This window comes from Fulmarus glacialis, unplaced genomic scaffold (assembly GCF_000690835.1).
Source record: "Fulmarus glacialis isolate BGI_N327 unplaced genomic scaffold, ASM69083v1 scaffold45464, whole genome shotgun sequence".
NCBI lineage: Eukaryota > Metazoa > Chordata > Aves > Procellariiformes > Procellariidae > Fulmarus > Fulmarus glacialis.
The window spans coordinates 1-63,806 of NW_009208333.1; the positions used below are offsets into that span (position 1 = coordinate 1).

Sequence of the window (63,806 nt, forward strand, 5' to 3'; positions counted from 1 at the left end):
CCCTCCGGCAGCTCTGTGGTGGCCGAATGCAGTTCTCGCTGCTGGCCATGTAAATAACCGGGGCTGCTGCCGCCCGAGTTGCTTTAAATGCATCTTGGGGTTTTTCCCTTTTAAAAAAAAACCAACATCAACAAAAAACCCCTCGCTCCCCCCCCGCCCCAGCCCAGCCCTTTAAATGCACAGAGCAAGTGTACATTTCCATCTGAAATCAACCCAAGTGTTATTGGCAATATATTTTCTCGGAGAGAGGGGGAGAGGGGGGATCTGGCGTTTGGACCCAATAAAATGCTCTGCTCCAGTGTAAATATTTACAGGGCATTAGTGACTTTTTAAAAAACATTTTCAGTGAGGTCTGTTATTTACAATGTGTCATAAGTTATTAATGTTCATTGCCTAAGTACCCTGCTAAATCTGTCTCATGCCTTAGAACAAAGTTGACAATTGGCATATTGTTTAAAGTATGAAAAAAATGCGAGTGGGTTTAAAAATTGGAAATATCAGAAGTATTTTCAGAAGTGTAAATACTGCTTTGCAGCTGTCAAACTGCAGCCTTTGGGGACGAGACAAAGAAGTGTATTTTGGTTAATTTCTCAGTGAAACGGAGTTGTCACCGATTCAGGTGTTCTCTGGAACTTGGGGAATGGCAAGAGAGAGTCCTGCCTGTTGTATTAACTCAGCGTCTTTTCTTCTCCTTCCCCAAAAAAGCTCCCCACGATGTCCAGTGATAGGCAGAGGTCAGATGATGAAAGTCCAAGTACCAGCAGCGGTAGTTCAGATGCAGATCAGAGGGATCCACCTGCACCTGAACCCGAAGAGCAAGAAGAACGAAAACCCTCTGCCACCCAGCAGAAGAAAAACACCAAACTATCCAGCAAAACTACTGCTAAGCTATCTACTAGTGCTAAAAGGTAAAGGGGACAGCAAAACATTCTGTAGTGTTTTTGCACAGCATTTTGAGTCACAGTGCTTGCATTGCACTTTTCAAGGTTCTTCTTGTAAAGCTATGTGGAAAAGAGAGAAGGACCAACTTTTGTAGTACAGGAGCCTGCCAGGCAGTATCTTCATTAATCCAAGTCCTGTTGCGGTAATAATTACACAGACTTGTCATACGTCTTTTGAAGAGTTGTTTGAGAACTCAGTAACTTACAGGCTGGCTGGGGGGCACCTAAATACGTTTCGTATTTGCAAAAATGCGCGTGAGAGCGTCAGCTTCGGCTATCTTTTTCAGAGTTAGGTTTCCATGCCTGATTGGTATAGGATGGAGTCCTCCTGGTGTATTTTGTTATGGTCTGTAGACTGATGAAAAGCAATGCTCTTTAATTAAAGAAGTCACAAAACCCCAATGGCTTCTGTGGGCCTTATGACTAGCTTTTCATGTCAACGCACGGGAGAGCCTTATGCACCTTGAAGTAATAGGTTCATTCTGCAGTTCTTTCAGGAGAAACTTAGGCTAGTTTTCTCCCTTAGGATCTGCAGATTCAAACTGTGGAGTTCTACAGGTACCCTCTACCTTTAAATATCAGAATCTTCAGAAACCTTTTTTAGTTATATCTGTTGCGTTTTTATTTGCGTGTAAGGTTACTGGCAGTCCAGTTCTCAAGACACGTACTCTGATCATTTTCTGTGCGTTCAGCTGTGTGAAATAAGCAAACTTCAAATCCTGTGATTCCAGTGGTCTTCGGAGATGAAACATAACTTTCCAGTCCTTTCCCTGGAGTTGCTTTTCTTTACAAACATTTACAAATATCCTGTAGCAAGAAAAAGCTGTAGAGTAGCCATAGTAGCTTCAAATTTTGCTTATTCAGCGTCAATACTGTAGTTCTAACTTTTAGGAACACTTTAGTAATTTTGTATTGGACTTAAATTCAGTAGATACTTTTTGAAATGTGTTAAAATTGCTGCAGAGTATGACTGGGTGGCTTTGATGGCTTTTGAGCTTGTTAAAGAAACCTTTGAAATAGGACTGGCTAAAGAAAGAAAAGTTCTGGAACTACTATATAGGCTTTGTGATTTGTTATTACTTATCTTTTTTGAAAAGCCTAAGATGCAGGCTTTTGAGACTGAGTTTTCCCCTCTTGCCTTTATTTCACTTAATTGTTGCAAGTCTAATTCCGTACATTTTGGATAGTTCAGTAGTCTGACTGAACTTACTGGTACTAATGCAAGGGTGTGCAGAGCAGTTTCTTTAGCTCACATTTTAATACTTGCTATTCACTTGAAATTCAGGGTCTTGCTCATATGGGTCCTCTTCTGAAGAAAAGTCTTATTTGATATTTTTAAGAGGAATTTACCATGCATCTTTTGAAATTATACCTCTTATGTACCTGAATAAACTATTAAATTGGCAAAAAGTTTTCAGTTTTCCTCTTCCGGATCTTAACACCTTGGCAATGGTTGTAATAGAGTAAAGCTAAGCACAGATTATTTCAAGTTATTATATCATTTTTTAACACGTAAATAGAGCTACTGTATAAGGTTGGGGGGGGAAAGGCAGCAGAAGGTGTGGAGAGAAGCAAAGTTGATCCAGAGAGATTATTCCAGTAACAGAGACAGCCTGGCAGATCTGCAAATCCACTTTTTAAACACAATGCAAAGTAGTAGGTAAAATACAGTGAAAAGAGTGTGTCTGCTGCCAGCGCGGTTCACTCCTCCAGCCTCAGTCACAGGTCTGTAGGGCTGGTTTAAAGTCATTGTCAAATCTGCCTGTGCAGGCCCCCCCCTTTGCCTCATTTGCATATTAGCTTGAAAAGAAAATCTCTCTGGTAAAAAGTGCTTGGATGTGAAAAAGAGTTACTTTTCTGAATACTTGTGGGAAATTTCTACCTAACTGGGTTGTAAGTGTTCTGTTTACATACAGCGTGGAGCAGGAAAAAAGCTGCGAAGTTTCTCAGCTGTGGGATTTGGGTTATGCCTCTGAGAACAAAGAGGAAGCAGCCATGTTAGCATTACTGAAGGCAAAGCCAATCTTGCATTTAACTGCATGGTGGTAGAGGGCAGTGTAATTCCCTGATTTATTCTATAGACTATCTCAAATGCTTTGTGTCTGTTCTCATTTCGCCAACAGAATCCAGAAGGAGCTAGCTGAAATAACCCTTGATCCTCCTCCTAACTGCAGGTATGTAACGGCTTCTTAAATTGTGGACGGTGGTAGGAGATTAATGTGCTCAGGCTAACAAATGGGAAACTTAGTGTTTACGACCAGTGACTGCTAGACAAAAATTGTGTACAGCAGATTGAACAAGCACAGGGAACGTTTGATATTGAAGTTTTGCTATTTTGTCTGCATCTTGGAGGCGTAGTCATTAGTGATTGATGTACGTAGTAAAGTGTATTCAGTTTGTTTTTTGTAGCTGGTCACTGCCTTCGTGAAACATTAATTGTATGAACTTCAAAATACACTGAGGCTTTCAACTTAACGTCTGCATGTAGTTTGAACTGGCTTTTTGAGTGCCAGGTTTACAGAGTTATCACTTCATTCTGAAGTAAAGGTAAAGAACCATATGTGATTTTTGTATGCTTTCTCTTAGTATGTTGCTTAACAGTTAGATAAGCTGAAGTATTGCCTTTAAATTTGTGTGTCTGTTGGTCAAAGTTGTAGTCTCTTGATAGAGAATATTTTTAAGGAAGTTCCCAACTTGGGAGAGGCTTCTGTTCGGTTTTAGAAAATGAAATTGTAAGCTTGGAAGATTGAGTGATTTAGTCTTAGATAAAGTGATGGTAACTGGAGCACTTGATCTGTGGGAAAGTTAAATAGTAGCATAGCTAGCTAATTTCTTTAAATCTTTTGCATGTTTTACTTTTGTTTAAAGGATGCATAAAAATTCTCATTAGCTGTGAGCATCCAGTGATCAGATTTGCAGTAAAGCTACATTTAAATAATGTTGCTTTCATTTGATGCATCGCAGTAAGATTTCCGACTGCAAGGTATCTTCGGTTTCATAGCTCATGTGTAATAGTGAGCCTTGTACACGTTTAAAAAAATACTGGAAGTGCTTTCTGATTTTTATGTTGGAATTGTTTGGCTTTTTGAGTAGTTGGAAAGGTTTGGTGCAGGTCTTGCGAATTCAGTAAAGTATGAGTTGTTCTCCTATCTGACTAGTCTGTGAGAGCAGGGACTAACCAGAGCTGTGTTTTATTGAATTTGTAATAAAGGTGTCTTATCCTGAGGACTGTGCTGTAGATTGCCTATGGCAGTCTGATGTATTTGCATGCAGGGTCAGTGGCTCTCCCACTTCAACAGAGGCAAGCTCTGTCGAAAGAGCAAATTGGGTTTGTTGGGTTTTTTTTGGGGGGGGCAGGTGTTTTGTTTTTAAATAACTTCTAACAAATTACTGGGACCTAGTTCTGTGTTAGTCATGCACTTTATACTTGGACCCTCAAAGCGGCATGATAGGAGAGAAAGTATTTAAATGAAATAGGACACCAACACTTTGCCTTATAGTTGGTAAAAAGATAATTGTAGCAGTTTTGGGTACAGCAAGTTACAGCTTGGCTTTTAGAAAGAGAGGCCTCCCCCTTCACACTCTCCAATACCATCTGATATTTAGCTCCTTGGGAAAGCGTGTTCCTCTTGTATTAGCACAAGAGTATTGCAGAGAGTTTTTCTCGTGAGCTGGTACTACCAGATGCCCAGGAATGCTGTTGAGAATGTTGAAAACCCCCCAATGTGTCTAAAATTATTCAATTTTCTCTCCTACAGAGAGTAGGGGAAAAGATTTTTTTTTTTTTTTTTTTTTTTTTTTTGCTGGTGAGGAAGTCAGTGCTTCTGTTCCCATAAGTATTTTTTAAGAGGAATTTAACCCTTTTACTCAATAGCAACTGTAGATGAGTGCATTTTTACCTTTGCAAAGTAAAAAATATTTACAAGAGATACTGGCTTCTGTAACTGATATTCTGGGTTTTCAGGATGAACGGTTTGAACAGAGTTTCAGTGCCCAAAGGATTACCGTTACATTCAAATTGACTTGTTAGAAGGAGCCTTTCTGGTATCAGGAGGTAAATGCAGCTGTGTGTTATGTGCAGAGCAGTTGAAGCTTGTAACACGCTTTCTTATAGGGTGTAGTAGCACAGATTAGGAAACAGACTGACACAGCAGGCATATGACACCTCTTCATTGCTCGCCAGGCAACAAGCAGCAGAACGCTACTTATTACATTTCTTGTAAAAGAAAAAGAATTTGTAAAAAAACATTTAAAAGCCTGTATAACTTGGGCATATTCACATGTGCTTTAAAAATAAAAAACCTTGTGTCATAAGTTCTCCCAGAGAGATTTCTTCATGCAAAGTTGTTTCTCCTCCAGTTCTAGAGCACACCCTTATCATTTGCAGTCCACATGTTCAGGCTTCACAAGAATACAACTGCCAACCGGTGCTCTTGGACGTTGATAGTCCGTCTGGTTACTCAGTTACATAAGTGATAAAGAATTCGCGATTTTTGAAATATGATAATGGCACATATAAAACATTAAATGTTACTTTAACAGGATACAGTACAAACACTGAAGAGTGTGTTGAACTCTCCCGTATCGTGTTAAACACTGATGGCTGCTGCCACTTCTCACCTGCTGGTGTAACTGCACGTGGAGTCACTCCATCGGAGTGATCTGTGGCTGATTTAGCTACTTTAAAGTGACCACCCACTGGTTGCACTGTGATTCTCGTGCAAAAGAGGTGTCGGTTTCCTCAGCAGTTAAATTTCCCACAGTCACATCTATTGCTATAACATCTGTTTTATAAAAATGCCAGAGCCCCAAGAGAGCCCTGTTCCTGGGTGTGCTGAGCAGGCCTGGGCTGCACAGTAACTTCTATTTTAGGCACTGGGATAGCAGAATGACAGGCACAGTAAAAACATCTAAATAGCAGTTTTTTGCTTGCTTGTCTCAACAGTAGAGATTGATTTCTGATTCTGTTAATTGGACAATGAACTGTTAGAAAAATCGTGTTGTCATGCATCACATTGTTGTGTTTGTGAGCAGTGAATATGAACTGCATCTTGGGGGTACCAAGTGTAAAACTTAATATCTTTATGCTGATAGCTTTACTCTTTAACGTACAGTAATACTCTAAATTCCTGTGATTTTGCTGTGATTTCCAAGAAAGATAGAACAGCAAAACCAATAAAATTAGATTTGGTCTTAAGCCACTAAAAATGTTGGAGGGAAATTAAGTACTGCTTTCTCCTCATGTTTTCTCCTGTCCAACAGAAGAGCCTGAAGCGAGTCAGTTACTGTCCAACATGCACCGTAGCACTAGGACAGATAGGTAAACTGAGGACACAGGTGTCTGTTCCCGTTTTTTCTTGCTTTTGCTGGCTTAACTCAAAGCTGTGCTACTTGGTGCAGTGTGCTGTATTTAATTTCTTTTGTGCTTTTAATAGCATAAAGCAAAGCTAAAAAGGTCTTGGCCCTATTGCTCCTAGGCAGCTCAATTTCAAACCATGGCCAAGCGCTTATACATACTTCAAGGTATGGAAGTGTGCCAAACCCCACCGTGCAAAGATCTTGCACGTAATGTGTGGTAAATCTGGGCTGCAGAGATGCTCTTAAATACGTTTGACATATCTGGAATAACTATTTTCAGTTCATGGCATAAAACTGTTTAGATCAGAGGTCACCGCTGTGTAGTTAAGGTTATATCTGAGGCTGCTGTTCTGACCTGCCCAACTTGGAGGCTGCAGCTCAGGTGGAGCGGGGCACAGCCAGCTCCAACGCTCATGGTACTTCCTGGGTTGTAGGGCTGGCACAAGTGAGGCCGTTCCCAGGGGTGCCGTGATTTATAGCAGCTTCCTTTAGCTGTTCCTGGCTGCCCTGCTGATCCGCAATAGCAAAAATATGTACTCCCTGTCGTCTTTCCTCACTCCTCCTCGTGTCCATTCCAAAAGTAATCGTTGATCATCTTCATGGGAAAGTTTTTGAAGTTCAACCCAGTATTAAGTAAATTTAGTAACACCCATGCCAGCTTAGTTTATAGTTTACAACCCATTTTACAACAAATCCAGTTTGGTATAAACTTTGTAGGAAATGAAAGCAAACACCAAAATCCGTGTGTCCACTCAGAGCTTAATTCATGTGGTTTAAAAAGAGGTGAGTTAAGATAGTGCATCTTTCCCATGCAAGTGGGAGAATTTAAGCATTTTATAGTCTGTTCTGTCAGTTGGCTTTAATCTCTTCTCTTTTTAAAATTAAAGATCAGATGTCTGAAAGCAAGTGGTTTAAAAAAAAAAAAAAAAAAAAAAAAAGGCAGAAAGGCCAGACAAAACACATGCCTTAGAGTGCTGGTCTGAGGAGACACAGCGCTTCTTCGTAGCTGCTGGGAAATGGGAATTCTTACCAAGGGAGAGCTGCTTGGATCGTCCCAAAGGCTCCCTGCTCTGTCTCATCCTCTAGCTAGTGAGTGCCTGACCTGGTAGGTCTGTTGAAAAGATTTTCCTTAATAGGGATTACTATCTCGATTACTATTTATTTTCAGGCCTTGTGTGCTAGTATATACTAATGTGATTTGTTGAGCAATACTACAAAAGGTAGCAGTTGGTGATTTTGCTGTTTGTAGCCTCTCAAGCCTTGCAAGTAGGTTGATAATTTATGAGTAGTTCATTTTAAGATTACTTATTTTAAAATAACACTCCAAAGTATGTGTACTGAGCACAACGGGAGCAGGACATGTAGGGGTTTTGTTTTAATACAGGATTCTTCTGCTTCCTAAGGACTGCATTTGTCCCTTTCATTACTGCCACATCTTGGGCTAATTCTACACTACAGAGTGTTGCCAACCCAACCCCACGGTCTGGAGTTTGACACAAAGAAAAATGCCTGCAAAACCCTGGCAGACGAATGCTATTACTGGTTTAGTTATGGACCCATGAATCCAGATGTTTGTAACTGTCTCACTGTGGTTATTACCCCATCAGTGGGGAAGCATTGCAGTATGTATTTAAAGCAATATTGTGAAGGTATTCTTCAGACCAGCAATTTAAGCTCTTTCAATTGAGCTGTCTGAAACAATGAGGAGCAATGAACAATTGTGCTGGTGGTTCAGGCTCTTCCACGTGCAGAGGTAGCGCTGGATTTGAGCTAACGCAGCCTTGTGTTAGCAAGGAAGGTGCCGGAGCTAAGCTGGTAGAAGCCTTCCTTTTGTTAACATACTCTATCTACAGTAAGGTTATAGGCAAATGTTTACTCTGCAAACAGTTGTGCCTGTTGAAGATGTTACTGCACAGCTGTGGTTTGCTCCAGTTCTGCCATGGAGGTGACTACTCCAGTCAGTAAGTGAAGCAGATTCGTGTGATTACTTGATTACTCCACAGTGCTCCCCAGGGAGGGGTGGGGGGGGTGGGGGGAGGAAGAAAAAAAAAAGTAATCCAAGTTTGCTTAAATGGTTTAAATAGGTGATTCAAACTAACTCTGCTGGATTTTTCCTCCCTCCCTTCAGAGCAGGCATTGTTCACACAAAGCATTTTGTCAGACACACCAGGATATGAATAAGTCAATCCATTCCTTTGTCTCTCAAATGTAATAAGTTTCCATCTCTCCTTTGTCAAAGCCCCGCGTTAGTTCTGTTGCTTTTTTGAAATCAGTAGGAGGAAGAATATTCTGAATGCAGCCAAATACCAAATACCCCTATACAGTAGCACAAACGTGTGCCCAAGTCTTCACACGTACTATTTTTTTTTTTTCCAGCCAAGCTGCTGACTTTTCAGATCAATGGCAGTCCCACAGTTTTGTGTTTATCCTGCTCATTTCTTACTGGGCAAACGTCTTCATATTGCTAAATACTAAGTCTCATTGAGGAAAAAAAAGATGGCAGTTTTGCTTGTTTTCACATCTGCAGGGAAAACCCTGACTGTGAACACTAAATAGTTCCCTATAGAAGGTGAAGTTGATTAGGGTATGTAAGAGACAGTATATTAGGAGTACATGCAAAAATGCCTGTGCTGAAGCTGAATGAGCAAAATTTAAAAAACATCACCCAAACTCTACTTGATAATGTATCTTCTGATAGTTACATTATACTTTTTATTGTCTCTCCCTGCCCAGCACTTTCTCACCACCGAGTACAATAAATGCATGCTACAAGAAAAGAAAGCTGAAGTTTGCAGAATGGTTCTGAGAACACAAACCCACACGATTATTTCTAACACTTCGTTCCCTATACAGAAGTTTGCAGTTGCAGTTACAAAAATACAATGAAGAGGGTTCACAACTCCTGTAAGAACATGTCTGAAGTAGCTCTCAAGTGAATATTGAAATACTACTTTTTAGTATTGTCCAGCTCTGAACATAGTCCTGCGGTGCCTTCTAAAGCAATTCCTTCATTGTTAGTTGCTGAACGTAAATCAGTGGCTCACAGTGATTTAAAGGTATGTTTATCTAGTGATAGCCTTGATTTATCTAGAATTATTTCTACTAAGCGTTTTCTTCCATTCTCTTTCTTCCTTCCCTCTTTCTTACCAGAAGAGTATAGTCTAGGTCAGAGTAGGAAGGAGTGGTATAATTTAGCACAGCAATCAGAAGTCTGGTGTTTTTGTATTTCTGTCCATTTGTAGTAACAGCCTGATTCTGCCATCATTATGTGTGCAGAGTGGCTTTTACCTTATTTGCCAGTAGTCCGTGAAACTGCTTAAGGAGTAGGGATGAAACAAATTTATAAAGGCATTTCAGTAAAACATTTAAGTGTTAAGTAGAGCTGGAGTGCACTGTTATTTAACATGCTTTTAGTATAAAAATGCAACAGTGGAAGATTGTGTAACTCCTGAATGTTTTGAATTGTGAGAATATTTAAATTACTTTCTTTTCAGTTGAGAGTAGATGACAGATCCACTAACTCAGAATGCCTCAAGTTTTTTTTTTCCCTGTGCTAGTATCGACCCCTTGCAAGCTATAAACCAAGGTTTTTTACCAACCCCCACACAGTGAATTTCTCCTGCAAGTAATCTCAGTGGCATAATTAAGACAGGGTTATGCAACACAAATCAACACAGCTACTCACGGGAGTAAGTTTTCATGCCTACAGATTTGCAGGTTAGGCACTTGTGTAAGCAGTGTCCACAGTGCTGTCATACATGCTCTTAAATGCCTGTGTGTTAGTCAAAAGGTCATACAAATCTTTCACCGGTTTTCATTAGCATTATTGTCAAAATGGAAAAAAAAAATTCATGGCTGTCTATCTATTCTAGAGTTGTAGAAATAGTTCAAACACTTTTCACTCAGTTACTGGTTTTAGAGAACTGACCCTCATTATGTCTAAGTTTTATCTGAAAACAATAGAAGAGCCTGAGCTGGACCAGTTTTTTAAACAATACTTTAAGCATTGTTGTGCAAAAATTTGTAAAAACCGCAAAGTAATGTGTCCTTAGACTTAAGGACAAATCTGTGTTTCAAATATCCATTTGTATAACTCTACAAAGGCCCTTCAGGCTCTGTGATAAAACTGATTAAAATATACCACGTATATATATATATTTCTTTTTACACTCAAACTGTGCATTGCTCACCACTGCCAGCCTGTCATGTTTAGTTTGTGACAAACAGTATGTATGGCAAGGTCCTAGCACACTGAATGCTTCCCCATCAGACCGATTTGTCCGTGTGTATCAGTTACTCTGATTTGATTTGATCTTTACTTTTACAGACTTGGGACACCTAATTTTGATTCAAATCAACAAAGTGCAAATATAAGAGAATCAGGTAAACTACATTGAACTCTTTATTTAAAATGAGTTGACTACTTCATGTAAAAATGATGTGTGGAGCAGGTGTAACTAGGATTTGCGTAGATTTGGAACATTTCGAAACAGGTAATAGAGACATAATGAAAAATACCTTGAGCATGTTTTCTGAGTTCAGACCTAAGTAGGCAGGAGCAAGGATATCCAACTGCCATCTAGGACAGGAGCATGCACACCATTAAGCTAGCCAGGAACTATGCTGTAACTTTAAATTGATGTCTTGCTTTGAGCCAGTAACTGCTAGTGATAAATGAGTCCTAGCCTGCTTGCGTTAATTTGTATTAATTTTCATTAATTAATTAATTTTCATTTCACTGTGAGAAGTGCACTATACTGTTAGCTAGTTCAGAACTGTGGCTGAAGCAGTTGTTAATTTTATCACACTTACTGTAAAACAGACTGGCCAGGTCTTTTAGGAACTCAGATACAGATTTAGTTGACAGTGTTGAAACTACTGTTGTAAGCATCACTTTCAGAAACAAATGAGGGGAGAGATTGCCTTGATGAAACACCACGGTGGCCTGTAGTTACCAGAGGGTCACTTTCATGTTGGAAGAATTTGTAGAGGGGGTCTGTAGAGGACCATCCGGCAGTCATTAGTAATTGGTGTTTTCATTATTGACGTGGATACTGTATTAAAGCACATAAATATTGCATTTGCAGGTAACAGCGGGGAGAAAGGGGTTGTAGGCCCATTGGAGGACAGGACTAGAATGCAAAGTGACATGGGCAAATATAGGAAGTGACCTTAAAAATAGCATGTAATTGAATAATGAGAACTGCAAGGCACAGCACTTTCACAGGCATAATCAGCTGCACAAATCCATGGGGAAAAAAAGACTGGATGAGGAACAGTTCTTCAGAAAAGCTGTAGCCATTCTGAGGATCATGTGCTTTCCAGGAGTCAACAATATGAGGCCACAGCAAGAAAAATAAATAGAACAGCAGTCACAATAGGGGGATGTATTTAAAAAAAGAAAAAAAAAAGAAATGTTGGAGACATGGTATATAAAGCCATCCCATTCAGTTCAGCACTAGTAAAGGCCAGCTAGCGTACCTTATCCAGTTTTAAGCACAACACTGCAAAGTGACATGGGCTAGCTGCAAAGAATACAGACTAGAGGAAAAAAAGAAAGAATAATCTTTGGATATAGAATAAAGTTGCTGCAAAGGAAATAAGGCAATTGTTGCTAGTCCTGTCTAGTGGTTTTGGAGAGCAACTTAAATTGCCATAACGAAGACCTAACTTAGATGTGAGGAGTACCTAGCTATAAAGACAGTATGTGTAAGGAAGTGGTGGATCTGCATCACGAGAGGTTTTTAAGAACAAAGTTTAGACAAATGACTGGCAGAAGCAGTTTAGATACAGCTGATTCTATGTTTAAGCAGGAAATGGACTAAGTGACCTCTTAGGGACCAGTTTGAGCAAGCTATCTGTGATACCGGATTTAAATGACAATGTTAAAGGAAAGCTCATCAGGAAGTGATTTTCCCCTCATTTAAAAACTGTATTTTAATCAGGATTTTGTAGTATAATCATCCTGGAAAATATAGAGGTTCTATGATTTCAAGCAACAACAGTAACAGCAATTATTAAAGAAGTCACTGGAAGCGCACAGGTTTTGTCCTGTCATCAATAAAAAACCCAAATGTCTAGTGATTTTTCTGCTGATTTATTATTTTTTGCCCCCCATTTTGGCTTTGTTTTCATTTTGGGTCCAATCCTACTTTCCTTGCACAAAGTTGTCATGTTCTGCTAACTAGAAATAAGCTAGGCACATGTCATCAATTCTCCAGAGGTATATCACCTTTATGAGAATCTAATAGCACTGGTTGTGCAGTAGATCTTGATTTTTGATACTTCATGTGCTCTCTGCTTGGATTCTCTGTTTTCGTTCCACAGGCAAGTAAGTACCTCTAACACTGAGATAAACAAAAGCAAGGGACATTTTTTCCCTGCTTCATAGAGGCAGTTTGCAGTAGATATGCAAGCCCTAATGCATCTGTGCACAACACCCCAAATGGATCCAAGCACATCAGAAAACAGTTGTATAGCATACTGCCTCTGACCATGGATCCTATCTCCACCCTCTGGAGTCAGGGCTCAGAAGATTGTAGTGAAAATGTAAGCAGCCTGGCAGGTTTCCAGCTGATGAGTTAATGCTGCTATAAACTTCAGTAGTTCCTCTCTGAGGCATGCAGAAGGGTGCAGGCGCTGGGAAGGTAGCCAACAAAGGCAAAGAGCAGACGGCAAAGCTAAAGGCCAGCCTCAAGGATTCACAACACGATTGTCTTTGAGGTGGGTTCCTCCCTTGCCAGAAACCCTTCATGTAGCTTCAGTGGCAGGGCTGGAAATTAGTAAGCAAATCAAGGTACATATTCAGTGCGAAGCCAGCCTGACTTGTGGATGCTTGATTAGAATAGCTTGAGCAAAGGTAGCTATGCCCAGCACTCAAGCCACCCCATGACTGGATTAGCGGTACAGGGTGCTGCAGAAAGCCGGGGCTTCTCAATCTTGCCAGGCCAGTTCATTGAGCTTGAAGTGAGGTGGTTTAGGTTTGAACTCAGGTTATCGCTTCACTCTGAAGCCCAGACATGGAAGTCACCAAAATATTGAAGACAAAGTAAATCAGTAGAGCATCAGCAGGTCAGATTCCATGGGACAAATGGCAAAGAGAAACATTGGTGTTTTCCTTTCTGTAAGGGAAGGTTATCAGCAGAAAGCTATTTTTGTTTGCAATTTTACTAAAGCATTTAGACTGTAAATGCTTTGAGCAGAGTGAGGTTGCGGGAGGGGGGGAATGTTACAATAGATTAGTAGCTATGCAGTAGGAGATATGTTCAGCTGATGGTGATCCTTGCTGTGAAGCCACAGCTATTACAGCAGACAATGGACAGCCAGATTCCTCCCCGCACACAGGCACCTTTTCTAACAAACAAAAGACTTGTCTGCTGTGCAGTCACCGCCTGGGGTATGCTCGTGCTTTAACTAGCTTCTGTCCTTCCCCCTGGTGTCTCAATATCAGAGACCTCATCCATGGGACAAGTGAAGTGGTGCAGGGATGGTTAGTTGGCGTTGGGCTCTGTGTTATCATTGTCCGTTGGTGCTCGTCCTAACTTGTTCATAGATACCTAGGGCATACTGTATCTACTTCATTAATATCGATGGCAGAAGTTGTGGTGGGACATTACAGACTTAGCGACACCTCCCTCAACAGACACCTTAAGGGCCCAGTGAACCAAACCCATTATGCCGAAGCCCAGTTTTGCATTTAGAGTTTTGGACTTCAGTGTCTTGGGGAAAAAAAAATGAGATTTAGTTTAATTTCTAGCTAATAAAGCAAAAGCAAAGAGAGGTCTTAAGAGACTAAAATCAACTTGTAATGAACACTGTAACAAACACTATATTCCTATGGAAGCAAATTTAAGTGATCTAAGTTACACAGCACAACCTACTGCATATTAAGCATAGTCTGAGTGATTAAACAAACTTCTTATGCAAAAGGTAGAAATACTATACAATCTAAAATTCTACAAGCGTGATTAAACAGTAATCAAACCTGAGAGGGTGATCTTCACTTGATAAACTATTTGAAGCACAGTCTATGGCCGCAAAAGTGTTTGCTTGTCTGGAGTAAATATTTTGTATTTATGTATGTATGATACCCATACGAATTCTATACAGCCAGGTAGAGCCTAGCACCAGGTTTCTTTTCCTTCACAGAGTGCTGGGATTGCTGGGGAAGTGTGAAGAGTTGAAATAGCAATCTGGCTACCTCGGTTTTTGGGTTTGGTTTGCCTTTTTTTTTTTTTTTTTTTTTTTTTTTTTTTTTTAAAAGTAAGAAAGCCAGAATTACCGCTGGTGTACTTAGTTACACCAGAGCAAACACACCATAACTCACTTTTTTAAAAAAAGAAACAAGTTACTAAACTAAAAGGGACATCACCAAAACAGAGCAGTAAGAGAACAGTGATTTGTTTGATAATATACAGTACCAAACCTTAAATAGATAAATACATGGAGAAATCCATTACTTTCTAGATTCTCTGAGAACAAATACACTGAAAGCATTTTTCTTTCAAGTATTTTGGTTGGCTATTTATTTTTCATGGTAATACCGCAGGCTAGCATTACTTTAAGTCTTTGTTTTTTGTTAAGCCTGCTTGGGTTTTTTGTCTTAGGAGTAGAAGAAACAAAATAATTTCTTATCAGTTAGGAGGCAAGCTAACAGTAGCAGTTGTTGATACTAAAACAACTATTGTATCTGTGTGGTTCTCCTACATATAAAGGGCATTCTTGGCGAAGTTCCCATACAATGACAAGTGTGCCTTACTAGAAATTAGTGAAGGTGGGGTCAGGGATGGAGGAAATAGAAAGAGGTGTGAGCTGTACTAATCAGATAAATGTTTTGTTATCACTTTATTTTCTTTCTGTACAGAAAGCAAGCTCTGTAAGAATACGCCTTCGATAATTCTGATGTGGGGAGAAGGAACTGGGAACTGTTACTTCCCGTGAATTGCACTTGTCTTTTGTGTGATTTTTCTATGCTTTACATACAATGTCTAAATAAAACTAGAAATAGTTATTTGCTGAAGGTCTAATAAACTTAATTTGGCCTGGCATTGTGCAATGGTGATCCTTACTGTTCTCTGTAGTGTTTTAATGGAGATGAAAAGGAGGAGCTGGTTCTGCAAGTTGATGCCAAGGTACAGAAGCATGTTTTGAGCTTTTTCTGTGGAAGCATGAGTTTATGGCACTGAAGCTGTAGTTACCAAATATGTAAAGCTGTTTTCAGTAATAGATTATTTAAAAAGGTATTAGAATGTTCAGGGGAAAAAACCCACAGTTTGTTTTTTTCCTTTTTAACAGTTAAAAGGGTGGCTACTTTAGGCACTTTCTGTTAGGCAATTGTTGGCTGGAGAGATGGGAAAGGTTTCTTCTGCTTTAGCTAACCTTCTTCACCTTTAGCCTCCTATCCCTTCAGACACAACCAGTAAGAAATCACACTACTGTTGGCTTGTTAATACAATTATCAGGTGTTTCCAGATTCTCTTTGAAGATTCTTTCTATCCCTTTCCTAAGGGGAATTGGTGATCGCAACAAACTATCTCTTTTTTGGGTTGCGGAGGTTTTCTGACTCAGGGCTTTGTTTCAGGCGGTGGGTGCGGGGAGGCCCTGCGGAGCGCATTGATGCTGTGCCCTGCACCAGCCACGTCCCAGTCCCTGTGGCCAGGAGTGTCACTGCGCTCCAGCCTAATTCAAATGCAGAAGAAGCTGATGCAAAATATTAAATTTGTTGTTAAATCTGCACGGTGGCACCTTCTGCTTTGCATGGAGCAAGGTTAATTTTGTACCTTGTGTGCTCGTATCTGGATTGGTGCTTGAGGAGAAAAGTTGAAGCACGTGAAGGATTGAGTTAGACGGGGGGGTTGTGGAATGGGTCAAACGTGTTTGCTGGCTGCTGCTGTTAGGTGATCACTAGTGAAACAGTTAAGTGCTGACATTTTAACTCTCACACTGAGATTTTATTAGAAAATTTCAAATTCCCTGGGTCCTTATCCCATCTAAGCATGGGGGGGAGTTCTGTAGTCTGAGGCAGACAAAGCTCTGCTAGGCTAGAAATCATAAGCCAAAATTAATCTGTCCTCGCAAATACCTAGGCTGTATGTAATATTGGAAAAACAAGTCTTTGAACTTGGGACCCAGCTTTCTGGCTTTCTTGGGTGCTCGGTTCGCATGGCTGTGGGCACATCGCATTGTTGAGCTCCTTGGTACGGCACTGCCAACTGAAATAGCCTGAGTCCCAGTAGGGTGGTAGGGCTGTGTGCTGGCAGGCCGTTTCCCTCTAATGGGTACCTGTACCTTCTGCAGCCTGCTTAAGTACAGGATTGTGCCATTCAGTGAATGAATGTGACTCCTCATCCTGCTCGATGCTATTTAGGCCGTTTGCATCGCCTCTGAATTGCTCTGTGTGCTGCTCTGTGTTGTTAGCTGAGGAGCAGGCCGTGCTTGGTATTTGTGCTGTAAATGGCTACTGCCTACTTTTCACTCAGGCAGGACTGCAAGAGAGGTTTTGGTAACTCTCTGCTTTGTTTTCTGACAAATGCAAATTTGGTGTGCTTAATTTTTCTTTACTTCTGTATTCAGATTCTGACCTGTGAAGAGTAAATGTAAATAAAATCTCTGATCTGGATTGTCAGACTCAGCTGCACTCTCTTTTTGTTTTTAAACATGAGAATAAAGAGACAGGAGTGACAGTGAGCGTACCTCTTCCTACACCTGAGGTAAGCTGGATACCTCCCCTCTAAAATCGTCCATCCAGGCTGGGCAGCTTTCCAGTAAAGATGTCACATGCCCACCAATGTGATAGCAGCTAGTTTCAGGAGGTTTGAAAAATACTGCTGCACCAATAGAAATGTCACTTTGGTTTTCTGCTTCTTGAAAGTGCATAAAAAGAACAGGTAGTTAGGAGAGACCGTATTGCCCCAGGTCTTAGTCCAAATCCATTTATGCCCAGAAGCATTCCAGGTTTGTTAACTTTGAAAGTGTGATTGACTGTTGAAGCTTGAAGGAAAAAAAAAAGTCAACACTGAATTGTGCAGTGAGCGGTCCATGCAGTGCACTGAATGTTATTTCTGAAAGTAATTCTGTTGATCTTTTTCTGAAGTTGGTCGCTGATCACAAAACTGAGGGGTCAGTTCTGGTTAGTTTTCAGTAGATGTCATTAGCCATGAATGCTTGACGAGCAGCGTCTGTGAGATGCTGTGCTGCAACTGCTTGTGCTTTCCATATGCAACATCTCTGTTCAGTACAAAGTCAGCTGGCAGAGTGCAAAGCACCGTCAGTCATCCTGGCACTGCTGGAGTGTATAACTACAGTCTCTAAGCTAGGTGCAAGCCAGACCCTGGCTTTTATCTGGCCTGTATGCAGAACAGGACAGAGAAACGGTGCAGAACAGGACAGAGAAACACAACCTCGCACTATTCTGTCCGAGGGTGGGTGTATAAACTGTAGTATCTTGGGTGCTGTTTGAATTGAAATTGTGCCAGCTGCATGTGGTTCCAAGAGGCTGAAACCACCGTTAGGAGTGAACGTGTTTCTGGGGCGCCCCAGCTCTGCTCCAGAGCCAGCAGCGCCAGCCAAGGGCACTTCTTTCTCCTGGTGAGGAACAGTGTTGGCCCAGCGTGCTAATGGCGTAGCCATGCTCTGCTTGTAGTGTGACTCAAAGACTGTGCTGATGGGTATTGTGCCTCTCAGTCTGTCAGTTTGTAGTTTCTCTGATTTTTTTCCTAGCCTCTAAAGTTTTAGTGTTGGAGCCTGGATTGCCACTGGAATAGGAATTTGGCGCAAAAGATCTTCCTAAATGAAGTTTGAAAGACAGAAGCTTTACTATAAAACCTTTCTGTTCTCATTTTTGGTATCTGCAATAAGTTGTTCCCAGTATTATTAATTCTTCTGGCAGGTGGAGTTAATTTATTTGTGTATTAGTCTTCATGCTGCTGGATGAATTATAGATTTAATTATGGTCCAGGTGCTCAGAGCTTTGCTGTTCTTCTAAATGTGAAATATAAAGAAAAAATAAGTCTGAGTAATTTTTTGGCTTGTTGAATAAATGTAAACATTGGGAAACTGTGCCAGTGTATAAATAAAGAGAGGATTTACTTTGCAGAGAATGTTATTACCTACTCCAGGGTATTCTACTTTCTGGGGAGGATTAGTGTTCTGCATTATTCTGGGACACACCTTTCTACAGGTACTACTCTATGCAGCAGAAGATTAAAAACTTTTACCTATAATTCCTTGTATTTTCAGACAAAGTTTCTTTTGCAATTACAGTGGTTTCTGGTGGCCAAAGGTTGAATGGAGTTAACATAGTCATAACCAGAAACACTCCCTGATTCCCGGGTAGGTGTAAATAAACTACCTACGTGTAGTATTCCTCTTCATCTGTTACTCAGTCTTTCCTTTTCTGCTTGGCACAGCTTTATTCACAGTCCTTGAATGTTCTTATACTGCAAAGCTACTTATTTATGTTTGTTTGTTCCTTGTCCTAAAACAGTTTTCCATCATACTTTCCCTTAATCTGTATGAAAATTTACTTTTTGGATGATATTTAATTCCATGAGAGCTCTTTTCATAACTGGCTGTTCACAGTCAGACCAGAATAAAGAATTCATGAAAAAAAAAATCTTTTTTTTCTGAGATTTCATAGGATATTTGGGCAAGGGGCAAGTGTATGAGCTATGTTAATTAAGTGGGACTTAGTCCTCTTCATTCCTCTTTTGTTTCCACCTTTTTAATGACTGCCTTTCTGCTTTGTGGCCCTGAGTCAGAAAAAGCATGCCGTACCTTTCTCACCTTTTTCAGGAAAACTTGTGTGTGTGTGTTTAAATGCTTTTCTGAAGGGAGTGTGAATTGGCCGTGTTTCAGCTTCCACTAAACATCACTTGGCAGAGCCTATGGAATAATATGCCTGTGTGTCTGCTGCAGTATTGGGGACAAAAAAAATAAAGACTATGCTTCTTTAATATATTTCACTATTATAATATGGCATTGATACATGCAATCGTATGAAATTTTCAGATGAAGATCAACTAATCTATTCTTGCAATTGTCCCCCTATACTCCTTTTAATTTGGGGGTCAGAAAAATTCATATAATGATTTCATTTTTCTTTTTGGGGCTGCATAACAGCTACCCTCAGGAGTCTGCTGTTCCTCAGACAGAAATAACATATTGATGCATCTCCTGAGAAAGCAGCCAAAAGTGCATGTTCTGACCTCATCTTTAAGCTTTTTCGTTTCCTTTACTGACATTTAATGAAGTTACTATCACAGCCATTAAAGATAATTTTGTAAAAGAAGATTATGTAATTATTACAGTTTCTTGTACTGTTTTTAGTACGAAGCCAAGTGTGGATGCTGATTCTTCATTTTGGCCCAGTATGGCAATGCCAGTTTGCTCTGGTTGTTAGAGATGAAGTGTGTGGTGGACGTTTGAGTTTGAGGTGGGTAAGGAGTTTGTTTTGGGGAAATCTGTATGGTTTAGAGCACCTTGATGTTTTTATTTGAGATAAGAAATTAGGTTAAATTGAAGGGACCCCTTCTTAATGTCTCTGTATTTTCCCCTTTTTCTTTGATGCTCAGTGCAGGGGATCATTTTCAAAAGTTTTGTCGATATCACTGGCCTCAGTTCTGGTTCATTGGTATTGACGTTATGAGGAGCTGTGCAGCTGTCTTCTTGATATCACTGCTGCTAGTGGGCCTAAAAGTGGATTCTTGTAATTTTTTTAAGCTCTCTTGATACGCTGCAACTTTCGGTTAGGGAAGGTACACACACAATTTCTTTGTTTGAATACATCTTTAATGTGGTTAAGTTTAGAATAAGATTAGGAAGTAAACTCTTCATGGGGATTTTCCTATTACAGAGCCTAAATTTAGCTTCTCTTTTGTATAAGCATAATTTTAGATCATGAAGTACCTACACTTTGTGGGAGGTTAGTGAATGAACGGACTGGGGGCTGACAATGTATAGGCTTTCAAGTCCTTTACTCGAGAAGGAAGTGCCATTGATGTCAGCATGTTAATTTGATGGAGTGCATTTATAGGAGGCTTTATATAGCTGTTGGGTGTTAACTTAAAACCGTGTCTTCATTTGGTATATTTGTTTGTTCTGTGCTTAGGTTATTTAATAAAACATGCAGTGAAACACTAGAAAAGCTCCTGGACTTTGTCTTCCAAACAGCTATTGCTGTCAGTGTTAAGGTTCTTTATGTCTTAAACAAAACAGTCATTTTTCTTTACAGCAAAAGTATGATTCTGAAGAGTTATTTACTCTTCATGTATTACTATATATTTTTATTTTAAAACTGAATTATATAGATTGGGGCTTTTCCCGGTGTTGGAAGTCAAATTGAGTGCACTGTAATTTCTGGAGATAAGAATACCACTGTATAAAATCTGTATTAATATAAAAAATAGGTAGAGAAACAGTTCAAGACAGTGCCACACACTCCTCAGATTCCCGTTGTTTCTAATACTGACAGCCTTTGTGGGCTTCATACATGTATTTTTGTGCCTGGTTGTATATAACTGCTTACAGTGGTGCAGAGCATTAAACAAGGTTGGCTTTGCACCACTGAATCGTAATCAATCCGATCTCATTATTACTCCTAAATCTTGGTTTGCTGTAAGCACGCTATAGGTGCTCCCTGTTCAGTGCTCAGGAACTCCTTCCTTGGAAATTGTGTGCCTTTTTAATGTGTCATGGCTCAATTATCACATTTGGGTTTGGCTGCCAAAATAGCCATATATATTGTCTAGCAAGTGACAGCCTGGGCCTTTATCTCTTCCTGGCTGTTCGCCAGCTGTTTAATTGCAGCCCTGTGTTTGCTGTGTGTCACATCTTATGGTGGTCTATTATACCCAGCTAAAACAATATTTTGAAAATGTTTCAAATGTAAACTAATTCTGTGAGACTTTACGTCCTGTTATTTACATGATCTGCTGGGGGTGTAATGTAGGTCATTTTTTCCCCTACAAATACGAACATTTGTACGTCCGATCATCTCTTGAATTTCCAGCACAGAGAGAAGACAAGATGGGGACGCAAAAATGCTATCTTGTCCCCTTGAGAGATGTAATTAAAACTGTACACTTTTCATGTAATTTTTCGTTTGTAGTTTCCAAGGCATTTTTAAAGCCAATTATTCTCTTTGTTCTGCCCTTTAGAAAAGAGCAAGCATACAGAAACCGAGCTGAGATCTCAACGGGAGTAGCGAAGCCTACAGGCCATATTTCTGCTCAGACAGATACTTCGGGTGAAGACGATGTTGGATTTTGTGTGAATGGTGTCCTAGAGAGGCAGAGAATGATGTAGGTGCTGTATGCAGCATGTTCAGTTTGGCGGCTGCCTGCTTTCCGTCAGGAAAGACTTAAGGCTTGTGTGGCATGGCAGAGCTGAACTACTGATTTGTGTCCTACAGCCCCACACCGCCTGGAGGATGGAGCCACGCGGTGTGAAACCAGGATACCAGAGGGCTAAGCGCTCAACAGCGCTTAAGTGTGCGGGGAATCCTTGGACTAAGTATGAATCCAGTTTTCCCTGCTCCTCTTTATATAGCTATCAATCTCTTGCTCGCTCTCTCTCTGAAGAGTATATGTCTCGGAGAGTTTCAGCTCCTGGGTGAGATTCCTATCTTGTGCAAACTGCTTTAGCCTTGAAAGCAGTGGATGTACATTAGCTAACATTCTTGGCTATGTAGATTTTTTGGCAGAAACTTTGCTTTTCCACTGCTTAAAGAAGAAATCAGGATTTGTTCTATTGCTTGTTTAATAAGAAGAATAACTGTTTAGCAAGAAAGACATGATAAAAGTCTTGGGAAACAGTTTTGCAATTTTAGGTCAGAGGAACGCAGAGCAGAAGAGAGCTTAAGAAAGATCCCATTTTTGTGCAAAACACCATATTTATAATTAAGTAGCGTTGGCTTTTTAAAAAGGAAGGAAGAAGATAGCCTGTAGGCAGGATTAGATCTACAGAATGTTTTCTTCTTAATTGGAGGGGAAAAGATCCCGTCTAGCTAAAGCCATCTAGCATGCTGGAAGAGGTTTGATATTAAAATCGGATTTTTAAAAGGAAGTAAAATTGTTAAGAGTGCTGTTAAAGTGTAATATTGTGTGTAAGTAATATACTCAAGTGTGTGCATGCATGTTTTTTCTGGTTAATCTGCTAGAAAAGTTCTGGTAAATACCGCCCCCCCCATCTTTTTCAGAAGCTGACCTGTTTAAGTAGGATTACTAAGTGAGTATTAAAAGATGTTTAGGAGAGAGTTGTGCACATACGGGGCAGCTGGAGTGTGAGTGGTTGTGGCAGTTCTGCTGTGCTGTCACTGCGTGTCTTTTCAGGAAATGCATCAAAACACTCGCTAGCATACTTTGTTGTAGCAGGATCTACGTAATTCCAGTAGTTTACAATGTGACCAGTCTATCTAGTGTCGAAAAAAGGCCATGCTTGAGTTTCTGCTTGACTAAGCTCTTCCCTGTTCCATTAAGCTTTCGTTTAAGTGGTGTATTTAGTATATTTTGCATGTGGGTTTCTTATATATCTCAAATCGTGTTACTTTCTGGTGAGTCTGAAGACATCATCGACTAAGTTTTGTAGTATACAGATAAAGTGGGTGCTGAAAGGTAGCCTGACAGAAGTCCTTACTGTGTACGTGCCGCCGGGTTTGATAAGGCAGGTGTGCATGTGTGTCGTTGACATGGAGACTTCAGGCAGCCTCCTGATGTAGATATTTACATGATTTGCTAAGAAGTTGTTATTTCTGAAGAGTAGTTACAACACCCAGTTATAGATACCATCTTGTTGAAAACGATTGCCTAAGTGTTAGACATGTTCATTGCAAATTAATGGTGGCCTTGGGGAAGTGTTTCTTTACCATTCGAGGTCTTCAGGTAGCCCTGGGAGTTAGATACAAGGAAGTTAAATTCCAGCAAGACTTACGCAAAGCCCAGTGCTGGCAAAGCAATGATACCACTTACTCGTCGCGGCTGAACATTCAGTATCTGCTTGACAAAGTTTATATGAAGGAGGACAAGATCAGGACAGGTCACAAGAATGCACAGCCCATACGCCGCTACAGGCTGATGCAGCCCTGAATGTTGAAATAATAAAGTATTGATCAAACGCAGAAAACAGGGGGAAAGCAGGGTGTGCAGCAGAGCAGGGTGAGAGCAGGTACCTGTGCAGCAGTTGCTGTGCTACTGTTGAAAGGTGCAATATGGCGCAGCTGAAATGCAGAACTGTCATGAGCCCATGGTGTTTGGGGGGTGTGTGAACCAGCTGCAGTACTGGTGCTTGAGGGTTTTGCTTGGCTTTCCACGCACCTTCCTGCTTCCTCTTGCAAGTCCTGTTACATGTGCTACCTTTATTCTCAGTTTCTGACTTTTCGCATCTTGTCCCTCCCTCTCCCATCTTCACAGCTGTGAAGTGAAAATAATTGGGGCTGAACACTGGCTTTTTCAGAGGAATATTTGTTGTATATTTGTAGTTACTTTCTTTGGGGATTCAAAAAAAATGAAAAATGAGACAACCTCGAGGAACATGCAGCATGTTCAGGGTTAAAGCAGGCCATGAAAAGGGACACTTCCCTTTCTTGTCAAATTGGCTTTGGTTTCTTAGATCCATCATGCTGGAATGCAGCCCTGAAACGCCAATTTTCTTGTAAGGAGGAAGCAGAGCCAATTGATTTAAACTCCTAGTTGCGTCTGCTGGCAATTTCCACCAGAAGCTAATTACAGCTAGCAGCTATCGCCAGCAGATGACTGAGTGGTTCCACCTCTTAAAGAAGAGAGTTTAAACCTGAACAGGGTTTCTTTTCCCTTGAGATTATAAGGCTGAGGTAAAATTTTTCAAGCAGGTATTTTAGACACACCAACAGAAGTCTTCAAAAATTAGGTAAATTACTTTATCACGCAAATACTATCTGTAGCTATTCCCAAAACTGGAAGGTAATTTATTGGGGTTTGCACATGTCCCTGTATCATTTCAAGACTAAATGGTGTGCATGTTTAAATTCTGATGTGATTAACCCAGCTCGCTTTCTGTGTTGTCAGACCTGTAAATTACTTCAGGGTAAATAAAATGGTTCAGACCTTTTTGCTAAATTAACGCTGTAGGTTTGAAAATGCTCATAGGTACTGAAAATGTTGCACCTCTTGAAACTGTAGTTCCACTAACAAGGATTTTGCAAGAGTGAACCTTTTTTAATAAAGGATGTAGCATGATTTTTTTCTAGCATCACTAGATGGCGTTGCCTAGTAGTCTAACAGTTGAGTGTTAGTTGAAAATAGCTGAAATTAATGTAAATCAATACAGTAATTAAAAAATATTTAAATCTTTCAGTGTGTATGTCTTCGGGGTTTTTTTCCTTTTGAATCATGCTTGTAATTGTTCAAGAGAGGGCGTCTCATTTAAGTGTTACTTCTGCATGTATAGCTCTTAGGCAAGCAGTCTGCTGCAGTTTCTACTGTGGTTCTGCTCTCTTCCTTGACTTGCCTGAAAACTTCTTGAAGTCACTTGCTGAGGGACTGAGGCTCAGCCAACCCCCATGCCACTGTTTCATGCATGGTTCTCTCCATACACAATTACCTTCTTTTAATTGTATGCTGAAATATTAGTGGAAGGACTGCTTGGAGCATGCTAGATCAGGCACACACAATAAAAAGCCATGCCAGTATTGCTTTGTAGAAAGCTCCTGGGATATTTTTCTGAAGTGTGATGTCCACTGTTGTTACCGGCAATGTGAAATCAACAAGAGTGTTGTTTGGGGTTTTTATTCTGTTTGTTTATTTTGTGTTTTAGACACCATGCATTTTTTTTCTGGCTGGTTTCCTCTGTCTTGTTAGTGGTCAGTCATGCTCCTGGCTGTAGCACTGGCATGACACCACTGTGCCTGCGCACGGGGCATGACCATGCCTGCAACGCTGTTCTCTGGCGTGTTTTTTCCCAGGCAAGGCAAAAGGAAACCTGCCTTTCGTGTCAGCAGCATATTTAGCTGAAAGCAGAAAGACGTCAGATAGGTGGGTTTATTCAGGGAGGATGGTAAGGAGAAATGACCAACCCAAGCAGCTTTTGTCCAGTGCTTTCTGTTCAACTCCATCACCTGCCTCTTCTAAAATACAAGCGCGAATTTGGCAAAACCTACTCCCTTTTCTTGTTTCTTTTAGAGCTTTTAATTTAAAAGATCTCCTGCTTAAAATTATAGTTATTTTTAAATTCTTTCTTAACCCATTGCAGATGTCTTTAACAGTCTACTAAAAAATGAAGAATTGTTGTTGGCAGGAATTGGTATAACTCGCTTGTTTGGTTTCTTAGTTTAAACAATGGTTCTTGTTAATGTCAATCAATTTGCCTGAAATTCTATATTTAGACGTAGAGAGCATGCACACCTCTGGTTGCTCTAACACTTGTATTTACAAAACAGTATTTTTAAAGTTTTTGTAGTAGAGTTTTAGTTGTAGGATAATGTTGCTGATTTACATTAACATCTTGGACACCTATAAAGCAGTATCAGATTTCGCAAAAGAATGAGAAATTAAAAAGCCAAATTAAAGAAACCAACAAACAGTAAGCATGTACCAGAATGTATTTGGATCACAGTAGGTCACCAAAGCTACTGTTTACTTAAGAGATTTGAAACCAGGTGCTAGACTTTATTTGAATAACTTTCCGAACACCACTGCAGTGTATTTCTGTAGTTTTTTTGTGAAGCCTCACTTTAGAGAGATGGCAAATAAGAATCAGGGGGAGAGCAAGGTTGTTTGAGAACTGCAGCACGATGCTTAACAGCCTCCTCTTGTGTGCCAGGGGAGAGATATAAGAATACCATGACAGAAAAACCCTTAATCTTCTTTTACATGTCCCTATGTTTTTAAGTCAGAATGAGTGGGAGTAGCTATGAAGTAGTCAAATCACTTATGGGCTAATTTTTCATCACTTATACAGGGTAATTGATAATAAAGGTACAAAACTTGGTACAAAGGAGCACTGGTGGGAGAGGTCTACATTCATTTAAACACCCCATTCGGTAAAGTACTGAAGCATGTGCTTACCTCCCGTTGAAGTTGGTGGGTTTCAAGCACATGCAGAAACGCTTTCCTGAGCTTGGTCCGAAGGAGGGAAGTCAGGTAAACGGGGCCAAACGCAGAAGGAGGAGGTGAAAGCAGTGTGGCAATCGCGAGTCAGAAATAGCTATTGTGTTCAATATTTTACAGGAGAAAGCTCCACCTGCAGCTGCGCAATGCACTGCTAATATTTTTAATATATCTCAGAGCCTCATCTTCAAAGATATCTGATCCACCAATGGCTCCGCATGGGGTTTAGCTCAGTGTCAGGTCAGTGCATTTGGAAAGCATGGCCTTTGGTGCCCGAGCAGGGTGAGGAGAGGGGAAGTGGGACCTGCCTGCTGTCCCCTTGCCTTTCCCAGCTTTCTTGTGGCAGTTTCAGGAATATGCCATTCAAAGGAATAATATTTTTGCTGCACCTCCATCCCAGTATGCTGTCTGCAGGCAGCGAGAGGCAGAAATGTGAGGCCAGTGGTTGTCAGGAACTGCTTACTACATTGCTGTTAGGAAGAACTCTGTTTCATGAAAGTAAAATCAAAGTACACATTCAGTGCCAGCTTTTTCGCCTAATTTTTACATGAGGGCTGAATGCTCATCTAATCCTGTTTATTTGGGGGCGTTCAGCACATAATACTAAATGTGCTTGATTTTTTTTTTATTTGCAGGTCACCTTTTAATGGAGCTGTAAAAGTAAGTGTAAACTGCACCTTCTTTTGTCATCAGTAAGTGCTGAAGGGTGTAATGCTCAGTGCAAGAGTGTCTCTGGGCTCACATGTGGGAGAAGGGTGGGCAACCCCTAGCACTACCCAGTAAGTAAGAGGGTTGAAAGGTAACATGGGCTCTTGTTCGTTAGCACTGTCTGTTTGTACAGGCCTCCTCAACACTGCAAATACCTCCGTTTTTTTTTTTTCTTGGGATGCTTGTCAGGGGACCCTGTTGTGCTAATCCCAACACAAACACGTTTAGAAGGACAGTTTTTGCTCTGAAGAGTTTCCCCGCTATAGCTAACGGTTCTCCTGCTTGGGTCAAAAAGAGGGCTGGATGGCTTATCTTTATGACCTCCAGGTCAGACATAATTAGGAAATAGAGCTCAGGCTGTTACCCCCCATAGGGACGTAGGACTTACCCCTTTCAGAGTGTCTTACAGAGGATCTCGGTCCTTGGTAGAAGACGATTAAGTACATTTTCCACACAATGCGGGCAATTCTGTGGTCCCTATCTACGATGAAGAAAGTGTGATCCGGATGCGCTTTGCGCATGTGCCAGAAATGCAGGTGTAAGCCAGATGAAGCAGTCATAGATCTCAAAACCCTTTTTCCTCTGCCTGATTTGCAGCTGTTGCATTTGTTAGCAGTGCACATAAATGGGCAATGACCCAAATGGGGGAGAGCAGTACCCTGCGAAGGCTTTGGACTGTAATCTGGGTGGGTGCTGGAATAAAAAGTCAGATCTGGAGTCAGAGTGTCTTTCTGAGCTGTCCTCTTCTGTTGCAAGAGCAGCTTATAACCCCTGGCAACTGCTGCTGCAGATCCTACTCATTCACTCCCTTCCTTGGCAGCTCCTGTTTGGATAGGCGATGTCTGCATATCCATGGTGATGGGAGGAGATGAGCCTTAGGGGGCTTCACCCCCGAAGATCGGTCCCTTTCAGGCACCAGGCAGGAATGGGCAGTGTCTGCCAGTGCTCTGTGTGTCTGTCTGCCCATCTGTGGCTGAGACGCCTGGCCTGGGTCCTGAGCAGCACTATTCCTCTAGCAGTTGCGTGATCGCTGACATTGGGATTAAGTTCTCATTTTCAAAGGAAACTTTGTGTGTTTATTTTAAGTCACAACTTTTTGGAAAAAAAACTGTTTCACTGTGGCGTTTCCGGGAGGGTGGGAAAAATGCCAAATGGAGGCAAATGTAGTTTTCGGTTATTGTGAGAAACAGGTTTGAGGATCCATGTTACAAGTGGCTGCCATCACTGCAGAAGCTGTCTTCCTCTGCGCAGAGCTGAGCTGCCCAGTGTAATGTCAGCATTGCAGGAGATCATCTAGAGCGGATCTGATGTCTTACCTCAGTGCCAGGCATGTGAATTTCTCTGTTTGCTTTGAATCAGTTGCAAGAAAAAAAAAATTTTTGGCTTGCCCTCAGTGCCTGAAACACACCTTTATGAGATTGCAGGTGATTTCATCCCACTTCTGTTGTTTCAGAGGAAAACAGCTTGGACGACATTTGTCGGGTCTGTTCTGTGAACATGGAAGAAAGTCACGTTAAGTGCTGGAAGCTGGGAGCTCAGAAAGGCCTCAGCTCTTGTGCAGGCAGGGCTGTGGTGAGGGGCACTGTGGCGTCAGCAAGCTCTTACATGGAGTCGTGTGCGTGTTTAAAAAGTGTAGGCCAGGCTTGCAGGCAGCGGGCCGCTGCCAGAGGGTCTGTCTCGATTTGCTGTCTCCTCTGGGAGCTGCTCTCTGTGTGAACTGGGGTGCGTGGCTGCCAGCAGTAGGAAATGCAGAGCAGGGCTGAGGCGGCGGCGAGCTCCCCTTCCCGTGCTGCTGGGAGGATGGCGAGGAGCGTGAAGCGCAGATGAGCTGCCAGGCCTGACAACGCACGCTGCAGCGACTGCCGAAAGGCAGAGCTTCACCTGGGGGGTGGATACTGTGAGGGAAAACCACCTGGCCTAACTTCATCTCGAAGGCTGCCTGCTCAGTACGGAAACGTCACGGAGTCCTGCGAGGAGCTGTATTCTGACACCAGAGACCAATGCAACTGAGGCAAGATGGCCGGTGACCCTGAGAGAGACCACCTCCACATCCTGCACTTGTGTGGAGAAAACAACAGGAGCGGCCTGGGGCAGGAAGGAGCATTTCTCAGGAGAAGCTCTTCCCTTGCTTTGTATCTTCTAGTGCTCCAGGAAAACGGCAATACTGAAGGAAAAAGAAAAATGCTTTTTTTTGCATAAAAACAAAGCGTTAGAAAAACCAGAAGGTTCGACTGGAGCTTGCTGGGAGGAAACAGTCATGATTCGTGCGAGGACAGAGTGGTTGGTGTGGGACATTTTGTGTGTAGGGCTGCAAAACGAGGCTTGGACGGGAGGCTCTCCTCTGCCTGTCCCCCAGCTTGGCGGCACAGTGGCGTAGCTTTTTTTTTTTTCAGACACTGCATGAATCAACTCAGGAGCAGGAGGTTGAAGCAGCAAGACAGCTGTTATCCTCTCCTTAGAGACTGGGAAGTATCAGCATGCCACCAGACCTGCTTATATTACATGTACTAAACACATTCGGTTCCTTTCTTCGGTCTGTTTTTCATCAAAAGGTTAGAGCACAGGCTGAAAGAAGAGGGACTTTGAAGGGCAGGGCCCCCTGCCTAATTATGCATTAGGCACCTTATAATAAACAAATGAGCTGGAGGCTGTCTCCTAAGTGGTCTAATTCCTGTTGTACAAACCAACAAAGGAGTAGTGGTGTTCAGTTCCTGCTTTCTTTTGATGTCCACGGGTGCTCCGCTCCTAAGTGCCTTCTCCGCCAGGAAGCCTGCTCTCTGGCCAGGGAGACACTCTCTCACCCTGTTGGATGAGAGACAAGGAGGGGGAGGATTGCTGTTTCCGGGGAAAGTACATCTCCTTGGCAGTTAGCGTTTACCTGGGAGAGCCAGGAACAAGCTTGGGTGCCTGCCAGTCCATTCCAAACCTGTGATTTGGCAAACGTGGGGCAGTAGGAGGGAGGGCACCCAGCAAGAGTGTGGAGAAGCACACCTAAAAGACCAGTTTGTCCAGCTGTGTCCCCTGGGAATACCTTGGGCTAGCTGGGGCCTAAGCGCTTCTTTTCACCTGCTAACCATGCCACAAGAGCAGCAGAAGGGAAGAGCAGGTTTGCAGCCTTCTCCCGGTTTGCAGCCTTCTCCCGGTTTGGTCCCTGGCAAGATGTGTGCTTTCAGGAGCGAGCTTGAAGAAACGCTTCCTTAGCAGTAGGCTTGATGGCTGATCAGACCAAATGAGCATGCTTTCACTTCCAGCTTTGTTTGATGAAAGGCAGCCCACCTCTCCAACGGTCTCATCTTCTACGTATTCTTTCTGGCAGCTTCCACCGTGCTACCTCTTAGCCTTGAAACGCGTCTTGCGATCCTGCTTTTGGCTGGGCAGTGGTAAAAGCAGGCTGGTGCGGGCAGCATGGCTCTGCTCTGCGGTTAGCTGCGATTGCTGCCGTGTTTGAGAATGGCCCATGCTTCAGCTCATTCCCTGACCCATTCTCCAGACAACTTGCTTTTCTGCATGACCCCAGGGTTTCTGGGATCTCTGTTATAACCCCTGGCTTTTAGCTGGAGGCTTCAGGATTATTTTTTCTTCTTTATTTTCAAATCATCTATATTTTCTTTTATTATTTTCAAATTGTCCAGAGGTACTGGTGGCATTCTTGGCTGGCTTCCAGGTCAGGCATGAAAATGAGCTGAAATCTCCACTCTCTTCCTTTTGCTGCTGCACAGCCAGACTATTGCCTGCCTGAAACTCTCACTTCTGCGGAGAGACCCCGGGGATGCAGGGAAAGGGCTGAGCAAGGACCTCTGTGTAAGTAGAACAGGAGACAGAAGTGTCCACCCAGCTAATAATAGTGACAAATGTTGTGGGAGAAGCACCGTCTGTGTTTGTTTGAATTAGGAGGACAATGAGGCCTTTACAGGGAGAGAAAGGAAAGCACAGTTTAAGCACATTTAAAATTTGAGTTTAAAAACACATAAATGTTTATAATCAAATAGATAATTCAAATTTACTAAAGTATAGCTTCAACAAGGAAATGTTGCAAGCTAAGGGGTTTGTGATTGCTTTGTTGAGGGAGGATGGACTTCGGTGAGGCTATTACAGTATTGCCTTGAAGAGGATGGATTTGCTAACAGGGCACGTGATCCTGTCCGGTCTCAGACAAGGCAAAAAAAAAAAAAAAAAAATGTGGGAAGTTAAGAAACTAGTGCCAGCTTGTGGCATTGGATGAATAATCGCAAACAGCCATACTGATCTTGTAGCTTTAAAGTTATATAAATATATGAGGGTGAAAAGGAAGATTTCATTCAGTAGACAGGATAGTGGCAGCCAAGAGAATTAGTTTACATTTTTATTAGGCATTCTCATTAAGGGAATGGGAGAGCAGGATTTATACTTTTCCCATCTTGTAAGGCTTATATGGGATGTTTCGGTACTGGGATGCTTAAGCATCTCAAACTAATGAAAAGATCGTTTCAGGGCTCTTGAACTGCTTTATAGCTTGTGATAATGGAAAAGATGTGTTTATTTCGGGAAAGATTGTTTAACTGGTGGAGAAATGTGTGCTTGAGGACTGCTAGAGCAATATGCCAGCGGTTGTCACATGCATATGTAACACAGTACCTGCATCTGTGGATCTAATCTGTTTACCAAGAAACCCAAATAATAAGATTGTGGGGTTTGCCTTTGCTGAAAAGAACAGTGAATTAACCTGAAGAGATTTTATATCTTATGCTAAGAGATTGTATCTTATTCTAAGATATTTTGTATCTTTCTTGGAGAGATTGTAGAGGTTCTGAAAGAGAGATTTTTCTGTAAAACAAATATTAAATCTGAAGAATTATAAATCAATTTTTATCTAAAGCACGGGAGGTCTGTTTCATTTTCAGTTCTATTGCTTCTTTTTACGCTGTTTATTAATTCATTAGCTATACTAATTAATTAGCTATACATTATTAATGTTAATTATTGTTAATTGTTAAATTTTAATTATTAATGTTAATTCATTAGCTATACATTAAAGTATTCTTTATACTTTTACTACATCCTTATAGGTAAAAGCACAAGTTGCTGTCTTTTTATGAGTTTTGAATTAAGTAAACTAATTCTTACTAGCATTTCTTAGTATCTAAAATATAATACTGTGTTGGTATAAAGCAACTCCATTAACTTGAGTGACATTAGTCAAGCCTCAGACGAGACTAACTGAGAACAGAGTTCGGTCAAAGGGACTGCTCATTTTAATAATGCTCTGCATAGCTAATGCCGGTAAAATATTCCCTATACCAACTAAATATACTAACCAGTATATATCCTGCAAAAAGCTACAGATTAAAATAGCTTTGCTGAAATCTTTTCTTCCTCCTCCATTAAATTTGGGGGGACCATCTGTCCAGAAAGCATTTGAATAGAAACATGTCCTGAGTTTTAGGTCTTCATTGGTCTTCGTTGCCTCCCTCTCTCCTGCCCTGTTGCAGGTTTCTTGGATTTGCAACTAAAAGCCATTAACAGCTCAAACCTGCTCATCAGACTGACAAAAAACCCAACTCTTCCCACACTAGCTGTGAGAAAGCAGCTCTTCCCACTAGATCCCTCCTGGTTCCCTGAGAGCCAGTCGAGGTCTCTGGTAAATCTTCAGGAAAGGGGAGAATAGAAAATCCTCGTGTAATATGTTCTGCATGGGATGTTTCTAAAATTATTCCAGCCAACATATCTATCTCTTTAGAAACACAAGGTAATACTGTGTATTACGCGGATCTCATTTATCATTTTAAGGCTCCTTTTAGTTGAACCCTCGCTGCTGACATTTGTAATATTTAATAAATATTACAGATAATAAAACTGAGCTGCTGTCTGACTTTCTGTAGCCACCGGGAAAGTGGTCCTCTCCTCTCTGCTCCCCTCCACCAGTTCCCGCAGACCCACCGCTGACAGCTCCTCAGCAGTCATGTGAATCCCCCCTCCGAGTTTGGACCTGAGCAGATGGCTTTTCTTTCATTTTTTGGACATGCTTTTGAACGCTGCTCTCCTAAGTAAGAATCAAGATTGCATCCAGCTGCTCCAGACTATTTAAATTTTTCTGAATGTGTGTTTGTTCTGGAACAGCCCCACTGAAACGAACAGAGGAGTGGGACGTGCCAAGTGTATCCTTGGCGGCTCTGAACAAATCCCTGCCTGATAACATGTTTCAGTTTGTTATTCAACAGTGGAGTGAGTTTATTGAAATTTCAATGATCATAATAAGGCTTCAAAAGTTAACGTTGCATCAGCATGCAGAAGGGAAGTTGAATGTTGCCGTGGACTCAAATTTCAGACTCGGTATTGCTTGTTGTTGTATGTGCGCTACTTCTGCCAGAACAGAGACATCCGTAACCTCTCCTCCAACAGGTATTTCCATCTAAGACGAGTAACAGGTCTAGCATAGGGCACCCTGTCTGTCCTTTTGGTGCAGGACATACAGGGGCAGGCCCTCAGGGCTGAGGGAACAGTACCGACCCGTTTCCAGCCAGATTTGTTTTTCTTCAAAATCCCATGCAAGCACCTTTGTTTGGTTACAGTTCCTTGGGATGCGGTGAGTCTGCTGACATAGTCTGGTTTACTTCATCAAATAAACCAGTTACTCCCTACCTTGGCAGAGTTTATTTTTGGTGTTTCTGAGGAAAATGTGATTTAAAAAACCAACCACACAGAGTCTGGGGGTTTAGTTTTCGGGGGTAGGGTCTTTCTGGTTTGTTGTTGGGTTTTTATTGTTACAACACCCATGGGATCCATTGAAGTCTGGAGGTGGTGTTTGATTTGAAAACTCCTCTCAGTTACGGAGTAGGACACAGCCCACGCACTGTCCAGCTGGTAGAGGGCTGAATCAATAAACACCATATAGATAGCTTTAGCTTCTCCTCAGCATTACGTGTCTTATGCCAGGCGGGGAAATGGATTGATGCTGCACTCGGACGCGAGCTGGCTTGTTTTCAGACTTCATTCATGGAGTCACCACAGACAAGGCCAGCTTGTGCCTCCCTCAGCCTCTGGCATGGTGTATATTCCCAGAGCAGAGCAGTGTGGTGCCACTGAGGTGAGTTTTGGGAAAAGCAACTTTAGTATTCAGCTGTATTATATATGTGCACCACACACTGGTGGAGTTTTTCTGCTGCTCTTGCTTCTTACTAGTTGCTTGTTTCAACTGCTGGAGCCTGATCGTTCTTGAAGGATTCAGTCATGATTCAGGAGGTGTGCAGAAATCCCTGAGAATGTTTTTGCAGGTTTTAACTGGGTTTTGGGTGCTTTTGCCAATGTGCCTTCTGTGGGTGTTTCTGTGCTGCGAGACTGGGATATCTAGCCTCAGGCTGAGGAACTTTCTTTGTCCATCAGGGAGAGCTGGTTTAGGGTTAGACGTGCTGCTGCTGGGGTCATTTTTTGTCTTCTTCAGTAATACAGATATATTTTGAATCTGGGTCCTTAGCTAAAGTAAAAATAAAGTGTTTGAGAAAACTAAATCCAGAGAAAGTTTCTGTTGTTTACGTGTTCCAAATGGTGGTGGTGGTGGGGGGGAAGGGACAGTTTTATTTATTGAGATAGAGGGAAGATGAGATGGTTTCTTTACAGATGAAAGTCATTCTCGCTCTTGGGGGTCTGTAGAATAAATTATTCAATCCTATGTCTTTTTTCTGGATATTTGAGTATTGACATGTATTGTCTCAAGCTCTTGATTTCGCTCCAAGTTGCAGAAAAGTAACAGCAGTGTCATGTAGCTGAAAGAAAGGAGGAGGCAGGGAAATAGTCTTGTGCTTGACAAGTACATAAAATGTAATGGTCAGGGGACTGAGAGCAAGTAAGCAAGCAAACTCTCAGAGTGTTTGGCTGAGAATTCATTGTGAAGAAGTCAGAGGGTTTTTTATGCCTTACCATTTTTCGGCTTTCTTAAAAAAATGAGGATTCAGAGTACTAAGCTCAGAAGGAATGCAGCTGCTGATGATGCTTGGATAACTTTACAAATGCCCAAGTCTAAAACAATTGCAAATCTGAGTGTTTATATGTATGCATTTTTTATGTTAAGGAGACTTCTTGTGGTATCTCTAAAACTGTACATACAACTGTGCTATACTGTACAGTCCCTTTAAATTATTGTTTGTTTTTCAAATTGATGGTGCTTTTTTTGCCTATGTTTTCATACACACTTAATAAATCCTGTAATATTTTCTTTCTTGTATATTTGCGTCATTCTTATGTTATAACATGGGCATTAGTTTGATGTCTTTTCTAGAAAAACAACAGCTATTCTCCAAGACTTTTTCTTTTATATCAAGGTTAATAATCATATAGCATGTAATTCACTTTAGCAGTGGAACTGTCTTCCTTGTAGTTGTTTCAGGGCATATGTTAGTGGTGAACTTGGCTCAGCTACAAGCCATAGGTGTTCTCTGGTATTTTGGTATTTTTGACTGGCAGGAAGCTGGGTAAAGACAATTTGCTCGATAGGTTATAGAAACAAAACATTTGTCTTACTAAAAGGTGGTGTCTCTAAAGTTGTGAAAAATTGTTTAAGATAGAGTGTATGGTCAGGTAGTTAAAGGGAACTTTAGGAACTTGTAGGAGAGTTTAGAATTAAGGTTGCCATGTGTAACTTCAAATTTAGCATTTCCTAGTTTATGAATATTTAATCAATCTCCTCCAATATTTCCTTGTCATTTTCCTTTTCTATTTCTATTTTTCACTGTTGAAATATTTCTAGATTAAAAAGAAAGATTTTTAAGGAGAATTAAACATTGACAGTAGAAATATAAGCAGTGTTAACAGATCAACGTATTTCAGGTAACTACAGCAGATTTGCATCAATATAGTTGTTTGAGATTAACATGCAACCAGCTAGAGGCAGTGTATCATCCTCTTTAGACTTAGTTTATAGTAAAATCATGATAGATTATTTCTATATTATTATGCAACAGGCATAAATCGATTAAGAAGTATTTTGCCATGCACAAAGAGGATAATTGCATTCATTTGACTAGAAACCCAGGAAGAAGAAAATACTCTCGTTTTCAGTAGTTTCTGGTTGTTATGTGGTTATCTCAGGTATGCTCAGAAGAAAAGTTTTATAAACAAAACTTTTCCAGTTTGAATATGAGTCTAAGGTGACTAATTCAATCTGTGTTGGAATCAGCGATGGTGAAAGATACTTAGGAATTGCTGTGTGTCTGATGAATATTTTCAATAGATATGAAGCAGCTAACTATGCCATTTGTAAATAATTCTTCCTTGAGTCTGTTAGATTGTCAAGGAAAAGGAATTTTGTCTTCATGAGATGAAGATTGTCTTCATTGTAAGAAGAGTAACAGTCTGAAGGAGTACTAGGGGCATATTCAAGGGAAGAGGAAGAAGATCTCTTTGCGAGTGGATGGGAGGCGTTCGGCTGAGCCAGATGGAGGGAGAGAGGTAGAGCAAATGTAGGCACATTCTGGGAGAACCACGGTTGGTCTCTGCTGGCTGAGATTTTAGTGGAAGACATACTTTCCTTGCATTTCTGAAGGGAGGTTGAGAAGGATGTGAATGGAGTGGGAAGGTGTAGAAAAGCTTGAAAATTTGAACTATGAGGAGGCTGGAAACGTACAGTCTGCAGAAGTAGCACATTAATTTTGTGGACCTAACTTGTCAAAATTAATCGAACAGCAAGTAGGTAAAGGTGGGGGGAAGTTAGTGTTTGAAAGTTGGGATTTATTTTTCTGTTGGATGCTTTCTGATGCCAAATAAACAGCTATGTTTATTTGTGCTTGGCATATTGAGTGTATCATGTTGTTTTGAATGCGGCCTTTATCTGTACCTGCTTCACCTTGTGCCTTGTCTCCATGACACACTGCTTGGAGCTGTGCCTAGAGACTGTTCAGAAGCTAAAATCCAGCCTGTGCCTGTTTGTTAGGCAGCACTTTGTTGGGAGTGCCAAAAAAAATTGCCTCCTGGCTTTTACATGGATTCGAGGTGGAACTTGACCTTCAGAGCGTTAGAGATTTTCAAGGCTCAGGTATTTGAGAGGTGGCTCCTCTCTGCTCCATACCTGCTGTATGGGGAGCATGCTTGGGTTTCCGAGGTGCGTCCCAATGGCACCCGCTCCCCAGAGCCCAGCGAGTTCACCCTTTTCTGTGCTCCACAAAGTTCTCCCCCCATCAGACTGCAGGTCTGGTCAGGATTTGCAACTGCGATATAATTGAGCTGAGTGGATTAGTTTATGTCTGTGTAGGCAGCTGATGTTTAAGTGACTAATGTAATTCTTGTTTGTAGGAAGGCTTGGCATAGCCATTTAGTTGACGCGAGAAGCACAGAAATGTCAATCTGCAGAGTACATATAAAGCTTTAAAAATGGAAAGAAGCAAGCTAAGAAGCATCGTCAAGAATATATCATCATGATATGCTCCACTTCATATTGCTAATCACTGTCTTTATACCTTCAGTGGTTTAGTGCCTTGTATTAAAGGTGGACTGCTGCTTCTTCCATGGTGCTGATGAGTCAGTGGTTAATGAGGTCATGCTGGGTGCTGGAGGTCTCTCCAGGGCAGATCTTTAAAGGGAGGTGCCTGCTCTGAAGTGTTTGAGAGGCGCGTGGAAGTGTTGTAGATTGACTGTTTCAGAGCATGTTAGGAAATTTATCTTTTCACAAAGCCACGCTCGTAAAATTGCTGTAATAATGACTGAAATTTGTTAACATTTAAAGAAAAGAAGCATTCGTAAGTGTTTAAGGCACTCAGGATAGCATGGGGAGCCAAGTGCCCTGGAGGAAAACAGTGTAAATCATCTTTTTATCTTCAATACACAAAAACTTAGGATGGGCTCCTTAGAGCTGACAAGAGTGACTGTTCCCACTGAATGCAAGAAAAGCATATGGAAAAAGTCAGATGGAAATTACTGGCGTCATCACTTCAGCATCGACTCTCAGCAGGAGAATAGTACCAGATTTTGCAGTACTTCCCTTCCTAGAGTATATTTTAACAGTTTATTGCTTTTAGTCTGATCGGAAAAAGACGCTCTTTCTGACTTAGCATTACGCTTTTGGCTCCCGTATGGCATACCCACGTGGGCCCCAAGTTCATCACGGTCATGTAGTTCAGGAGCAGCACTGTCTTTCAGGTACTGCAGCTGCAGTAAATGGGGACAACTCCTCTATCCTGTTGTCCTGAATGCTTTTGAATGAATGAGGCCTCTTGCTTCCTTTCTTCTGAAGGCACAAGGCATGTAACGTGGTAGAAGGGTCCAGTCCCCTCTCACTGAGTTTTGCTGCTTGGGAGCTGTGGCTGTACCGGTGATGGAGGGATCATGTCATTCTGCGCCTGCCAAAATGGGAGCTTCATGTAACCTTAATCCCTGTGGATGGTTGTCTACATGTGAACATAGCCACTAATTCTATGTTTGCCACTTTTCTTTTTAGCCACAGAGGTTTTGTAGTTAATGCTAGTGTTTGCTTGCAACAACAGCTCAAATGAAGATCGTGATTTAAGTGTCACTTGGTTTGGGGCATAACTGCTTCCTTCTATAGTGGCAGTTCCTATAAACTTGATGTTTCCTGAATGCTTTTGTGAAAATAATCTTCTGAGAGCAATATTTTAGGTACTTAAGTTAGTATTTTGGAGGGGGGAAAGATGCTACTTGTAGCAGATGATCTTCAACTACCAAGAAGTACAGTGTATTTTAGGCTTACTATCCAAAATGCATGCATCTAAATACATCTAATACTGAGTGCTGAAAAAGGTTATTTATTTTTACACCACGTAATCTGCAGCATCCACAGGGTAGAATTTATACAGAATAAAAGCGAAGGTACTGCTTCCAGTTTTAGTCATGACAGAGTCTTTCCAGAGCAGGTGGAATCCAGCAGCCTGGGTGTTTTGCTCGAGGTGAAAGTTCTTGCTTCGTTTCTTTTGGCCAAAGAGGTTTAAATAAAGCAATTTTGATGTTAAACAGGACATTCCCGCTATACAACTAGCAAAAAGCTGTACGTCACCCATTCCTCTTGGCCCTAGGCGTAGGACACGTTTCCTAGGTAGTTCAGAGTCATCTTTCCTTCCATAGCACAGTCAGAGCATGGTCAGGCATTCGCTTGGCAATTACGTGCACCTACGGAGATGTTACCAGCCGCCTTCTGTGGTGGTTCAAACCCCTCCCAACTCTGCCAGCTGGAGGATTCATGTGAGTGGGGGTCTATATTCCTGCTTCACACTAAATCCATATGGTTACTTGGTATGGATTCCACCGAAATAGGTTAGGGAGAACTGACAGTATCCAGTGTCAGCATTACTGTAGGAGCAGAAATACTCAACCGACTAACTCTTCACTCTTCATCTTTTCCACTATATCCCCCAAGAGGAGGCAATTGAAAATCATTTCCATTCATGTAAATTGTAGACGTGAATACTCAATGCTCTGCAGAATATCTCTGCATTGCCAATAGCAGTTATTTGGAGTAAAATTTTGTGGACAGAACAGTTGCATTCAAGCAAACGTCTGACTTGGTCCACTTCTCTTTTCAGCCTCCTTTAAGATTTTCATTTAAATTGTCCTCAATAAGCGCAGCATTTGAGTGGCCATATGTTTGGCAAAACACATAAATAATTTACAACTGTTGTTTGTATTCATTTTTGTAGTTCTAAAGTTATTTTAAAGAAACAGCCCAAAGCACTTTTTCCAGAATTAATAAATTTTCACATAAATCTAGAAATGCCTGTACTTCTGCTCGGATCTCCAGAAAAGTGCATTTAGTTCATTAGTTTCATGCTGAACTGTTAACATTTTAGGTTGTTTTATTAGGAGAGAACAAAGAACTCCTGGCTTGTTGAAAATTTGTTACACAAAAATAAGGATGAAAAGGTTCCAAAAGAGCTGATGTTAAGCATTGCAAACTGGATGAAGTTGTGCAGATTGGAAAGATTTACAAGACATCTGGTAATTAGCTTCCAGCTCCTATGGAGTCCTGCCCTGTGAAAGCTGCTGCTGCTTGCACTGGAGGGGGAGCAGGAGGGAGATGCAGTGTAACCCTGAACAGCTAGGTCTTTGTGTTCACAAATTATCAGTGGGCTATTGAAGAGTCTCCGGGTACCTCTTTGGATACAAAAAAAATGCCCGGCATCTCTCCCTTTGCAGGATTGTCTCCTCTGCTGGCATTTGCTTGGTGCAGTGGGGGAGGGGGAACAAGCTATCAAAGAGCTGTTTATGACTTTCCCCGCCTGAGCCAATCTGCCAGTCTACCCCACACCAGCTTGCTGCGCTCCCCGGGGACTGCGCAGCGCTGGGAAATGCTGGACTGCGACCGGCTGAAGTTACCTCCCTCTGCCTGGCCCAAATTGCCCGTGGTGCTTGGGACTGCTGTTAGAGCTGGGTACCTGGTGAGTAACCTTCGCCGGGGAGGTACAGCAGCACGCTCAGGTTCAAGGGACCCAGAGCCAGGCCACAGAGTTTGATCCTTTCATTATTATTATCATTACTGTTGTTATTATTATTATTACTATTACTACTATGTTGCATGGCCCAGCGAAGCGGGGAAATGCACCACCACTTACTACTACTGCTGCTGTTATTTTCCAGCACTATTTTTTTAATTTCATTAAGGAATATTTAAACAAGAAAGAAAACTTTCCATTTGGATTCATTTTGTGAGTTGTCTCCTGGGAGCACCTATCCACACCCTGGTTATAGGATAAGGTGTGTTTCTCTGGTTTCTGAAGTTCAGGCGTGTGAACCTTCAAGCATTGAATGGGAATCGCTGAGACCTGGTGCTTTGGTTACTTGTCAGAGACTTGGGAGACTTTGCTTCTGTACCACGTTCTGTCCCTGTGACTATACAGTCACTTTTATTATTCTGTCTGTAAAACAGAATATTGATCTTAACCATTTTTACTGCAGGTGTCTAAGATCAAAATGATATATTTACCACTACTTTTTTTTTCTTTTTTGTTACAAATATTTAATCATCTAAACATCAGTAATCAATCCCAGCAGGCTAACTACTAGTAAAAATGTTTATCCTGAATCTGTTAAGTACAATGAGCAGCCTGTCTTAAGTTAATTTTTCTAGCAGTTCTGTACTTTAAAATTAGGCATTTGTAGCAAAGAAAGAGTTTTATTGAGATTAGTTATCAGAAAGAACATTATTTTTCCTAGATTGCAAATGTAAGCAAATGTGTGGTTAATGGCATTCACTAAATTATATCTGACTGAGAATATGAAGGAAGTAGAGTTATGTATCAATATATAATATTAGGACATGTTGGAAGAGATTATACTTCATTTGTATATAACCTGAATTTTGCAACAGTAGTCATTAAGCGTATTCTTTCCACTGATAAATCATGCTTATAGTCTCAAATAAAAAGCATACTCAGTCTGAGCGTTTTCTTCTTGAGGTTACAGCCGTTCTGTGTCCATGTTGTAGCGGTATCTAATTCTTGAATGCAGGGCAACTGGTGCTGCAACGTGGTCTATTGGAAAGAAGGGTTTAGCGCCCAGGAGGAGGTTGGTGCTGTCCATGTGCTTTTGCTTTGCCTGAGGTCCGAGTTGCTGTATCCTACTGCAGGCAGTAAACTGCCCCTTTCCTAACAGCTGCCTTGAATTTGGGCTGCGGGGGAAAATTACATTTCTTTTTAATCATCGTTCTGAACAGACAGATGTGTAAAAAGGTGGAATGAAATTGCAGCGTATCTTAGTCCACTGGTACCGGTGGTCCGAGCTCTACAGCAAAGCTCTGTGTGGGTCACAAATTTCTTAGCTCATCCTTTAGCGGTGGCGCCTGTCTTAGAGGAGGGGTACAAAGCCCTGCTCCCAAGGCTAACCCAAACAACTTGTGCTCCAAACGCTACAGCTGTCTCCACAGAGAATGTTCCTTTGGAAGAGTTACTCATTAAATTAACATTGTTAGAGGGAGCAATAGTTGGGCTGGAGCTGACTTTTCAATAAGCAGATTTTACTGAGTGTGACTTGTTTCACTTAGATGTTTATTGACTTTTTTTTCCCTGGAATGATTATTATTTTCACATTTTTCTTTAGTGTAGTACACTTTTGTGGAGTAAAATGAACTCATACCAGACATTGATTTCTGTGTATTTGTATGCATGATGCTTTCTCCATTCCTTTGAATTGCTATGCTTTTGGAACTAAAGCTAGCATTCACAGGGTTTTTTAATGCTTTTAATACAAGCTACATTTATATCTACTCTGTACCAAGTGTTGCTTCAGCTGTCTCCAATTCTGCATTATACAAAACAGATTCCTGTCCTCAGCTGCTTTTGTTTTGAAACTCTCCAAATGTACATACAGAGCTAGTGAAATGTACATTGTTGGGCTAATGTTTTAGCACCTGAATCAAGTCTGTCTTATGCTCGGTACAGGACAGTTACTGCTCATGATGTTGGGTCACTGTACAGAATGGACAGAGTGGAATGGTGAAGAGACAGAGAGAGGATCCTCAGCCTCTACTTTGATAAATAGGACACTGTGGATCCAGAACTGCATTCACAGAGTATAATTCCAGCATGTTTTAAGCCAATTTAGGTTGAGCTTCTGCAGCCCCCCACTTCTGCCGTACTCCCCTCTGCAGCTTCCCGCTCCTGTTCTTGTGTTGATGCTGGCATCAGTGCCAGTCTGCAGCCAGCTGCTGCTTCCAGGAGCCCAGGCAGCCTGACAGCAATCCTTGGTTACTTCCCAACCCGCTCAGCACCACAGAGCAACTCAGTATGTGATTTCACAAGCACCACTGTAGGTGTCACAGGAGGCGAAGGAGTAAGAGGAGGCACGGGACTGGTTTTGCTGGAGTTAATCGGTTATGGGACAGCACCAGTCACCTTGCACTCAGGTCTACTGGAATGTGTTATACCCCAGAGGTTTGATTTATACATTCAGATTGGCAAAAGCTTATTTGCAGAATTGTTTTGTTAAAAGTACAAAGGTAAAAAATCTAATACCAAATAATAGATTAAATATATAAAAATTGTCAACAAAGATAAACTCATGCCCTGCCCTGAATGTGAAGCTTGTCATCATTTTGCTTTAAGCAGAGTTTGAAGCCCGTAGCCAGAGCTCTGATGATCATTTCACACCACGGATCTTGTGAAAAAGTGCAAATCTCATTTAATCAATCTTCAATGTAGGAAATTTTGTTAAACAGTGTGGGAACAGGACCAAAGACAGCTCTTCTGAACATTGGACCATTGCATTGAACAGGGTTCTTGGGTTTTGGCTAACCAGATTCATGCCCCTTCAAAACAGCTAACTTCTTTCAATTCAGATGAAGTAGCTTCTGACAAAAGCCACGTAGTGACGCCGAGCATGTTCGGAAAGGAGCCAGACTTGAGAAGTCATCCTTATTGTGCTGGAGGTGGGGAGGGTCTTTGTGTGTGAACTGGGAAAGGTCAATTTTATTTTTGAGAAATACAGCCTTTTACTAGTTACAGAGATTTCCATCAGACTTTTATGGCTTCAAGTTAGGCATCCGACACAGGGAGCTGTGGCACGGCATTTTCTGTTTTGTTAGGCTGTACAGTGTGATGTAGAAATGGATGGAGGCAAGAGGGAGGAAGTTATTTAAAAGTAATAATAGAATTACGATTGGAAGAAAGCCTGTGCTAGAAGGTTAGAAAGGCTGAACTGAGCACTGACTTAGATGATGACAATACAGACTTCTTTTGAGGGAAAATATTCAGTGCTTGCTACAGGGCAACATTCAGGAAGTTAGTATGAAACAACTAAAAGTATTAAACTAATATGCATGTATTAAACATCATTAAATCCCTAAGTAGGTGCTTCTCATGCAGAGTGTTAATGTGTTTTAACGGAAGCAGGCTATCCGACTGACTGGTTTTGTCTTTTCTCCATCTCTGTGTGGGAAAGCTGTAACTTTGTTGCTGAAGTTGAAAGCTGATTTTTTAGAGAGGGGGCGGGAAAGGCAACTTCTAGCTAACTTCTAGCTGTGCCAGAGAAGCCCAATCCTGGACATCCCAGAGGAGGAGGAGGTTCCACTCTGGTAGCACCAGGGACGTCGGGTGTTCATCTTCTTGACAGGTGGATACACCCGCATTTCGGTGAAGGTGACTTCCCAGCAATCCTCTCTTTCTTGGTCCTTGATGAAGTCCCTGAATAAATTGTGTTCACTAAATTGCACTTTCTCCTTTTACGGTATTAGAAGAAAGTTTTTCCACAACATTAACACCATTCACAAGTTTAATCATGGAGTCTGCCTTTAGGCGTGAATTGTCAGACTGTGGTGATTCTCTAATTCACTAATGTGCTTTCTGTCTTGAAAAGCACTGTTCATAGGTGGAGTTCCCTTCAATTTTTGGCTGAAGATACATTCTTTAAAAAACAAAACATAATCCACAGAGCAGTGGAACATTTTTTAATACATCGGTCAGTATTTGAAATTGCCTAATATTTAGGTATTTGGGGTAGATTGATAGCTGGGGACTTCATTTCAACAGCTCTAGCTGACTTTCAGGCTTAGTCTGTTGAAAATTGCCCAGTTATTGTTCCTAGGCATGAATCTTTGTAAGTTTACTACAGTTTTAAAGCCAGTTGTATTTTTAGATTAACTAGATCCTTTAGTGAAATTAATTGTTTTAACTGTTCTTTCTTCCTCCATCTGAAGTGTGAGCATAAAGGATGTTGGGAATAATAGATTTTCTTTATTGACGTTAAAAGTGTCATTGAAAATACTGGTAGGAAATCGTAAACTGGGTTTCTCAGTGTCGCTTAGCTTTTTGACATGAAGATTTTGCAGTGAGTGATGGATGTGACTGATGTCTAAAACACGTGGATGCCACAGAACTATTGAATGAGCTACTAATAGTGTAATCTCAGTCCAGTGGGTAAGGTGGTGGCCTGGGATTTGGGAGATTTACATTGCAGTCATACTCCACAGCACACGTTTTCTGGATGACATTAGGCAAATGATCCTGTGTCTGAGTGCCTCCATTTTGTGTATTTGTGGGCAGACGCCTTAAACTAAGGCTGCATGATTTCTCAGGTACCGTGTGATTTTTCAGTATGGATTGCTAGCACCAGTATAGAGGCTATAACATACTGAAGAATAAAATACACGTGTATCCCAAATGAGTTTTGTTTGTGTTAGGGAGTTGAGAAGGATCCTCTCTCACAGAAGAAAAGCAAAATTTGCCATGTTTGCTAAATACGGGTTCATCAGTAATTTTGAGTGGAAGGAAAATGTGAACTGTATACCCGGTAGACAAATTTGTTTGACAGAGTGATTTTGCCTTAATACAAATTGGGCTTTATACCAACAGCAAGAAAATAGCACACGTTTTGCCACTAGTACTACTAGTGTTTCAACACTGATGACAGGGAGCTGGTCTTTTATTTTATGCTAAATTACAGCTTTGTTATTATGAACACATGGTGAAGTAGCAGGAAATGTTTCCCTTTATGACTGTCCTGCTCTGTGTTTTAATAGGGAGTATGGATAATTTCTCCAGTGTAGGCATGTGAGAGACACTTCTGTGCAGATTTCAAGATATTTAAAATAAACCACATGTTCAGCACAAACTTTCTTCATGCCTGCAAGTCCTGAGATTTCTCTGTTTTCAAAAACAACTCATGTTTGGTAAACTTTTTATGTATTGCCTGGCTAGTATATATTTACAACTCCTCTGTCAAGAGCATAGACAGAAACAATCTGATATGTTTTGTTACCTGGTTTAAATTCAGTATTTCTGTTGTAATTTAGCGAACTATGTTCTGGGGTTAGTTATTTTTCAAACAAAAAATTACAGGAATTCTGCCTCCATAATTGGCTACGGTTGTTCTGAAAGATGGAGAGAACCTGAGCAGACTTCTAACAGCAGCAAGAAAGGTGCTAGGAACCAGCAGGAAAAAGTTAAGCTATTGTAGCAGTGAACTAATTTAATGGGGCTTTTGGCAGTGGAAAAACTATCACCTTTCCAAAATACGTTACTTGGGTTATCTACATATTACAGCTTTGATGGAATTATCAAATGATTGTTACACAGCTTCCTTTAGTAATAACAGTGTGTATTCTTCTACTGATGGCAAGTTTAGCGCTGGAGGTTTTAATCGTCTAAAACACTACAATCTGGCATCTTTCTCTTTAGGGTGATTAACAGCAGATCTGCACTTGGTTAGATTCCCGTAATGGTACAATTTGATGTGAACCAAATACAGCCACATGATTACATTTCTAAGCTGGACCGTGCAATTTAAAGTTTATGCCCTCTTTATGCTGGCTGCAGGAGGACGAATGATACCTGATTAAGCATAAAGCCTGGTCTTACAAGCTAATCCATTGACGTTTTTGGAACATACACGGTTTGGCCAAGTGAGTTTACATTGGATCAGTACTTTGCTTTGAGTAGCCACGCTGCTTTTGATCTGGTAGGAGGAGCTCTCAAGTTGGATTTACTGTTGCATCGAACCATGGCCTCAGGCACGAGTACTGCACTGCTTTACAACCAGCTGAATTAGCAGGGGATCCATGAGTTAAAAATAGGCTTTTTTTTTTTTTCCAGCAGTAATTTCTAGATTTCAGTCTTAAGGGCATGATAGACTTTAAGGAAGTGAAAGAAGCAAAGGTTTGTACAGTGAACTAGACTCTGTGTATCCTCAGTTACACAGAGTCTCTGTGGATCTGCTAGAAGCAGTAAATAACCTTTTTCAACAAACAGATGTAGCAGTTCAGTGGCAGGTAAAATAAGAACAGTTGTAGCTATATAAAGAACACAATAGACTGAAACTTTTTCTTTGTAAGAAATTGCACATAACCTGGAAACCTTAATAATAGTGAGTACCTTATCAAAAAGCATTTTCAACATGGATTTGATATATTGCTGTAGACAACCCACGTGTGTCCAACGCTAGAAAAATGCTGTAATCCAAAAATTAGGGCTATACTTGAGGGTCTTGCCAGTGAAACCAGGATGCTTTCTGTGTATAGAGGATGTACTACCCAGATTCTGTAAGCAGAGGTGCTTAGGCACTGATAATATTAATGCTGAGAATAAGTACTCCAGTAAGCCCTGTAAACGAGGCATTGAAAAATAAAGAAAATGTAATTGCTGTCCATGCTTGTTAGTTTTTAAAGGTCACAGGACTGAAAGCCACAAACGTATGTCTTTTAATTAACGTTCGTTTTCTTTCTTGTGCTCTGTAACCAAAAATACAAAAGCGCCTCCACAATTGGGAAAAGAGGACTAAGAAAAAAAGTTAATGGATAAATTTTCTTCCCAATGTTGAAAATATCAAAGCAGGAAAATAATCTGAGCATTTTTCCATTCTCATGTTTAACGTTAAAGTACGACTACTGGTAAGTGATTTGTGCTGTCTCCAGGCTTCACAGAGTAACAATGTTACAGTTCACAGTTAACAATGTTCTCAGACCGCTTGCACCATACAGAGATCCTTTGGTTCCTTGTGAGGTTTTTTTTTTCTTTTTTTGTAATTACCAGCAGCATGGCAGTGTGTATCTATATCTAGATAAAAAGCTAGTGTGCTACAAGGTAGTGTGTGAATACTGAGCGAGACAGCCCTTTCTCACTGCATGGAGGGTGAGGAGGATTTTCTAAAGGACGGAGCTTAGAGGCTTGAGTTAGGAGCCAAGCTTCCCATGCAGTCAGGTGTCACCAGAGGGAGTGGGAGAACCTTGGTATTTAGATGCTTCTTGTGCTGCAGAGAGTCTCTGATCTCTCTATCCTGATTGTCTCGGAAGTCTGAGGTGCAAACATCAGCATCCACACTAGATACCCTACATGGTAGATATGAGTCCTCACCTCTGCGATAACGTGAAGTTACCTGAGCCTGGGGCTTTCTCCTTCCCCTGGAGATGAGTTTGTCAAGCTCAGAAGCTTAGCTGGTGAGGCAGGCAGACCTGTTACAGATGGGATCTGTGTATTTGCCTGAATTGTATATGCTGGTAGGATCTGTTACAGCCCCGTTAGCCTCTAGTGGGCACGGTGCTGAACTAGAACATCATCCAACAGCTTTAGCTGAGACATTGCTGTCCAAAACAAAGCCTCTCGTGCTGATAACATGCGGAGTGCCTTTCTTACAGCAGGATTTGTAAAACTCAATTTCTGAAGCTGTGTTGTGGATTTTGCAAAACTCACTATGTAGCTTTATGAAGTGGATTTTCAAGCATGAGGTTGTGGAACACGCTTTCTTTCCTTAGCACCTTCAGGTGAATTAAGAAAAATCAAAAAAGATCTCTTACTCCTTTCTTAAAGCACTGTCTTCACTTACATTGCTGTAAAAATTATAATTGTACCATTGTGACAGAGTCGCTGCGGTTGAGCAGTCTGTGAAGAGCTTCGGGAGTTTTACTTTTGCTGACTCTCATCTTGAGATGAAAGTTTGGGGAGAATGGAGGGGGCTCTTTCCTTACCTAACAGGTACCCCGTTTGGTTTGTTAGCTGCTGCCTTTGTGACATCTGCCTGGATATCAGACCTAAGGGTGGGCCTTTGAAAGGAGAATGTAGGAAAATATTCCACCACTTAAATCTGTGTGACGTAGGCACCCCAATGGACATCTTGGGATACAGACCAGTACCTTTAGTTTTATGGTACCAATGACATTTCTCATAAGACTGTTTTAGTGTCTGACAGACTTCACTGTCGGGAAGCTTCCTAAAAAACAGATTATGTTTTTTTCCCCTCAGTTGTATCCTATTATAGACCCAAATTGTTTCTCATAATAAAGCATAACACAGAGTTAACACCAAATCTAGCTAAATTACATTTTCCTTCACCCTTTTTCTTCTTAATTATCACAGTCTCAGTACTATGAAGTTGCATTCTGTCACCAAATTTAGAGCTCTGTGTTTCAAAGGAGTGCTGTTGACAGGAGAAGCGCATTTAGCAAGTGCAGAAAGCAGCATGCTACTAGCATCATGTAGACTGGAAATTTCTTGTCCTAGTTTCTCATCCTGCAGCTAGTTCCATATGGGCAGCTTTAATGCATTTTGATTTAGTGAATTGTAACAAATGCTGAATTCTGATTTCTGTAACCACTGCGTCAGGACTCCAACAGACTTCTTGCTGGTGTGAACACCGCTGCATCCGTATGAATGCTCATAACACTGTGCTGGAAAAGCTGTTGTTCATCTTTGTGAAACCTGAGAGCCAGGGTTCAGCAAAAGGACCTGCTGTGACCCCACGGGCCCATAGAGTTTAGCCTCACGTCTTCTCAAATTCACCATCTGAAGTCACACTTATAAATTAAATCTGTGCAGCGGACCAGCTTGGATGGAGCATGGTTATAAATCCTTTATCTTATCTGGATCAGGTATATATCCCTCAGTGAAGTGCCATAATGAATATTTACTTAGAAAGCAGATGTAGCCAGTTAACTTTATTCTGTCAATTTATCTAATTTATTGAAAAAAATCAATTCAGCTTTTATGTATGAAGTAAACCCCCTTAATTTTGCAAGGAATATTTTGTCATTTCAATTAATTTGCTTTGTTATTTTGTCTGAGATTTTTTTAGCCCGTATTTTTAAAAATTAATCAAGTGGTTCTTTAATTGAGAATATACTGGTGGTGCCTTTACTGAATTTGTGATGTTCTGTAAGCTAATTTAGGAGGGCAGCAGGCTGGTAGCAATGAACTGCACGTGTATGCTGTGTAGCCAAAACACTGAAGTTGTCATCAGATCGGTTGCTCCATCAGGATTTTGTATTTTAAAGGACAGATTAGAGGAGGATTTTGTGTCCATAGGATTCCATGGGGGAAATCAGAAGGAGCTGGGTCTTTCAGCCCCTTTCAAGGAAAGGGAAGAAAACCATGGGAATTCCCCATTGTAGCACTCTGCCTGGGTATTCTGTCCAGTGCAGCAGACAGCGAGAGAGATTCCTAGGCTGTCACTCACCACAACTCTCAAGGTTTAAGGTGAGATGCTTGAAGCCTATGCTTGCAAGTAGGAGAGTGAGCCTCTTGAATAGCAGGAGAACTGGGAATAAAGAGCTCAAGTACAGCCCCTAGAAGCACCTCCCATGCCAGTCTCTTTAGTGCCCAACAGAAGGAGGAGAGTCTTCCTTCTGGGTGTATCAATGAAACAGAAAATTGCGGACAGAGTGAAGCTTCCTTATTCCCAGTTTTGAGTCCGGGGCTTTTGCTGTCCTCTGTGGGAACGGAGAAGTTAGATTTGCACCAGGGAGTGGCAGTTCCCTCCTTGTGGCTTTCTGCAGCACTGGGACGATGCTCTGCAGAGTCAAAGGCAGTGACTCCAGCGGGGCTCCGGCACTCGCTTGCAGCTTGGTACACAACCGAGGTGTTGCCTGAGGCAGGACTGTGCTTTCTGCTCTTCTCTGCAGTCGTCCAAGTGGGTGTAACCCCACTGTCCTGTCCTTGTGGAAATCACTGCAGAGGCTGAGACTGCCGTGAATGTCTGGTGTGTTTTGCTGAGCCTTAGAGGGTGTAGGTTTGTTTACTTCCAAAAAAGATTACCTTGGTATGTATACAAAAGACAAAGTAGGGTATGGCTGGCTGAGGATGATCCCCAGTGGAAATATACAGGTGTAGAAGCCAAGTGTGGTGTCTTGTCTCTGCTCTTTAATCTCATGTCTCCTCACACGAATAATGTAGTAATTGCGGGGATTTTCAGGTTGCAAATGAAGCAGGGGTATCTTGTACACGACTGGAAGTGAGACACCACTTCAGCTGTTAAATAGAAACTCCACAAATCTCAATCAGATGTAATGAAATTGTTCAATTTAACAATTCTCTCCTTTATCTGAGTGCAGTTACTGTTACAGCTTTGTGTTACTTTTGACATTGCAGAAATCTTTTCTCAGTAGTAGAAGGGGTTTCGAAAACAGCGTTTTCTTCCTCTTACAAGGTTAGGAGTTCCCCTTCTCACGTTATAGCCCAATCCTTTTATATATTGCTAGCGGTAGCATAGAAGAGGATAGCAGATGGTAATAAGCAGAGAGTTACTGCACTTAGCTTCTGGCTACTAGCTGATAGATGCCCTTGTGCTGACTTGGTGAGTGATTACCAGATAGTTTGGCACCGGACTGGTGCCGCACTTAATTGTGACTGATTCATTGGGCTGAAATATGTCACTAGTTTAATTCAGCTATTTCATGAATCTGATTGAATTGCATCCAGCTGTTAGAGGTGTATGAAAGAAAGGTACCTGATACACAAGGCAAGAGCACTAACCTCTGCATTAAACTATAAAACAGTCATTAGGACATCTAATGCTGAAATTGAATTGCTCCATAGAAATTTGGTTTCCAAGCACAATACTAATTAGCTGTAAGCTTGATGAATGTCAAGAATTAATTAAAACATTTCAGTGGCCTGTGTGGGTTTTAAATATTGTCATTATTGCCCCAATATTTTCAGTTCTTACACTAATTGCTTTTTAGAGAGCATGAATGGAATTATCTTCTGGAGTGACTGAGGGTACGAACGGTTCATTACATCATCGAAAATGGACCTCCTTGCCTATGGATTTCCCTTTTTTTCCTAAAATTTATCTACTGTTTTTCTTCCACTTTTGTGCATGCATTACAAATAGAAAGGTAAGGTAATCCGTGATTCTAGACTCAAACTTTGTTTTGACAGCACTTCTAGTTTTTCTTTCTTAGCTGTACTCCGGAGGCCAGCACGCCATTGTTACCTACTTTCATTCTGGCAACAGGAAAATAGCTACAGCTCCATCAAATAACTTTTTGTTTTTAATTAAACAGGATGTCAGCCAAAATCCGTGATTATTTTGTCCTGTTAATGAAAGGCCTGCAACAGTTTAAACATTTGGTACATGAAACGTCCGCAAGATAAAAAACATGTTGGGAAATTATGAATTGAAGGGAAATTCATAATCAAAATCAGCTTTTGGTTGTTTCTCAAATATGACCTTAATGTAAAAATAGCTGAATTTTTGGTGTGGGAATTGCAGATGCATAGTGCAGACTGCTCATATTCCTTGTCTCTGATGAGTGTCTCCACATGTTTGGCTACATAGTAAGGATGGATGTCCAACATGCCATGTTATAGACTACGGACATATGTATGACAAATACATGATGTGACATGACATGGGAAGAGCCTTAACACTTGAAGGGCTTGTAGGGAGGCTCCTCTGAGTGTCGAGCAATGCCAGAAACCACAAACTCCCAGGCTACAGCTTGGTGCCATGCCCTGTCGCTTGCTTCATGTGCAATCACATATGACAGTCCTCAGTGCCTGTTCCTTGGGACCACAGGGGGAGAATAATGGGCATGCTTCACCATGTGTCGGCGAGATGTAGATGTGGGGGGCTGCCGAGGTGGGGAGAATTGGAAGGATCTTTCACAGTGCCGTGTTATTGACTTGTCTGCATAGATGTGATGAATCCACTGTGCCTGCATGAGCTCAGCCATGTTGTTTTCCATAGCAGTCAGTTTGGATCTCAGCGGTACGGAAGGTGAGATTAGTTTTTTACCCTGAGACTTGCTTACAGAAATAAGATTGTGCTTTGGGTTTTTTTGTGAGGAGATTAGAGGGTTACTGTGTGGTAATAGCATTAAGTATGATGTCTCAGAAGTCGAGAAAATGCTTGTTCATTATTCCTTCTTTCAAAGCTTTATTTTAATAATGAATTATGCAATAACCATTCCTCTAGTGAGAAATGTGTTCAGTATTGTACTTCTTAAAATAAACTGTTTCTGGCTAGTAGTCTCAATGCTGATTGCCTAGAGGTATAACACAAATATATCCTGAAGAAAACAGTTATTTGGATTAACAGTGCTGTAAGAAGCTCAATTCCAGGTTACTTGATTCTGTCTTTCCCATCCCCAGTTTTCCTGCCCAAGGGTGTAACATTTCACTCCAGCCTGTGAAACAAGTGGCAATAAATGTGTATCAGTATACATGTAAGTCACATTTGATCCATTTAACGCCTGGAGAAGATGAATGTGGTCAAGACATACAACTCCTTTTGTCTGTGGATATCATGTCATTGGCAGCTCAGAGCAACCACATACTCGAGAAAGCAGATCTGGGGGTATGTTTCAGACAGTGACAGTCCAGTAGTTCATGGTCAATCTGTTTCGTTGCTGTATCTCCAAAGGGACAGCGGCGTGCCCAGCTTTCATGCCTGTTTAAAACACTGAGCCCACTGAAATCAATTGGAAATTAGGCAGATGTTAAAGCTAGGCAAGTGGTTTGTATTAAACAAAATGAATGTAGAAGGAAACCCATAAAATGCCTCTCTCAAAGGTACACCTGACTCTTTCTTTCTCTCTCCTCTTTTTTTACACAGTGCCGGTCCTAAAGGGGATAACATTTATGAATGGAGATCTACTATACTTGGACCTCCAGGTTCTGTATACGAAGGAGGCGTTTTTTTCCTGGATATCACATTTTCATCTGACTATCCATTCAAGCCACCAAAGGTAAGGGTAAGGTTTTTATTGTCCTTATAATTTTTTCACGTGTGAGAAGAACGTAACTTGCAGCGAGTGAGTGCTCATCGCTTCCTGAATATCAAATTTGTTTATGGTCTCTTGAAAACTACAAGGTCCAAAATCTTGGCTTGCAATTTCAGAAGAATCCTGTGCTCTAATTTGTTTCCTGATTACCACAGTCAATACTGATTTCCAAGCTTTACCAAGCGATAAATGAGATGATAATTCTGATCAAGAGTTAAGATTCAAGAAATTTTAATTTTTATAGAAGACAGCACAAGATCTTCTTATGCTTCCTTCTTCTTATTCCAGCTACTAAAATATATGTATAATAAACTTTTTTCTGTTATGAACCAGATTCTGTATTATATATTTTCATATATATTATGTATATTTTCAATATATGTAATTTTTAGCAAAATAACAGAAACCTAAAATAAGTTTAGATAGACAACTAGAGTGTTATATTGTGACTTCAAATTGGGTAAATTACTGTGATGATTTCCATTATTGTAAAATGTCAATCTATTTATTCCTGGCAAGATCAGCAACCTTGTTTGGTAATACTTTTAAGCAAAAGCTCTTTTTATTAAATGGAAATAATCTTAACTTAAACTAAAATTTCATTTCCTTGCTCAGAAATAGTATGAACACTTAAGAAATCATAATTTACTAACAGATATCAAAGAAGTTAAAGGTTGTTCCCTTCTCCCCTCCCTTAATGCCAAATTACAGCTCTTGACCAAGTCACCAGAACGGACACTGCTGACATTCGCAAAGACTAAATACATTCTACCACACAACGTTTCTGCAACTTATGGCTCTTGTGGCTACAACGTTGTTGTTATAAATCAGATATCTCTTTTCATTCCCAGAAGGATTATAGCATGAAGAATAATATACCCTCTATGTATTTCACACATCTCTGAAACCCACAAAATTTAATATTCCCTGAGTTAAGATTGTTACAATGAAGTGATGCAGAGTTTTAGAGAAATGCCTCATGAAAATCTTGTGGATTTTTTTTTAAAGCGTGATCATTTTTGAATTTTCAGTAGTTTCAGAAAACATCATAGATTTTCCCCCCCTGCATCAGCATGAAAAAGAAAATTTTCCTCATCTTCTTGTGCTTTGTGTAATTAAAGCACTTAAATATTTCTAACTTCTTATTTGTGCAGAATAACGCTCACATGTTCTACCGATATTAATCTGAAATAATTTAAAAACAAGGATAGCGTTAGTTAGTGTGATAGCATTGTTTTGGATGTATATTATGTCCTGCCTAATGAAGGGTAAGGCAAAGATTTCATTGCTAATTTGAACAAGAATAATACAGTACTCCAATTTTAAATATAATTTTTCATGGTCTATATTTAGGCTTTTGAAAGAAAGGAAAAGATCAACTAATACTGCACATGCAGCCAAATTCTGAATTCCTCACCTTCAGAAACCACAGTAAAGTTTCGTTTGTGATTAGATTGTTCTTGACATGCAATATGTTCATTAAATAGCATACAGTACTACAAAGTAGGTCCTGATTTTTGTGGGTACCAAACAAAGGGCCTGTGTGAAAGCAGTTTGTGCACCAAAGATCTCCATGGTAGGTTTCTTGTAGCCTTCAGGTAGCCATGACTACAGTAAATACGCACTCTTCTATTAAATAATTGTGTTTTAGAAAACGAGCAGTGAGGAGCTGCCTCCACAGAAGCTCTGCAGAACAGGGAGCGCCCCAGGCGCTGCTGCTGCTCAGAGACAAAGGGCAGCATCCCTGGGCAACACTGAATGACTCTCTTTCTGTCTCTTACGCTGTGATTCTAGGTTACTTTCCGTACCAGAATTTATCACTGCAACATCAACAGTCAGGGAGTCATCTGTCTGGATATCCTGAAAGACAACTGGAGCCCTGCTTTGACTATTTCAAAGGTTCTGCTGTCTATTTGTTCTCTTCTGACAGACTGCAACCCGGGTAAGGAGCTGATAGTTTACTGAGCGTCCACTCTTAGTCGTTTGACTTATTTGCCATGGGATGTAATTTGCATATTTGATTGTATGCAGATTAAATAAAAATTAGTATTTTTAAAATTGAGGATGAAACATTCCTGACACTTTCCACTCCTGTGGCACAACAGAAAGTAAATAGCATTAAGCCCTTTTTTTCCCCAAGGTATGGTGGAGAAAATAAGCTGATGTCATTGAAGGTCTGTGTTGCAGGAGCTGCAGCAAGTGAGTGGTCAGTCCAGGAAAGCAACAAAGTTCTCTTGAGTTATAAATTCATAAACCCTGCAGGTTGGAAGGGGCCATAGGAAGTCCCTTCTCTTAAGACAGCAATTGAAACGTTTAATCTTGCAGATGTGAGGGGGACGATGTTCAGAGAGATTTTTTTCTTTTTCAAAGAGAGTTCCGTGTTCCTGTTGGGAGGGGAGGAACTCCATCGGAAGCAGTACAGTTTCTCAGCAACAACTGTGTGACCAGTGTCATTAGGCAATGAATGCTAATTGCCTGTGGTCAGGGCAGGAACTGAGCAGTAGCGCTAAGATGACAGTTCATTTACAGAAGACTGGTAGTGATCAGGGAGAAATGAATTAGCCTCTGATACAAAAGTTTGATGACTCCTGAAGCAAACTGGATACCCTCGGTGTGTGTCCGTAGTCCTGATACCCTAACATACACTAGTCTTGTCCCAGCACTGTGACAGGAGTGCGCCAGGCTGCGCTCACTGAATGTCCCCTGCACCCCTTGGCGCTTCCAAAGGGGTAAAAGAGGGGCACCTGGCTGGGGCAAGATTCATTAATATGCAGATAACCACAACAGATTTTTCTGTTTTCTTTTTCTGTTCATTGTGCCTTGTGTGTTTTCTCTTGGAAATGTCTTGTATGATAAGAGTCCCACTATATCTCACAGCATTTTCTGGCTAACAAAGACTATATTTTGGAATAGATTCTGCATTTTAAATCATGTGAGGGTTTTTTTTATTGTGGAATGGTTTCTAATGCATCTTCTCCTGCCTTTTGCAGCTGACCCTCTGGTTGGAAGCATAGCCACTCAGTACCTGACCAACAGAGCAGAACATGACAGGATAGCCAGACAGTGGACCAAGAGATATGCAACATAAATGACAAACTACTTGTGCAGTGTGAAGGTGCAGAAGGCAACTTTGCAGTGTGCAACAAATCTTTATAGCCTTTACAATACGGACTTCTGTGTATATGTTATACTGATTCTACTCTGCTTTTATCCTTTTGAAGACTGGGATACTGCCCCCCAAAAAGGTAAATGCTATCAAGAGTAGAAATTTGTAGCTGTAGATTAGTTATGTTTAAAATGCCTACTTGCAAGTCTTGCTTCTTTGGGATATCAAAATGTATTTTGTGATGTACTAAGGATACTGTTCCTGAAGTCAACCAAATATTATAGTGCATTTTAGCCTAATTCATTATCTGTATGAAGTTATTAAAGGTAGCTGTAGATTACTAGGAATTATGTCATTTGTATTAAACCCAGATCTATTTCCAATATGTGGTACATGCTGTTGTGAAAACTGTTTTAACTTTTACCTTTGTCAGTTTGTAATGAAAGGATTTCCTTTTTCCCTTTGTAGCTCAGAGAGCACCCAGTGTATCATCTCAAACACAATAAACATGTTCCCCAAGGAGTAGTTTCTTTGTTTTCCTATTTTAAATTAATATTTGAATAAATTTAATTATAGTAACAAGGCAGGGCCAATGTATCACAGATCCCTGTGGATAATCTTTAAATTAATATACATAAGCAAAGGCTTGCTATTAAATGTTTAATGCACACCTGTGGATTGTTTAAGTTTTCCCTGTTTTGTTTTTCACAGAACAAATGTCATTTCTACAATTTCCTTCAATTTAATACTGTTCGGCTCTTTCTCAAGTTGGAATGAGAGCATTGCATATGCTTACTCTAGAAGTTAAATGTAGCTGGTTGCTTCAGGGCCAGTCCTGCTCTTGTAACGGACTGCCTGAGTCTTGCTACAATTTTTTTTGCAGGACGAGGGCCAAGTTAGAGATAGTCTGGTGCTTTTGTTTCCGAGTAAAGCAAGTCAGACTTGCTGATCTAGAGAACTACAGTTACCCATTGAAAATGGTCTTCCAAAGCATGATTGAACACTATATCATCTGTCCAGAAAAGAAAGTAGTAGAATAAATTTAATCAGATTTTTATGACATGAAAACAGTTGTGGGGGAAATGAACCTTTGTTAGTGAAAATGAAATCTTGTAAAACTTTTAGACTATGTTTCCCCCCGCTTCACTTTCTGGCTTGGAAATTTTGTAACATCTGTAAGTAACAAAGATATACAGCTTTATAGTACATACAGTTTAAAAAGTAGAGTCACTAATAGTTTTATAATTTAAGCTTTTATAGGTTGCCAGTCACAATATTGATTATAAAAAAAGAGACGTGATCCCTTTAAATGATTTTTAAAATTACACTTAATTTTAAACTTTACAGTCTCCCTTACTACCTGGTGTTTTTGGAGATAATGTAGCACTTCCATCAACAAGATGCTCTGCTCGTTTAATATATGAAAACTGAAAGTTAAGTTTAAATATTAAAGCAATAGAAAAAATGTTAAAGATTTAGATCTAAAGTTAGCATCACTATATAGGTCCCTGTTTTTTGTATCATATAACCTTTGACCATGAATTATCCACCCTACTTTAAATATTTCTACAGATTCCTGAAGGTGGCTTGAAGAACTGTGTATCCCAAATATCTCAACCTAGAAGCCAGTCTCTCTTGGTAGCTACAAGATAGCTTTAGAGTTCAGGTTATAAAGTGCAAAAGGGAATGAGAAACAGGGGATCTGGCAGGTGAATATGCGTAAGTCAGGTAACAGACTAATGCCAGGAGATGAAGTGCTGGAAATCACTGCTGAAGGTGACCAGAGTTTCTCATTATGTCATTGGACGTGTGAGAAATAGCACAGATTGGCAAAGAAACAAGGGGCTATCACATCCAGGCTGGATGTCTAAAGTCTGCTCACTGCTGACCATTAGCGCACTCGTGGGTGACACGGTGCTCGTACACCACTCCAGTGACTTTCCAGTGAAGAGCAAACTATGTATTTCACACATTAACTGCGTTGGCTACAGAATTTACAGATATTTATATCATAAAAAATTACGGTATAAAAATACAGGTTTTAATCCTAATTTTAATGTATTTTGGTTTTGAATTGTACCTACAACTTCAGACACCTAGGTGTACAAGTGGGATGCCTTGTTAGTGTTGCCCCATCTTGCCTTCCTTGCAATTGGATCCTTTACACTGAATTCCCATCCTTTTTTTTTTTTTTTTTTTGTTGGTTTGTCATGATTCTGTTCTTTTTTTAATGTAGTTTTTTTGTGTGTAAATTTTATATTTACTGAAGTAAAGGTTGTTTTTGTGTAAACATTTAAACTTTAAAAAAAGAAAAGCTAATTTTGTTTCTCAAGTTCTCTCTGCTAAACCATGCAGTAGAAAGAAATTTGTATTGTTAAATAAATCAATTAGTTGTTAAATGAGAATGTGTGTCTGTTTTCATGGGGAGGGGAGAAATCCCTGCTGGAAATATATCCGAAATACCAGTTGCAAAGAGCATCTGGTGTTTTCAAACTATTTCCTTCCTGGCTGTGCTGGGGTGAATACCGGCCATTGCCAAAGCACAGCACTGATCCTATTTTACAGTTTTAGTTTTCAGTTCCATCTTCTTGTCACCAATCACTGGGCTCTGTATTTGGGAAAAAGTGAATTGAAATGACATTTTTGTGAAAAGACCAGCTGAAGAGATCGCACATCCCCTCTTCCTCTCTGTTTTGGATGGGCTGTTCTTGTTCCGTTGTCTTTGGAATTTGAGTGGGGAACACACACAGCTGGCTGGGAAGGTGCCCGAACTGGGCTCTGTGATCTCCCGGCACAAGGAGCACTCGCGTGGGAACCGTCTGTCCCAGCCTTTGAGCTGTGACACTGCTGAGGAACAGAGAGGGCCAAACCAAATGGGCAAACACGGTCACATCTCTCTGCTTTTCAGCTGAGGTGGTGGGAACATTCAGAGCAAATGCTTCATCATATCGAATGAGAAGGGATGGGTGAATATAAAGGTATTAAATATAAGTATATTAAACACAATGGAAAGGCAAATATATATCAGCCTTGTTATTTCTGTACTAACATGTTCTTGGTGAGCTGCTTCATGTTCTGTGATGTCTTGGTGGGCACCTTAGAAGGGGCACCTTATGTGGAAATGGTCTCGCTTACTGATCAATGTTGACTAGTGATCGTTCGAGGTCTATAGCCAGGAAGGGAGTCATATGGGGCTAGAAGGTAAGACTGCAGGGTAGCCTGAGCCATGGGCCAGGCTTGCACAGCCTCCTAAGGAAAGCAGGAACTGAACCAGGTTTGGTTTGTGCTCTGCTCCCTCCCTGCTTGTTGGGGAGAAAAGGAAACTCTGCCACATTTTGCTGTGCACCGGTTCCTGCTCTGTACCAGCTTATTTGTGGCCGTGGGTATTGCAGAAAGTGAGACCAAGCTTCTCCCTTTCTTCACCTTCATGCATGGGAACCAGATTTGTGGCCTCACAGCAGTGTCCCCGCTTTCCTGCACCACTTCGGGAGAGCTGCAGGGCTTGGGCTGAGGGGCTTCGCGCCCGCTGGGTGCAGCTCTGAGCCGCAGGGCAGCCCTGGCTGCCCCTCTGCCACTGCGGCTTCCCCGTGGCCCTGCCCGGGTCACCACAGCGCTGTGGAGGAGGAAGCTGGAGACCGCAGCAGCTTCTATATTGATCTCGTGGTCTTCTGCCCCTGGGGTTTTGTCTGCGTGGGTGCAGGCAGCAAAGGAAGGACTCTTGACTCCAGGCTGAAGAGTGAATTTCATCTTTCCTGCATTTTCTTTAGCAAAACTCAGCACTGGATATTCATGTGAAAGAAGGAAGGCCTGTGCAGGCATCCTGAACTAAAACAGCTTCAAAGGACGGTGACAGTAGCATGACTAAAATGAGATTTGATCCAGCCAAAAACCAGCGTTGTATTTCTGCAGCCCGTGCTATAGCCAGGGAAACAGATGCATTCGAGAACTCGGCATTGCTCTGTGTACAGTATCCCTTCAACCTCTTCATGGTGGCACCGCTTGCATTTGTATTGCATGGTAAATTCCGAGGCTGAAAAAACCACCCCGACCGAAAGTGGCTGGAGAGGATCCCAAGACAACAGGAGAGACCGTGTAATAGAGCACGTGTTTTAAAGGGAGAAGAAGTGAGACAACAGCACAGCTGCTTGTACTGCTGCCTGACCTTGCTGATGCCGATGATAATTAGACACGTTCAACTGTAGCTTAGGTGGAAGAGCAGATAATGCACTTGGAAGATAATTGCTGGAACGTTTGCAGTGCATAGGGGCTTTTGCTTTTTTATCCTTAAAGAGGGAAACCTGTTTCAGCTTGTCTTCCCTCACCTCTCTGCATGCATGTCTCGCTGGAGTGCAGTCACGACTACCTCTGTTGCTGAGTAGAAGGGAAAGCATCCAACATACTAGCAACAATTTGGGGGATCCTTAAAAATAAAAACTGCCAGGAATAGATAGAATAAGAGGCATAGTATGAAAAATATACATATCTCATCCCTTCATGGTGACTACGTCTGAGCACAGGCTTTGCACCTATAGGGATGTAAGATGTGGTGGGACCACGTGCATGGACACAAATGCACATAGTTGTCTCTGTCTCGTTGTTGCTACTGCTTTTCCGCGGGTAACGTGTGGACAGCCCTACCTGTTTTTGTAGTGTTTCCAAGTATTGGGAAGCATTTTGTAACTTCGTTGTCCAAGATAAACATCTCTTTGAACCATCCTAAATTGTTACCATCCACAACATCCTTTGACAGTGAATGCTACAGTTTCATTATGGACTGTGTGAAAAAATACATTGTTTGTTATGTGATTATTTCATGTAACCTGCTATGTGAACACTTCATTTTGTGTCTCCTAGCTTTATACTGTGAGAAATAATGAATAATTGCATTGTTCTCCTCCTTGATCCCATTTATGATTTTATGTACCATCATTATTGTAAGCCCCTAGTAACTTCTTTTTCAAGATAGGAAAGTCCTCATTTATTTAACCTCTCCCTGTATGGAAGACGCTCTGATTATCCTGGTCACCCTTGTCTGTACATTTTGTAATTCTGCTCCAGCTAATTTAGAGGAATGAGAGCTGCGCGCTGTATGCAAAAGGTGAACTCACAATTCATCTGGAGTAATGCTTTCTGGTTTGGTCTGCTTGCCTAGTAATTCATACTACTCTGCCTTTTTGACCATTGCTTATTGCTTAGCTAACGTCTTTGTTAAGCAGTGTTCAGAGATGCTGGAATCTCTTTTCTGAGCAATAGCTAATTTAACCTTTTATGTAGGTTTAACAAATTTGTCTTTCCCAATATGCGCCACTTTGTATTTATTGTCACAAAATTCATCTGTGATCTTATCTTCCAGTTCTCAGTATCATGAAATCCGTTATGACAGTTTTAGTTTAGTCTGCCTTGAATATTGACTCTGTGTGTGCCGCATACGCTCGAGGTGGGAGGTAACAGCAAAAGTAATAGCAAAGTGCACTGGACAGGTCTGTCTGCCGAGAAAAGATGGGTCCCCGAGGACGAATTATCATCTGGCTTCTGAATGGCACAAATGAAAGCAGCTGCCAACTGTTCTCATCAGTCTGGGCTTTGTCTCCCTCTACAGAACAAATGTCAGGTCATTATTTAAAGAGGAGCTCAGCGTGGGTAAATTTTCCAGAGTGCTGAATGAGCTGTCATCCTGGAGATTAGTTTTCTGGGATATCATATAGATAGACAGGGGTGAATCGCAAACCCTGTGGGAGACCATTCCTCTGAATGTAGCAATTGGATGTAACTCTGAAGGATACAGTTGGGTTAGAAATCCGCAGTCTAGTGTTCGTTCACGGGGCCAGGCAGCAGCAGTGGGGCTGGAAATGCAGAGGCGATAAATGGAAGTGGAATGAAGCTGTTAAAGTACAGCGGTGCGTGGTGGCATTTCTTATATCGAGGAAGGCAGCTTCTTGCAAGCATACCAGTCTATGGTTGTGTTCATGTATTCCAGCATTTTAAATCTGCGTACATTTGTGAAAAATTGAACCAAGCTAGGACTCTCTTGACTGCATGCTAAATAAAGAGATTACCAGTACCCGCGGTTCCTAATTTATAGGCAGTGGAATTAAAGGGACAAATTATTTCAAACTTGTTGTCAGTTTCTGAAGGGAAATACTTATATACTCTGTGCTTTTCTGCCATTGCCTGGGTTTCCCTGTTAGCTGTGAAGCTAATGTGCTGTCTTTTCACTGCTGGAATGATTAGTTATTATGTACAAGCAATGTTTTTCATTCTATTCACTTCCGAGTGTTGCTGTTTCCAGATGACTTTTTTCATAAGTATGGATTTAATGGAGAACTAAAAACATTAAGGTATCATTTAAGCTTCATTCATTGATTTAGTTGATATTTTACTGTAAAATGACCTGAATTATCTTTCTTAAACTAAGAGAGTAAGAATCAAATTACACAGTTTTCTTCTGGAAGATTATGCTGTATATTAGCAGGTCTGTTACCAAGCATTTATAAACTAGCAGACAGAATAAATGGAAAAGGTGAAGTATTGTGGAGTTTTGTTGTAGTGAGGGAGAAGGAAAATAGAAACATTAAATGGCTGAACTTTGCATTAAAGAAAAACTAAAGTTAGGACAAATTAAACCAAATGCGGGCCTTTCTGGCTCAGCTAATTTCCTGCATTTCCGTAAGGAAAATTTGAACCAAGCTGGGACTCTCTTGACTGCATGCTAAATAAAGAGATTACCAGTACCCACGGTTCCTAATTTATAGGCAGTGGAATTAAAGGGACAAATTATTTTAAATTTGTTATCAGTTTCTGAAGGGAAATACTTATATACTCTATCCTTTTCTGCCATTCCATAAGGAAATGCAGGAAATAAAATAAAATAAATAGCCAAATGAATACCAAGCCAAGGAAACAGCCAAATAAAACATTTGAGAAGCTGTCACTTGAGCGGGCTTTTTTAAACCCAGCTATAGCGGCAGTGGTTCCTACTGAGGCCTGCATAGCGGTCTGCAGGTGCCTGCTTTTTGGCAGAGCGCGGCGTGTCAGGTTTAGCTGCCCCTCCAGCTCCTCTAAAGCCTCCCTAGCAGGGCGGGTGGGTGGCCGCGCTCCGCCAGCCAGGCGGAGGAGCTGGGAGCCCGGGGCCAGCAGCTCTCCCGCGGCGGGGAGCCCTGTTCCCACCGCAGCCAGGTCAGGAACGGCCCGGCCTGTTTCTCGGCGTTTTCCTCCGC

General features: G+C 41.1%; 1 protein-coding gene across 2 annotated transcripts; it reads left to right on the forward strand.

Moving 5' to 3' along the window:
* Positions 1 to 706: 706 nt before the first annotated feature.
* Positions 707 to 58,991, forward strand: UBE2E3 (ubiquitin-conjugating enzyme E2E 3). Of its 2 annotated transcripts, XM_009576440.1 has the most exons (5): positions 707 to 908; positions 3,065 to 3,115; positions 53,315 to 53,447; positions 55,278 to 55,425; positions 56,474 to 58,991. In XM_009576440.1, the coding sequence occupies exons 1-5, from the start codon at positions 715 to 717 to the stop codon at positions 56,569 to 56,571; spliced, it is 624 nt and encodes a 207-aa protein (XP_009574735.1). In that variant the 5' UTR covers positions 707 to 714; the 3' UTR covers positions 56,572 to 58,991. The 2 variants fall into 2 exon arrangements, with proteins under 2 accessions (XP_009574735.1, XP_009574736.1); XM_009576441.1 differs by lacking the exons at positions 707 to 908; positions 3,065 to 3,115 and adding an exon at positions 45,420 to 45,440 and having other exon boundaries at positions 53,337 to 53,447.
* Positions 58,992 to 63,806: the final 4,815 nt, after the last annotated feature.

Excerpts from the sequence above, each read along its gene's own strand:
- UBE2E3 (XM_009576440.1), top strand. The coding sequence starts at position 715 with ATGTCCAGTGATAGGCAGAGGTCAGATGATGAAAGTCCAAGTACCAGC. Across the intron at positions 3,116-53,314 it reads GATCCTCCTCCTAACTGCAG|TGCCGGTCCTAAAGGGGATA; the intron begins GTATGTAACGGC and ends TTTTTTACACAG. Across the intron at positions 55,426-56,473 it reads TCTGACAGACTGCAACCCGG|CTGACCCTCTGGTTGGAAGC; the intron begins GTAAGGAGCTGA and ends TGCCTTTTGCAG.